The sequence below is a fragment of the Bos taurus genome, chromosome 11 (assembly GCF_002263795.3).
Source record: "Bos taurus isolate L1 Dominette 01449 registration number 42190680 breed Hereford chromosome 11, ARS-UCD2.0, whole genome shotgun sequence".
NCBI lineage: Eukaryota > Metazoa > Chordata > Mammalia > Artiodactyla > Bovidae > Bos > Bos taurus.
Window position 1 is genome coordinate 105552904 of NC_037338.1, and position 69584 is coordinate 105622487.

The 69584-nt window shown below is 60.0% G+C and overlaps 1 protein-coding gene across 3 annotated transcripts; it reads left to right on the forward strand.

The window, feature by feature from the left end:
* The first annotated feature begins 7558 nt into the window (after positions 1 to 7558).
* OLFM1 (olfactomedin 1) lies at positions 7559 to 45516 on the forward strand. 3 transcript variants are annotated; one of them, NM_001434935.1, is given in 7 exon segments: positions 7559 to 7815; positions 21722 to 21735; positions 21738 to 21870; positions 26537 to 26692; positions 28924 to 29143; positions 36226 to 36332; positions 43830 to 45516. In NM_001434935.1, coding segments are annotated over 7 exon segments (1371 nt in total). In that variant the 5' UTR covers positions 7559 to 7749; the 3' UTR covers positions 44505 to 45516.
* Positions 45517 to 69584: the final 24068 nt, after the last annotated feature.

A 69584-nucleotide genomic window follows, 5' to 3' on the forward strand; every position in this document is an offset into this window, starting at 1 on the left:
AGCACCTGGCAAGCCCCGAAAGCACCCCCGTTCCATCTCAGTTCCCACCACAACTTCTGGCAGCCCTGCTTTCTTACGAGAAACAAAGGCTTTTGGAAGCGGTCCCAGAGGTCAAGGCGTTAGCTGCCCGCTTGGCCTCCACGCATCACCATGGCCAGAAGTCCCCTGGGAAGACCTTCCCTAGACAGCAGTCAGGCGCTGAGCTTCAGACAGTCTCAGTTTGGTATCATTGCTGACAAAGTGCTGGTGGGAGAGCCCACGGAAGCGGAGGTGCCTTGTTTCTCTAAATCACGAGCTTCGCCGGCCTGCTTGCTTCCTTTGCTGTCTTTGTTCTCAAATTGCACCCGGGGGAGCCAAACAATCAGGTGAAGCTGCAGATTCGAGAGTGTGTCTGAGAGTGTCTCTGCAGACACGGACGCGGGGCAGCCAGGCAGCGGGGGCAAACTCTGGATCCTGAGGGTCCTGGCTTTGAGGCAGTGATCCCGTTTCCTGCCTCAGTCTCCCCACGTGTGAAACGAGGCCACAGCAGCAGACAAAAACAGTGAGTTGCCCCAGTCTGGCCTGTGCTCACTGCTTGGCAAGCAGCAGCTCTTGGGCCTCCTTGTGTCCCGATGGCTCCTGGACGCAAGGGTGGAGTTGGGAAGGACATCGCCAGTGTTTGGAGGGAGTGCAGGAAGGTGCTGACCGGATCCCAGCAGGGCAGTGTGGGGGACAAGAGGGTCAGGAGGCGGAGCCGCGCCGGGAAGCTCTGCAGGCATCTGGGGCCGTGCTGGGCGTCTGCAGACTCAGTTTCCTCCCACTGAAAAGGTGGAAGGAGCGCGGCTTAAACGTCAGTTCAGCTCAGTTCAGTCGCTCAGTCGTGTCCAACTCTTTTCGACCCCATGGACTGCAGCACACCAGGCCTCCCTGTCCATCACCAATTCCTGGAGTTTACTCAAACTCATGCCCATTGAGTTGGTGATCACATCCATCTCATCCTCTGTCATCCCCTTCTCCTCCTGCCTTCAATCTTTCCCAGCATCAGGGTCTTTTCCAGTGAGTCAGGTCTTCGCATCACGTGGCCAAAGTATTAGAGCATCAGCTTCAACGTCAGTTCAGTTCAGTTCCGTTCAGTCGCTCAGTCATCTCGGAATCTTTGTGACCCCATGAATCGCAGCACGCCAGGCCTCCCTGTCTATCACCAACTCCCAGAGTTCACTCAAACTCATGTCCATCGACTCAGTGATGCAATCCAACCATCTCATCCTCTGTCGTCCCCTTCTCCTCCTGCCTTCAGTCTTTCCCAGCATCAGGGTCTTTTCAAATGAGTCAGCTCTTCGCATCAAGTGCCCAAAGTACTGGAGTTTCAGCTTCAGCATCAGTCCTTCCAGTGAATATTCAGGACTGATCTCCTTTAGGATGGACTGGTTGGATCTCCTTGCAGTCCAAAGGACTCTCAAGAGTCTTCTCCTACACCACAGTTCAAAAGCATCAATTCTTCGGCGCTCAGCTTTCTTCACAGTCCAACTCTCACATCCATACATGACCACTGGAAAAACCATAGCCTTGACTAGATGGACCTTTGTTGGCAAAGTAATGTCTCTGCTTTTTAATATGCTGTCTAGGTTGGTCATAACTTTCCTTCCAAGGAGTAAGCGTCTTTTAATTTCATGGCTGCAGTCACCATCTGCAGTGATTTTGGAGCCCAAAAAAATAAAGTCTGACACTGTTTCCACTGTCTCCCCAACAGCATCACTCCTTCCAATGAATATTCAGGACAGATAAGGATACAGTGAAAACGCACTTCAATGCACGCGGCCCCAGGACAGTGAAGCACAGCGGCTTTAACAACTGCACTGCCCCCGGCTCTTCTCTGACCAGGAGGAAAGCTGGGCGCTGGGTGGGCTACCAGGGTGGGAACCCCTCCACGGGAGCCAGGCAGGCCCGGGCTAGGGGCCTGGCAGGACGGTCAGGTGAGGAGCAGGGGCACTGAGCTAGACCCAACCCCACAGCAGCAGCAGCGCGCCCTGGCCTCGGGGAGGGGACCGCCCATCTGGCTTCACCCCGGTTCCCTCTGCTTGTCCCAGCAGCCCTGTCTCCTCTGCCCATCGGACCCCGGGGCAGCCCACCCCAGCCTCCGACTCAGCGCCCCCCACACCTAGCATCTCCTCCCAGGCCTCTCACCCAGAGCCCCAAGCCAGCTCCTAAACCACCCTTGGCTCCCCAGCCCCACACCCAGCGGTCAGCAGGTCCTGTCCATCCACGCGTCCATCCATGCCTTACGCGTCCCCTTCAGCCAAGCCCAGTCATCGGCAGGCGATCCTTTAGCCAGCCCAGGGCAACAGCCTCGGGGGTCCCACTTTGACCCCCACCCACCTCCCTCCTCCACAGGGGGGCAGAGCTCTCCAAATGCACCCAGACCCGGTCACCTCCCGGCCCCCAAGCCTGGCCGCCCCGTCAGAACAGACTCTAAAAGCATCTCCGCGGCGGGCACGGTCCTGCCAGCTCCCGCCCCTGCGGTCCATCTCCAGTCCCCGCTCCCTCTGTCCCCCTCCTGACGTCTCTCCCCTCCCCCAAAGCCACCACCGGATGCTGTCTCCCACCCCACGGGCTCCTCAGGGGGCTTGTCTGGCCGCCTCCCTCCCAAAGGCCCTCCCCAGAGCATCCTGGCCCTTACCCCCACAGCACCCACCACAGGCAACATTTACCCAGCTTTTCATTCGCTTGTTTTCTGTCCCTGCTCTAGGCTGCATAAGACATCCACGCCCTAACCATCCCTGCCCACGTTACTTCATACGGAAAAGGTGTTTTGGAACTGGGATCAAGGTAAGGATCTTGCCGCAGGGAGACATTCTGGACTATCCAGGTGGCCCGTGATGCAGTGTGTCCCTGAAGGAGGGACCCAGGGGAGATTCGCAGCCACAGAGGGGAAGGGGAGGTGAAGACAGAGCAGAGAGAGTGAGGATGCGGGCCTCAGAGACGATGGGGCTACAAGCCAAGGAGCTCAGGCCACCAACCACCAGCAACTGAAAGCCAGGAAGGACCCTGGAGCCCACGGGGGCGAGGCCTGCATCGCTCCTGGCAAGTTAGTCTGAGCGGCAGGAACGGGGCGCGGCTGCTGCTCCCAGGAACAGGGGAGACTGTGGGCTGGGACGTTCGGGGCCCCCAGAGCTGTGTCAGGGCCACTCTCACTAAGCAGCCGGGGAGCTGTCAGGCTGGGAGCCGGCTTCCAGTCCGGGGTTCAAGGAGGAGTCTGAGGGTGTCACAGATGTGTGGTTGTTGCCATGGCCTGGAGCAAGCACCCGGCAGAGACCTTCGGGAGGCAGGAAGATGGGGAGGACCACAGAGGGCCCGGTGAGGGCCACGGGGAGTGGGCGGCAGGTCCGGAGGGAGGGTGGGATCCGGGGGGCGGAGCACCAACCACTCTGGGGTGCCGCTGACGTCTCCACATGAGATGAAAGCCCTCGTTAAGCAGCTGGGTTTGGCGCCCTGAGCTGGGGGCCAGGAGAGACCAGGACACAGGGAGTGAAGAGCCTGTTTCTGTGAAGGGGACCGAGAGGGGGGCGATGCGGGAGGGAAGAAAGGGAAAGGGCGCCCTCAGTAAGTGGGAGCACATGGCCGCCCTTCGGTGCCCGTGGGAATAGCAGGGGAAGGGCGGGGCTGGAGGCAGACCATCCCCCGGACAGAGCAAGCCTCACCCCGGACGTGGACCTCCAGGTGGGAGCCCCACACACAGTGAAGTCTGTGTGAGGAGGGGACCACGCTGGTGAGAGCAGGTGGGAGAGTCTGAGCTGGAGAGGGGCTGAGGCAGGACCCCTGAGAGCGCCAGGCACCCTTGGGGGGAGGTCACGAATTCACGAGAACTGTCCGAATAGTCCCAGGAGCCGTCCCGGAGCAGGCAGGATGGGGACAGGCAGGAGGCTGAGAGCCGAGAGTGGCTCCAAGGATGGTTCCCAGAAGCCCAGCTGGGCAGAGGGGAGGGGAGGCAGGGGCGGGGGGCATAGCCGGGGCTGCAGCCAAGGGAGTGGGGGTCTTAGTGCCACTGGCTCCTGGATGGTCAGCGGCAGAGTGACCGTCACCTCCCACAAGGCCTGGGGCTTCCTGAGGAGCCATATAAGCCCCGGCACAGCTGGGCACACCGCAGGGATGAGAAAGGGGTCATCTGCGTGCTCCCCACTTCCACCCTGACACTGCCTCGCATCCAGGACCGGCTACCTCTCCTGCCCAGACGACTTCCCAATATTAGAAGCCAGCCACCCGGTCCAAGGGCTAACCAGTGAGTGCCCGCTGGTGTCTGCAGCCAGAGACCAGCCCTGTCTGAACAGGCCTGTCACACAGCAGGTCTCGGTCAACACCTGCCATCCGTGAGGGTCAGTTCAACAAGGACAGTGGGCACCCAGGGAGGCTGAGAAGGGAGGGTGGAGGTCTGGATGGAGGGGACGAAGGGGCAGCAGACAGCCCACAGCTCTGAGCACGGAGGCTGGACAGCTTGCGTGGGCTGGGCCCCACCTGCTAGGAAATTTGCAGGGAGGAGGGGGGAGAGGCAGTGCCGTTGCCTAGGCAACCACTCTGTCACCTTCTAAGGAGCCTGGCAGAGGGAGGAGGAGGCCTGTCTTAAAGGAGCGAGAGCCCCATCGATGTGGCGGCGTCCTGAGGAGTCTCGGCGGGAAGTCAGTTCCTTCTGAGCTCAGGCCCGAGTTCCATCAGGATGAACGGCAGGAGAGGGGGTGCCTGGGACCTGCTGCACCAGCTGAAGGGGCTCAGGGCTGGCACAAGCAGGCAAGAGGCTGCTCCGACTGCCAGACACAGAGACAGAGCCCCCAGCCTGACTCTACCTGCAGCCGCTGCTCTGGGGGCTTCACGGGCTGCCAGGCGGGAAAGTCGCTGGGTGAGAAGACTGGAATCTAAGCTGGTCAGCAGAGCTGTGGCCACCTTTCAGCCCAGCTTTGGCCAACCCCAAAGCCGTGGTCGGGAGCAGAGAACTGAGGAAGGGCTGCTGGGGGCGCCGGGGTGGGCACTGGACGAGAACAAGCCCCGACTGTAAGGGGACTCGGTTTGCAGGAGGGAATAAGAATATGATAAACCCTGATGATGCAAACCAAGCCCTGAAATGCAGAGATGCTTCCTTCCTCCGTATCACAGGGTTCTTCCAGGAGATCCTAGCTCGTGCCGTGAAGATAAATGAGCTTTTACTTAGCAACATTTCAGTTTGATTTCGTCTTCCCAGCCTGTCAGGTTCAAGGACAAGCTAGGATTTCCAAGTTGCAAAGCGCGTGGGGGTGACATCAGCTCTGCTCATCTGTCCTCTGCCTTCGGTCTGTGGGCCTGGCACGTCCTGGGTGCTTCCTGAGGCCACGGCTCTCTCACTGTTGGCAGCTGGGGTAGGGGCCGCCTCATTGATGCCCCTGCAGAACACGTGGGCACGGAAGGGTGACCCCCATGGCCAGAAGTCAGATTTGGTTTTAGGGGACAAGACCCAACACTTGTTCCCAGTACTTCCTCCGCACGCACAGGAACGTCTGCATCACCCCCACCTGGCCCCAGCCCCGCGCGTCCTGGGCCCCAGCCTTCTGTCTCTCCTGCTATGTTCTTCTTTCTGTGTTAGCTTTTCAAGCAATAAAAATAACGAGTCTGTGTAACTCTTTAAAACAACTTTCTTAAGATATAATTCACAAACCACACAATTCACCCACTTAGAGTATACAATCCGATGGTTTTGGTATATCACAGGATCATTTTACCTGTAAAAACTGAATATAGTAAAATATATATTTCCACTGCAGTATTCTTGCTTAGAGAATTCCACGGACAGAGGAGCTGGTGGGCTACAGTCCATGGAGTCACAAAGAGTCAGACATAAGTGAAGCAACTTTGCGTGCACGGATCCTTGATCTGCAACGTCACCTTGCAGACAAAGGTCCGTCTAGTCAAAGCTATGGTTTTTCCAGGAGTCAGGGACGATGTGCGAGTTGGGCCATAAAGAGGGCTGAGCACCAAAGAATGGATACTTTCAAATTGTGGTGCTGGAGAAGACTCTTAAAGAGTCCTGTGGACTGCAAGATCAAACCAGTCGATCCTAAAGGAAATCAATGCTGAATACTCATTGGAAGGACTGATGCTAAAGCTGAAGCTCCAATACTTTGGCCACCTGATGTGAAGAGTCAACTCATTGGAGAAGACCCTGACGCTGGGAAAGATTGAAGGTGGGAGGAGAAGGGGGTGGCAGAGAATAAGATGTTAGATAGCATCACTGACTCAATGGGCATGAGTTTGAGCCAACTCAAGAGATAGTGAAGGACAGGGAAGCCTAGTGCGTTGCAGTGCATGGGGTCACAAGGAGATGGACACGACTGAGCGACTGAGAAACAACAGTCTTGCTCCCGGGCCTCCCGCTCTGGGGATCCCGTGTGAGTTACGCCCCCAGGCTCCAGCTTCCCCACCTGTGATGTAAGAGGCCCGGACTGCTCCACCCCTTGGCGCTCTGCATTCTATGATTAACGGCTGGTAGATATTTCCTTCACAGAGTTTACTTTCCAAAGACTAAACACTGAGAAAGAGATAAGAGGGAGGTTTCTTAATACCTATTACCAGTGTAGCTTCTCAGAAAACAGCGGTGCTTAGGGACGTCTCGCCTCAAATGGGGCATATGATGGAGACTGTGGGGTCTAAGACTTGGGTCTGGGCTGGGAGTGCATGGGAAAGGAGAGCGTGGGGCTGACACAGAGGGGCAAGGAAGAAAGCGCATCTCCTCCCAGCTGGAGGGTGAGTCCACGCCTCTGGGTAGGACAGCGGGCCTGCTCCGGGGTCTGGAGGCCCACCGAGCTCTCCCAGGCTCCTGGTTCAGCGAAGGCATCCTGGGGAGGCAGAGTCGGGTCTGTTTCCATCTGAGCACACGTGCACACACCCAGTGGGGACACACACGCCTGTGCACGCCCGCCCCCATGTATGCATATGATCCAGGAACACAAGGACAGACCCTCAGCCAAGAGGCCCACGTGGGGCAGAAGCCCCTGCGGGCGCCATCTGCTCCCTCTTTGATCTCTTGCTAGGCACCCCGGAAGGACAGGAAGGAGACCTGCGAGGAGTACGGGACCCATCTCGAGCTCTGAGTCCATCCCCCTCCCAGCTCAGAGCCTCAGTTTATCTCACCGAGGAGTGGCCTCCAAGGACACCTCCGGGAGATGGCCAGCCTTTCCATCCTCGGCCTGCGCCCCTCCCTGCTCTGCGTCCACTCTTTGAGTCCAGGGGGGCCCGGATCCCAGAGGCCAGGGGCCTAGAGCCACGCCGCTGGGCCAGCCAGGGTGGAGTTTTCCCTTCCAGTTAAATTTCTCCCGCCTGCTTGATGTCACATCCTGTCCCGACTTCCCCGCCGCCGCCCTCCCCACCCCCGCGCGTGAGCGTGGCGCGCGGGTCCCCCTGCGCCTCCCCGCCCCCGCCCCTTCCCCGCAAACTTTTGGCACCCGGGCCGCCCAGCCGCGCGCCCGAGCTCTGCGGGCGCGGGGCCGTCAGGAGGAGGGGCCGAGGAGGGGCGGAGGGGCGGCCTGCCCCGCCCGGCGACCGCGGAGCCGCTCGACGCGCCGGAGATGCAGAGCGGAGGCTCCGCGCAGCAGACCCCGCGCGCCGCCTGCTCCGGGTGCTGAAGGCGCGGGGACACGGCCGGGCGCCGCCGCGGAGCCCGCAGACCGGGAACGCGTCCGCGTCCACGCAGCCGCCGGCCGCCGAGCACCCAGGGCTCCCCGCACGCCAGGACGTCGGAGGCGGCCTCGAGACATGCAACCGGCCCGGAAGCTCCTCAGCCTCCTGTTCCTCGTCCTGATGGGCACCGAACTCACCCAAGTACGTGCATCCAACGCCATTTTCCTCCCTGCGTGCGAGGCGCCCGCCCGGCCCGGGGCCCGGCAAAGTCGGGGAGCCGCTCCGCACAGCCCGGCGCCCCCCTGGCCCGGGCGCGGCCGCGGGATTGGGGAGGGGACCAGCTGCACCCGGCGTGCAGGAAGGGGTGCAGGCTGGCCCCAGACTGCTGCTGTGTCCCCCAGGACCCTCGGCCCTGACCCCTTCCTCCTGGGCGCCCTGGCTGCCCACTCCCTGCTGAGAAGTTCAAAGGGCAGTGGAGGGGGCCGTTTGGCAGCTATTGTCATCCGGGAGGAAGACGGAGCAGGCGGTCTGAGCTCGGCGAGCTCGGAGGTGGATGTGACCCAACTCCCGCCCCTGCATCCCTGCCTCTGGCTACAGTTGCTGCCCTTGGGGCTCCCGAGCTGGCGGTGGGCATGGTGCCGGGGAGACCAGACCAGGGAGGGCAAGCCGCCGTGTCTGAGGCTGGGGTGCATTGTGGGCTCCATGTGGAGGTTTGAGTGGGGGAGGTTGTGGCCACATGCGCGGCATGAAGTGAGTGGCAAGCGTGTGTGAGGACCGCTGGGCATTTTAAGTGGACTGACCATCCCTGAACAATGTATGAATAGAGAGCCTGTCTCTGGCTGGCATTCTCCATTTTCAAATGCATCTGAGAGCTGGCGGGTCTGGGGCGCCGGGCAGGGTGTCACTTTGGCAGCTGGCGGGTCTGGGGTGCCGGGCTGGGTGTCACTTTGGCACCGGGGTGTTGGCAAGAGGCTGCCAGCTTCAGGAGCCAGGCCGCTCAGAGTGACATTAAAATGCCCTTTCCACGGTGCCACTGTGCCACGGTCTGAGCCGGGAGATGCCCTTTGCAGCTGCGAGTCTGGGAGGTTGGGGGGGTGCTGCCAGGAGCTTGGCCCCAGGCGCCAGCTGCCCCCAACCCTCCTCTCTTCCCTCCTGCCTCTGCGCCTCCCTCCCTCCCAGAATAAAAGAGGAAACAAAAGAGAGAAGAGAGGGTGAGAGGTGGATCACAGGAGAGAAGGCTCTGGAATAAGCGGCCCTTGTTTTCGCTGGGAAGCGCTTGCCGGCTCCCTGGCTCTGTGGGAAGTGCATGCGGCCCCAGCCCCAGCCCCAGCCGCGGGAGACCCTGCTGGTACCCCGCAGGCAATCAGCCGTGCCCCCTGGAGAGGGTCCACCCGGTCTCCGGGTGAGTTTTCTTGGCTGCAGGGATGGCCTGGCTGAGGGGCAGACTCGGGCTCTGTGGGTGGACACTGTATGAGTGCACGTGCCCACGCTCACACACGCTCCCACTCCACACACACGAGCACACACGGCAGAAAGGAGCCAGGAAGCATGTGCCTAATTTAGACATCTCGGGGAGGAGATGGCTGGTCTGGGTGCCCTGGAAGTGACCACCCTCGGGCCCTTCAAGCCCTACTGGCCTCCTCACCTCCAGGCTCCCTGAGTCTCCATTCCCAGCCCTCCTCCAAAGGTTCACTTATCAGTCTTTTTAAAGATCCCCTGTTCTTGGAAGAAACTTTTGGTCTAGCTTGGGTTGGAAGCTTTGTCTGGGTGGCGAGAGCCCTCACCCGTCCACTCTGTCAGTAATGGACATCCGAGTGTGGCCAGCCCCTGCACACACTCCTGCAGCCACACCATCCCTTCAGGACCCTGGTCAGCTCCCTGAGGCCTCCAGGCCAGGAAGGGAAATGATGTTGTTTTCTTTGGAAGCTTCCTGTTTGCGAAGCGGAGCTGTAGGATCCCTCAAGGGAATGACTCCCTCAGCACAGCCGACGGGCAGGGCCCTACCCTCCGGGCTGCCTCTGAGTCTGTGCTGTGAGAATCTTCCGTCAGAAGCCTAGTATCCCTAATGGTAATGGGATTTTAGAGCCGAGGCCCAACTGGCAGAGATCACTTTAACTGGTCCACGTCTGTGAAGCTGTCAGACGGTGGCTGGCTTGGCCACCCGCTCCAGAGACCCCGGCTGCCCTGGTCCCACCCAGGTGGGCTTCTTTGGGATCAGGCCAGGCGCCTCTCTCCTTCGTCAGACCTCTAAGGCAGGGACTGGGTTTGGGGGTAGGTGTGGTACACGGCTGCTGTGAGTCTGAGAGCTCCTTGGAGACACCCCTACCCAAGACCCTTGCTTTCTTGATCCCAAAGGGATCCGACTCTGGGAAGCCACACTGCCTGGCGTCAGGAACGATGGTCCCTGCACGTGTGATGGGTGATCACCTCTGGGCTTCGGGACAAGGAGGGCAGGGCAGTGGTGACCGGCCTGGGTGGGCTCCGTCTCCCCCCGCCCTCTTCCTCTCCCGCTTCAAGTAAGCTGCCCCCACGGCCGCACCCTCCGTCTCAGGGGCCTTTTGAAGAATGTGGACACGAGGTTCCAGGGCCGCTGTGTTTATGGATTAGGGCCCGTCCGAATGGGAACAAGTCGGAACCACGTGGGTGTCACCTGCACTTCACGGACGCTGCTTGAAGGATTCAGGCAGACGGGCGGGGGCGGGTGGAGCGCACATGGCCGGGCCATCTGTTCTCCCAACAGCGCGCTTACGATGAGCCACTCAGTCAAACGCCAGCTAGTGATCGATGGCCTACTACGCGCCAGGCTCGTGGGCCCAGATGAACTCTGTCCCCAGACGGAAAGACGCTTGACTGGGTCTCGTGCTGTAGTTTTTAGGACGAGGCTGGCGTTTGCAGCTCCTTGAGAAGCACCACCAGAGCTTCCCAGCAGAATGCAGAACTGGATCTGCATCTTGGCGGAGGCACCCTGCCCACCCCAGCCCAGCTCACCTTCCCTTGCAAGAAGCACGTGGCCCCCCCGTGTGACATGGCCCAGAAGAGGAGGGCAGCTCTTGACAGTGACCCTGGGCCGAGCTGCCCCTCCCCTCCCAGCCCCACCAGCCACTCTCTGGTGATCTTGAGAAGGGCTCTGAGCTTCAGCCTGAACGTCCACCCTTTTAAAAGAAGAGCATGAAGCCTGGTGAGGCTCAAAGATGCCTCCCTTGCTAACCCCCCTCCGGTCCTGTCCTCCTTTCCTGCTTGTGCAGCTCTCTGCTACCAGCTGGTCAGGCTTGACACTGGCACGCCTGGGCGGGCGATGCTGAGTCCAGGCCTGGCCGTCTGGCACACGGGCCACGGTGCTTAGTGGGGGACTGAGACACTGCCAAGCCGGCTTGTTCGAGAGGCCCGAGGACGCTGGGGTCGGAGTGGAGGGAGCTGAGCGTGCTTTGGAGAAGGGATACCATTTGCACCTGCTGAGCCCGGGCAGGGAGATGGGGAGGCACAGGTGGGCGAGGGGCGCTGCACACAGAGGCCACAGCACGCAGACAGGCCCAGAGCCTCGGCGCTCAGCAAAGGAGCGTTGAAGGATTAGCTTTATCTCTGGGGTGAAGTGGATCCCTTTTCATTAGTCCCCAGGCCGGGCGTGGCCTTTCGGAATTACAGACCCTGACCCCTTGGGGTGGGGGTTCCAGCTGTGAAAGGCGCACGGGCACCTCGGAGCGCCAGCCGTCCCCGGGCCCTCGGGGGCCCCCAGGCTTTACAGAGTGACTGGTGACGCTTGTCCGGAGCCCGGGGAGCTGCGTGCAGGTCTCAGCATCCAAAAAGAGGCGTGAGTGGTCCCCGGGGCGGGGTGGGGGATGGGTCCTGTGAGCCGGCAGGCAGGGGGGATGGGTCCTGTGAGCCGGCAGGCAGGCGTCTCAGCGGGGCCGACGTGGAGCTGACCACTCAGCACCCTCTCTCTTCAAACCTGTTCTCTCCTCCTCATATCCAGCCAGACTGAAGACCCCAACCCACCGCCCTGAACAAACCAAACAAGAATAAAGCTGTCCGTTCAGACAGAAGCATGATTTCTGTCACCTGCTTGAGTCGGAGCCGGGGCTCAGCGATCCCACTGACGTCCTGTCCACCTGCCCCAGGCCCTCACTCCCCAGCTCTTTGGTCCACTTGTGCTGGGGTTAGTGGTCCAGGGGGTAGGGGATTCAGGACAGCTGGGCTCAGGATGCGTGCAGTTGACTCCGTCTCTGCAGCGAGCTTGGCAACTGCCTCGGGGGCTGCCCAGAGGCTGCCCAGGAGGTGCCCTCGTCTCTGGGCAGAAAGGCCCTGGGACACCCTCTGTGACACCCGGGGGCGGGGCTGTAAATCCCTGTCGTGAGGCAGCTGCTTCCTCTCTGAAAGCAGTGTGTCCCTCGTCCCACCGACTCCAGCCTTCCCCAGTGGAAAGAAAGGTGATGTTCTGCCTTGGGTTGTATTTATCACCAGAGTTATCGGGCCCTGTAATCAGTATTAACACCCGGTGTAAAGTCATACAAAACTAATTACTGGCTAAACCCAATTAGACGCATGCCGCTGCAGGTGGGGCAGTGGGGACAGAAGCTGTTCTCGGCTCTGGGGGCACCCCGCAGACGCTTCACCCCCAGGGCAGCAGCCTGAGGTCCCTCCCAGGGCGGCTCAGATAAGGGAATAGAAACTGCACCAGAGAGATGCACCGTCTTCATTTTTTCAGATGATTACATGTCAGAAACTTGGCCGGGAGCTGAAGGCACTAGGGGGGAACCAATTGTGAGGGTTAATGTCCCTGCGTGTCGCTGAGCACCGGCCCCTCCCCACCACGGGGCCTAAGCCTCAGCGCCCTGGGCTACTGTCCGCAGTCTCCAGATGAGGAGGCCAAGGGGCGGGTCGCGGGCGGTGAGTCACCTGCCCAGTGGCCCAGCGCGTAGGTGACAGACCCTGGATGCGGCCCAAGTCTGCCGGACACCCGAGTTCGTGTTCTTGTTACGACAGAGAGAGAAACACAAGAGCAGGGAAATGGCATCGCTGAGAACCAGCAAGGAGGGGCACTGTCAGGTCAGCTCCCATGGCCTTTGGAGAGGGTTTGAAAGCCGGGTCTCTAACTGTGTGGCCCAGCGCTCAGCCCGCTCTGAACCTGGAGCTTTGTGAACCAGGGCCCGCGGGGGTCAGCTGCTTCCCGCCCCTGAGCTGGAGAGAGCCGGCAAGCCCTTCATCCCGGGAGGGGAGGGCACCTTCGAGGGAGCACTGGTCATCACCTCAGCTCTCTCCCGCCTAAAGGGAGGCTTCACGCAGGGAGCCGTGCACTGCCCGACTCTGTGAGCGTCTGCGCAGGGACTGAGCTCCAGGGAGTAAGAAACAGGATACGGCCCTTCTTAGTGTGTGTCCCCTCTGAACCTCCGAACCGGCCCCGACACCGGGTCACACTGTTTGTTACATTTGGTATGATTTGTAATTTGGGCGGAAGACAGCACTTCCCTGAGGGCTCAGCTGGTAAAGAATCCGCCTGCAATGCGGGAGACCTGGGTTCGATCCCTCGGTTGGGAAGATCCCCTTGAGAAGGGAAAGGCTCCCCACTCCAGTGTTCTGGCCTGGAGAATTCCATGGACTGCGTGGTCCATGGGATTGCAAAGAGTCAGATGCGACTGAGCGACCTTCACTTTTCACTTTCACAGCACAGCCGCAGGAAGGGGGCTCCTCCTTGCCTACAGGTCCCCCCTTCTCCTGCACCCAGTTAAACCCCAGGACAAACGCCAGCTGGCAGTGTGCAATGGAGACGTTTAGAAGACGTGGGCTCCCCGTCTCCTTGCCCAGGTCTCAGCAGTGGGGGCTTGGCCTGCGTGTTCCTGACGTTCAGGCCACGGCATTTAAAAGCAGACCGTCAGTAAGAGGGGGTGAGTAAGAAGCGTCTCCACCAAGGAGCCCAGGGCAGAGGAGGGAAGGTGCCGAAGCCCCAGGCTCTGTCTCGGGGGCACGCTCACCTTGGAGATGCTCGTCTAGGGTGTTCGGTCCATGCAGCACAGTGAGCACACCCTCCGGGAGCTTAAACCCCCCAGCCCCGGTGTCCCCAGGCGCGCCCAGCCCTCACGGGGGCTCTGGAGAGAAGGTCACCCCCACTGGCTTCACATGATGCTTTGAGGGACTGAAGGTCAAAGAAAGAACAGAGGTGTGTCCATAAATATTATAGACGACTTTACTCTTCCCTCCGTGAGCTGGTTATAAATCTGACAGCACAGTGGGACCCTGAGAAAGGGTTGTGAACACTTCCACTTGGTGATGGGTGGGCGTCCGCCCCGCCCCGCCCCGCCCTGGGCAGCCCCTGAACCTTGCCAGGCGACTCTGCACGGCCGGAGCCAGTGGCGCGTGGCCCCTGGGGAGAGGGCACTGGCTGAGTCCCCCTGTAATCAGCTCGAGGGATTTCTCAGGCCAACTCCACCCGTCAGCAGAGGGGCTACGGTTTCTGAAGCCAAGTCCAGGCTCCACAGGCAGGGGCTGTGGTTGGGCTGAGATGCTGGTGAGGGGTGCAGAGCGGGGCGTGTGCTCCCGGGAGAGGCCGTGCGCGGAAGCCTCTGGAATCCACCTGCAGGGAGTCCTCTGCTCCAAGCGAGTGTTACATCCTGGGGTGTTTCCTGTGTTCCCAGGCGGACCCCAGAGTTGCCTCTTAGATGTCCTCACAACGACATCACTCTAATTCACGCCAGGGTCAGTTACTTAGAAGAAGCCAGGCTGCCCTCAGCTAGGTGTGACAGGGCCCTGCCTGGGAAGGGGGACTCAGAGTTGTCTGCGGCCCCGGAGCCTAGCCCCGACCCCGGCGCCCTCTGAGCCCCCCGTCTCTCACAGGCCTCTCTCGGGACCTGGCCGCACTTCTGCTGGGGGGCCTCAGACAAGGTGGGGCCGTGGCTTCCATCCCCGTCTGGGCCGACGGCCTGAGGCGATGGGTCTGTAAGGAGCGTGGGACTTTCCTGAGCGGGAGCAGAGGTTGTGGGCAGCCCAGGGTGGGCCTGGGGCGGCTGGCTCTGCGGGCAGCCAGGGCAGCCGACAGCCCTGCTCGCCCTCGCGGAGGTGGCCCCCGCTTGGGGTCTAAAAGCTGTGTGTCCTGACGGTAGAGTGGGAACGCGGGCTTGAGCAGGCAGCAGAGGAAGGACAGTCCATGGTGGTCCCCCACGGTGGTCCCTCGCGGCTGCTGGGAGGGTGGCCTCCTCCAGCAGCGGAAGGCCAGGTCCTGCCGCCCCCAGAGGTCCCAGGAGAGCAGGAGGAAGGCAGGGTGGACAGAACAGAGAGGCTCCGCGCCCCTGCTGTCCCCTGCCTCCCCTCCCCTTCTCTCTCTCTCTCCCCCTCCTTCTCTGTGCCCCCACCCCCAGCCACAAGCAAATAGCTGACGGAAATACGGATGTTCTTAAATAGCAGAAAGGCCTCCACACTGTCCTCTGGGGTCTGCCTTGGAGCACGGGAGGCTGGCCCCGGGCCCTGTAAGTCCTCGTGAGCCCCATGGGCCTGTTTCCTGTCCGTGGAAGGGAGGTGATCAGAGGCGCCTGCCCGACACGCTCCCTCACCCCGCGGCCATTGGGGGGACTCTGTCTGCAACCCGGACCCTGCCTGCCGAATGCCCCTTATAAGGAGGACAGGCTTGGAGGCGGGAGGGCGCGTTCAGTGTTATGTAACGCCGGTCCCCACCTGCAGAGCCGGGAGGCCCGGGGATCCTAGTTTCCCATCTGCCGGTGCCTTTGCATGGAGCCCACCAAGGTCAAGGCTGGGACGGGCTGGCGTGAGGACAGATGACCCAGCCCGCAGGCCGCGCAGGGGCCGGGGAGCGGGCAGAGTTCCCCGCACTCCCTCGGGCTTAGCTGCCCGGAGCCCAGCCGGGCTCTGGCAGGAACAGCGGGGCGTCGTGCCCGTGGAATGGCACACTTGGCAGGTATCTGTGGCCACGAAGACACGGTGCTCCTGCACCTCGAGGGGTGTCACGTGGCTCGGGCCATCACGTGGCTCTGGGCCACGGTCTGAATGCTTGTGTCCCGCCCCCCACCACCCACCAAATCGCATATGTTGAGATACTCACCCCCAGAAGTGATGGCACAAGGAGATGGGGACTTCAGGAGTTGCTCTGCCCTCCTGAATGGGATTGGCCCCTCCTGACAAAGCTCGAGAGCCCCTCACCCCTCCCGCCACGTGAGGACGCGGGGAGGCGGCCCGCACTGGACCGTGACCACGTGGCGCTTTGATTTCGGACATCCGGCTCCAGAACTGTAAGCAGGAAATGTCCGCTGTTCATCAGCCACCCAGCTGGTGGTCTCAGACGGCCCCAAACACCGTGACATCTGAGGGGCGGAGGCGGACCGTGTCTTTGAGCCTGACCCTGGGAGAGGGGCTCCTCATGTGACCTTGGGCAGGTCTTGTCATCTTTCTAAGCCCCAAACGCCTCCTCTGTAAAGCTGAGCTGCCTTGGCACCATCCCGAGGGCAACTGTAAGGATTCTGTGAGTCACTTGCTTCGTGTAAGGGTGTCTGGGGCGCGGTACCCGCTCCTTAGTCCAAAGACGGCTATTCAGGGCTGCAAATGTAAGTGAGCCCTGGCTCCAAGGAGAGCCGTGTAGGAAGAACACTCGGCGTTGGCCAGTGCCACGGAGCTTTTAATCCGTATGCCTCCATCCTTCAACAAGCCTCAGTGTGCTTTTGGAAGTGCTGTGTAGCTTCTAAATCAAATTACACTTGCTGAGGCTTCTCACGTGACCCTTTCCAAATGCATTATAAGCGGTCGTCTCTCCTCCTGAATCACAGATCCCGGACACTGGAGAGGAGCTGGGTGGGGGATTAGAAGGGAGTGACCTGCCCTGACCCTTCCAGTGGTGAGAGCCACATGGTGTCGGTTACAGAAGCACAGGTGTGGCTCCGAGCAGCAGTACAGGGTCCCCTCGGGGGAGCCAGCTGCGTCCACAGCCTCTGGGAGGGGAGGCGGGAGCAGTGCGTCTGTCCGATTCTGTATAGCGAGCTGACCGGTGATGAGATGGTGGCCAGGACTTAAGGGCGTCCAGTGGGTGTGAGTCAGCTTTCCTCCCATCCCTCTCAGTGCTCTGAGCTCCGGGGGGTCCGCTGAGTTCCCAGGGAGCTGTAGGAATTCCAGGGTGCGGCCCCATTTGACAGCAGGTGTGAGTGACCCAGCGCTTTTTAAAGGACTCTTGTCAGCCATGCTTATGGGGATGCCATGGATGCCTCAGGCTCCCCTTCAGGACTGCAGGCTCAGGAGAAACATGATAAGGGGGTTTCGGGTCTCCTGGCTGGCCCTAATTGCCTGCCCTCTGGTGCATCTGGGAGAGCCCCGGGCCGGGGGAGCGGGGCAGGCTGGCCCCTCAACCCTGGGGGCGTCTAATACCAGCAGGACTTGGCTCCATTGGAGCAAATGACCTGGATTTCATTTCCTCCACTGAACAGCCCAGCCAGGCTGGCTCTCTTCTAATTTAGAGTACCCATTGTAAATCCCCTGGGACATTACTGCCACAAAATCAGATCAGAAGTTCTTCAAGATCAGAAGAGGGTTTTTTTTTCTTTTTCATTTTCTATGTCTGCACGTTTGGCGCTCACCTTCCTAGAACAGCTCTGGGTGTTGGGAGTTGTTTCCACATCCAGCAGCACTTCCTCCGTATTCGTGTGTCTGTACCAACGGCATCTCTTGTGGGTGGTCTTTAGCTAAAAGCAGCTCTTAGGAGAGGCGGCGGGGTGTCTGGGGGCGTCAAATCCCAGCTCATCCCACGCCCATGTGTCAGTTGCCCCACTGAGGGTCCCCTCTGAGCGCTGGGTCTTCTGCAAAGCGGGCGTGACAAGGGTGGGCACCCTCCTGGCTGCCACGTCTGCTCTTGCGCTGACTCACTGAAGCCTCATACACCCTGCTAATATGCCCTTTACAGATGGAGAAACTGAGTTATGGGAGGGCTAATTACCTTGGCTGAGGTCACACAACCAGTCAGGGGCAGAGAACACAGGCTGCCCACACCTAGGGTGTCTGGCTGCAGAATCTGAACACGGAGCAACCCTCTGAGCTGCCTGTCTTGGTCGGTTGGCCGGTTGGGAGGTTTTTGTTCCTGCACGGTGCTGGGAGTCTGCTCCGCCGCGCTGGTGGTTACAGCGGCTGCACCGCGCGTCCCGGCTCTGATCCGGGGTCATGCACACAGGAGGTGATAAGAGCCTGCTGCTTCCCGACAGCTCGTGTCAGGGTTTTGCAGACACCAGCCTCGGGTGGGATCTGCAGGGTCCCAACAAAGCGGGGGTGCATGTCCTTCTGCAGCGGGAAGAGGGGTGTGAGTGATTTGGGTCGACAAAGCTCGTGGCCCTAAATCGGTGTTGAACGTTCACTGAATGAGAAAGGAGGCGGGTGTGGGGGACGGCGCCCCCTCACCTGGCCGCTGCGCTGGCGGCCTGGACGCCCGCAGAGCCTGCAGTACCCGCCGCCACTGGGAGATGGCGCCCTTCCCCAACTCTTGAAATTCTCTGCCTGCCACCCGAAGGCTGCCTCAGATCCTGGCTTTAAGCACAAAAACAAGCCCAAGGCGCCCTTTTGGCTCCTGGGTCTCGCACCCGCGCTCAGGCCAGGGCCGTCCTGGCTGTTAGAGTCCTCTGTCCCTGGGAGCAGAGAGTGGAGCCCAGGAAGGCAGTGTCCCTCCTCGGTGGCCCGGGAAGCCAGCCCCTTCCCGCCCCTGTCCGCCCTTCTGGCCTGCCCGGAAGGGAGATCGATTTCCACGCAGACAGTGGTGTGGGGCGCTGTCCTCCCCACACGGCAGGGAGGCTTAGCTGGGGGCCCGGAGGAGCACCTTTCTTTTCCGTCAGAAGCTGCCTGCAAACTCTAAAGCTCTGTTAAGATGTATGACCCAGTCACGCTTGTGCTTCAGAGGGGACTTCACATGTCCTGGCATGGATGCTGCCAAGGGCTGGGGAGTTGTGCCAGCCTGCCATGCCCCTCTGCCCCTCTGCCTGGGCACCAGCTGCCCCCACCCCACAACCCCAAGGAGGAGCCAGTGAGGAAACGCGCCCCTGGCCCACCACCTGGACCACACTCACCCCGGGGTGGGGCCGCGTAGGCAACCCCGCTCGGAGGCCTGAGCCCCCAACCCACGCCCAGCTCCTGCCCTGCCGCCGCATGCCCACACCCCTCACAGGCTGACCCGGGAGCCCGCACTGGGCAGTGCCAGGGCTGCCGGCAAAGGCCTGCAGGGTCCCAGCTGCCCTGGACTCCCAGAGGGGCCTCTCTGCTCCCCTTGGCCCTCTCCGCCAGCACCGGGGCTGGAGACCCCCACCAGGAGCTGCGTTTGGAGCCAAGAGTTCGGCTGTCTGGGTTTCTGCTGGGCTTCGGGGCCTGCGGGGCTGGAGGGGGCCTGGAGCCACCACCTAGCAGGTCCCCAGCAGCCGGGCTAAGAGAGACCTGGCTGGGTGGGTCGGCGGGTGGGGTCTCAGAGCGGTGCCCGGGCCTAGCTGGCCGGCGGCCTTGAGGATGGAAAAGCGGAGGCCCGCCCAGCCCGTGCGCAGAGGCCGCCGTGTTTGAGGACGGATTTTGATGACTTGCGGGGCGGTGGTCTGTCTTTCCTCGCGGTCGACGGGGCTCTGCAGACCTCGCTGCCAGCAGCCAGGGGGCGGCGGGGAGCCGGAGTGGAGAGGAAAAATCCACCCATTTCCTGGGCAGATTGCGTCGGCCGCCGCCCGGCCGTGTCCCCGCCTCCTGGCCGCGGCCCCCGCGCGCAGCTCGCGCGGCACTCAGAGCCGGAGCCGGAGCCGGAGCCGGCGGCCCTTCCCGGCGGCGGGCGGGCGGGCGGCAGCGGACGGCGGGCAGCGGCGAGGCGGCCACTCTCCCGGGCGCCCGGAGCGGCGCGGCTATGGCCGGGGCGCGCGGGGTGACGGCGGCGGCGGCGGGCGGGCGGCGGCGGGCGGAGGGGGCGCGGGGACACGGCCGGGCGCCCCTGCCCGCCGCGGTGCCCGCCGCCTGAAGGCTGCCCGGGGCGCGGAGCCGGCGCCAGCGCGGCGCGGGCGCAGGAGGCGTTCCCGGCGCGATGTCGGTGCCGCTGCTCAAGATCGGGGTTGTGCTCAGCACCATGGCCATGATCACCAACTGGATGTCCCAGACGCTGCCCTCGCTGGTGGGCCTCAACACCACCAAGCTCTCGGCGGCCAGCGGCGGGACGCTCGATCGCAGCACCGGCGTAAGTGCGCCCGCCGCCCGCCCTGCCGGGCCTCCTCCCAGCTCCCTCCCGCTCCCGAGCCCCGGGCGAGCGGGCGCCGCGCGGGGAGCAGGGCGCAGGGGCAAGGGCACGCGCGGGGCCCGCGCGGCTCCTGCGCGCCGCGGTGGCGACCCTGCTCCCCGCGCCCGCAGCCTCGGCCACTCCGCCGGTCGCGGGCCCTTCTTGTGTGGCGCTTCCCGCCTCGGTCCGGTCCCCTCGCGGGGGCCTCCCGGGAACCTGCCGGGGACTCGAAAGGCTGGGAGTCCACACTCAACTAATATGCCCTTGTTGACAAGGTTTGGAAACTGAGGCAGGGGTCTTGAGGACTTGTCCAAGGTCACTCAGCAAGTCAGTGGGAGACGCGGTGGCCCCCGTCCGGCCGGGTCCAGTCTGGGCTCGGAGCTGAGCCCGCCCCACTTGGCAAAAGCCGGACTGGACCGGCGGAGTGGGGCCCGGGCGGCCGGGCGGCCGGCGGGCGGGCTAGGAGCTCCAGCCCTCGGAGTCCGGAGGCGCCTTTCTCCCCAGCGCAAGCAGAGGTCCCCGGGTCCCCTCGGCGGAGGGTGCAAAGGGGCCGGTCGGGGCCCGGGGGTGGGGGGTGCGCAGCCGCGGGACTCGCGCCTCGCCCTCCGCGCCCCCTCCCGCCCTGCCTCCCCAGGCGCTTCTCGTCCCTTCTCGGTGCCCTGGGGGAGGGGACGAGCGGCGGGCCGCCCCTGGGCTCGGCGGACTCAGGCTGTGGCGGGAGCGGGCGGGCGGAGGACGGGGCGCGCCCCAGGCCGGCTCCCCCTCCGGAAAGGAGAACTGAAGGACACGCGCCCCTCTCGCGCTCGATCCCTCGGCTGTGAAGGGCGCCGGGCTGTAAGGGGTCTCCGGGTGACCGCTTCTGCCACCGGCACCCGTTCACCTCACCTGCCCTTCTGAGGACTGCGTGCAGCCGCCTCCTTGCTGATGACTTTGTTCCTGCCCCGGGGTCCTGTGCCCCTGGGGCTGGAAATGAATGAAATGCAATGTTTGTACCCTGGACTCCGTCCACCCAACTTCTTCCCATCCCCACGCTAAAAATAGAAGGGAGGTGACCTGCGGCCACCCGGGCAGGCTGCAAGACCTGTGCTCAGGGGGAGTTTTCAGACGGTAGTGTCCACCCCGGGTACCTGGCGGTCGGGACCACCTGAGCTGGGCTGCAAGGTGACACCAGCCATGTCTGCGTGTCAGCAGCCGTGTGCAGCTCAGGTGTGGTGAGGGTGCTGGGCACGCCTCAGGGCTGAGGCTGGGTGTGACCCCTGCACAGCGTGTCACCAGCAACTTGGCGACATCTGCCAAATGGCTCGTGGGCGGCAGCCTGTGTTGGGTGGAAGCCCAGCGTCCCCTCAGGGGCCTTCACTAGGCAGGCGGTGGACACGGCCGGGGCCTGGGGTCATCCCAGCTCCGGGCTAACAGGCAGCTGGATCCTGGCTGTTCCTCCCCAGCTTCGGGGAGCAGCGGAGCGCGACTGCACCAGCCGCCCCTGCTGGCCTTACGGGAGGAGATCTTATTTCTGAATTATGTGCGGCTGTGACTCAACCAGCCGCTTGCTTCCCTGCCTCGCTCCTCACCCAGCTCACAGCCTCTGCTCACCCCTCCCTTCCACCGAACCTGTCAGCTGGGTCAGACGCCAAAACTCTAACCATCCCCTAAGTTTAAAAATCCCTTGAATTAAAAACTATGTTTGAAAGAGCCATGCCTATTAGACTCCCTTCCAGCCCTGGGATCCTGATGGGAGACCGTCTGGGTTCCTCCCCCATGTGCCCCCCACCCCGCGGTCAGCAGCTGTCTTTGGACTGCTTTTTTTCTGCCCTTTCCTGGGGGCTGGGCGTGAATGGTCATGCCCGGTGCGATGTTCATGGTCTCACTTTCTCTCCCTCCCTCTCCCTCGCCCCCTGCCCCCAGGTGCTGCCCACCAACCTGAGGAGAGCTGGCAGGTGTACAGCTCTGCCCAGGACAGTGAGGGCAGGTGTATCTGCACAGTGGTCGCCCCCCAGCAGACCATGTGTTCACGGGATGCCCGCACGAAACAGCTGAGGCAGCTACTGGAGAAGGTGAGTCTTGGGGGCGCATGGCTCTGTGTGTGTCTGTGTGTGTGTGCCCCCAAGCTGGCAGCAAGGCGTGGCAAGCCTGCAGGGTGCCTCCCAGCTCCGAGGCCTGGCTCTCCCCCAGCATGGCCCGCTGGGAATATTGGTGAATGGATGAAATGGAGGGAGGGAGGGACGGAGGAGACTCCCCCAGGCTGCCTGGAGTGGGGGGAGCATCTCTGCCCGGAGCCACGTGTGCGGAGCGAGGGGGCGTGCGGGCCTCTCTCCCACACCACTGTCTCGGGCTCACGACCACAGCCTGGGGTCCAGAGGACCAGAGCTTTCCCCGAGCCACACCTGGAGTGCTCCCGTGCCCCCGGGAGCAGGGCCGCGGTGGGGGCTTTTCCCTGCTTCTGGGTGGTTGGACTGAGTGATGGCCAGGAGGTGATCGCTCCTGTGGATGCCTTCCTGCTGCAAAAGTGGATTAAGTCATCACCTTCGTGACCCCCCGGGGAGCAGCACGTGTGGGTTTAATCTGCTCTTTCAGTTGCGCCTCACAAGAGCCGGTGAAGCTGCTGAGGGTTTCACCCCATTTCAAGGCATGGAATCTGGGTCCAGGGTGGCGGGCTGACTATCCCAAGGTTGGCAGCCAGCGGGCAGGGGCGTCAGCTCTGAGCCCAGCCAGCATCCCCTGCCCCCCACGGAGGCCGGTGCCCCAGATCACGGCCATCCCGCCTCCCGGGTCAGTCCACACGGGAGCCTGGGGTCTCAGAACCTGAGCGCCAGGTTTCCCGGGAGCTCCTGGGAGCGGGGGCAGAGGGCAGCCCTTCTGCTCCATCTCCACCCTCCCCAGGGAGACGGCATGCGGCACCTCAGGACTCCTCGCTCACCACACGCACACAGCACACACATACATATGTGTACAACTGCACACAAATACACATAGACACCACATGGAAATGCACACACTCATAAACGCACTCATATACACACACCCCACACACATACACACGGTCACATGCACACCTCACAAGGACACACACCTTACACACATCACACGTAAATACACGCACATGCACCGCACAGACACACACGTATACATATGTCATACACACATCACATACGAGTGCTCACTTATACACACATACGCCACACGCCCCAGGAAAGCCGTGACTCCTCCATCAGCCGAGCAGCACAGGCTGTGGAGGAGGGGCACGGGGGCCTGCCCCGGGGGGCGTCGGAGGGGCGTGGCGGCCTGCCCTGGGGGGCGCGGGGGCCTGCCCTGGGGGGCGCTGGGCCTGCCCTGGGGGCGGGCCCTCCTTGGGGGGACTGGAGGCCCGGCAGCCCACCCAGTCTGTCCAGTTCAGCGCAGGCCCAGCACATCTGCAGCCCCTCACACAGGTTCCGGCAAAGCAGGCCCTCTCTGGAAATCAGGAGGGCAGGGTGGGGGCTTCCTGGAGCTGTGCCCTCTGGAAGGGGCTGGGGAGGGGCCTCGGCGCCCCGCCCAGGGCAGGAGGATGGCCCTCGAGGACCCCATGCACTTTGCTCCACCATCTTCAGCCACGCCAGGAAATCACTGTAAAAGAATTAAAGAAAAATGCGTGTAACAGGTTTCACACACATTTATTACCAGCAAACTAGACCAGAGCCTAATTGGGCCTTTAATTATTCATGATTGTGGAGGAGGGAGTGGAGCTCAGAGGGGCCTCGGGGGCTGGCGGGCGGCCCCTCGAGCCCTGCTAGGAACCCTGGCCTCGGAGGCACCTTCCTGCCCGCATCCGCCCAGCACAACTGCTGAAAAATTTAGAGCCCGATTTTACACCCTGGCGGGCGCTGTGCTCTGAAGCAAAAGCCATCCTCGGTGTGGGGGGGCCTCCCACCCTCCTCCTCTTTCTTTCTGAGCATCTGTTCTCTCCCTGGGGCTGGGGTCCTGTTAAAACCCACCCCAGGAGCTTCCAAAAGGGGAGCCTCGCTGCTGCTTTGCTGAGGCCTACAGTCTCAGAGGAGCCTGGCCCCAGTGTCCCCTGATCGCAGCCCCCCGCCCCCCGCATTAGAGCCTTGGGCTCTGTCGTCTGTGAAGACGCTCAAGGCCCAGAATTTGAAAGCGTGGGCTCTGCAGCCGGTCCAGGCCTTGCCTGCTGGCTGTCTGCTGTGCGACAGTTGCCAAGTCACTTAACTTCTCTGAGCCTTGCTCTCCTCTGTAATGAGACTTGAACTAGAGCCTGCCTCCCAGGGTTTTGTAAAGATCAGATGAGATCCATAGCCCAGTGCCTGAAACCAAGAAACGTCCCATTAACACTAGTGGGCGGGGTCCCCTCCAGGCCCGGGGCGTCTGCCCCTCAGTTGCTGCCGCCCTGCCCGTCTCAGCACCTGTGGCCACCTTAGGCAGGGCGGGGAAGGGGTGCCCTGTGCCGTTGGCAGCTGTGCGAACTTGAGCTCCTCAGCTGGCTTCTGGGGGCACATCCTACAAGGAGGAGGATGCTTGTGCTCGGCGGAGGGCCTCCAGGCTGCAGGTCTGAGACCCAGGGGCCTGACTGCCATCTGGGGCTTGATTATCTGCTCTGATTGGAGGGAAAGGGAGGCGCTCGCCCAGCCTGGGAAGGACTGGCGGAGGGTGGGGGGGCTCTATAGGGCAGATGAGTAGCTTGGCATCTTTAAAATGTGTTTCCTAAATTTAAAATTTGATTTTAAACCATTTGAATTCATTAAAACAGGACTTCCCTGTAGCTCAAATGGTAAAGAATCTGCCTGTGATGCAGGAGACCCAGGTTCGATCCCTGGGTTGGGAAGTTCCTCTGGAGAAGGGAATGGCAATCCACTCCAGTATTCTTGCCTGGGGAATTCCATGGACAGAGGAGCCTGGCAGGCTACAGTCCGTGGGGTCGCAAAGAGTCAGACATGACTGACCGACTAACACACACAAAAATTCATTAACAGCATCCTTCTCTGGCATTTGAACAGCCGGGAGGGCTGCGTGTGGACCCCTGAGAAGACCAGGCTGAAGCCAGCGAGGGCCCAGCCATTTCTGTGCAGCAGAGTCTAGTCAGCAGCCTTGTGGGTTCTGCTGTGGCTTCAGGAGTCCACCCAGGAGAGGGAGGGGGAAAAGGGGTCTTGACTGCAGCTGCCGTTTCTGTTCCTTCCTCCCACTGTGGCCGTGCCTTAGGGGCCAGACCGTGTGTGGGTAACAGGTGTGAACGAGGCCCTTCCACCTCCCTCCTGGTGGTTGAGACAGGGACGTGGGTGGCTGCTGTGCAGGCCTGGTGCCAGCAAGGCGATGGTGTTTCCAAGTGGTGTGTGGCCACTTCTGGCTTGGCACATCAAGGAAGCCTCCCTGGAGGAGGTGGCATTTGGGCTGGGCCTGGAAGGATAAAGGAAATACAAATTTTCTCAGAAGTCCACAGTTACCTAAAGAGACAGAACAAACCATTGGAGCAGGGGGAGATGGGGGACAGGAAGACCTGAGGTAATAGAGCAAATATATTTGAGTTTCCCCTGAAGCATCCAAAGAGAAAGGGTCAGAGGGAGTCATAGTCACCTACATGCTGTATATTATAAACCTGATATTTTAAACCGAATTCATGTGTATTACTGTCTAGTAACAAACCATAGAACCTGGGCATTCTTCAGCGCCAAGTTAAGCAGCATCAGTTTTTCCTACTGAGAAGCCTCTTGGTCTTTTATTTGGTGGGGGGACTGCAGTATCGTCTCTTCTTTTACTGACCAGGCAAAGCTGAGCCTCACACCCAAAACAATTTTGTTCCAAAAAGGGAGGGTATCTGCAAATTCAGGAAAAAAAAGAAAATCAGAAATAAAGATTTGCGATTATGGAGTTATCTTCCCGCTAGTGATTGGATTCAATTCTGAGGAGGTGACCCAGACAGCCACTGTGCACCTCTTTCCTCCTCCCCGCCACCCTAAATGCCTGGGCACAGAAGGGCAAGCCCGTTTCCTGAAAATAGAATGCACTGGCAGGTAGCTGCTCTAAAACTGTTTTTCTTTTGAGCTCTCTGGAACCCTGTTGAATATTAAAGTTTCATCTTGAGACTAGACTCAATTCAGATCTGCCTGTAAAGATGTAGAACAGCAATTCTTCATTTGCTGAGTGATTGATTCCTGACTCTGTTCTGAACGTGCACGTTTGCAGAGCAGTCATCTGCCTGTGATACTGTGGGGTGTGATGGACGGCGTGTGAGATGCGGAAGCAGGGAGCCTGTCCCCTGCTCCCCGAGCACCGCACCGCGCTGTGCCCTCAGCCCTCTCAGCGAGACACCCGGCGAGGTTTAGGGGAGGGAGCTGTGCCCGGAGGTAGAGGAGCCCCGCCACGCCGTTCATGTTTCTTGGCGTTTGTGCGTGATGCAATTCATCCCTCAGAATAGACGCAATCGCCTGTCCCCCCCCCGAAGGAAAAGGCCACCCAAAGCCATAAGCCTGGAGCTTTGACCAACAGGGAGCCAGAGGTCCCTGCAGCCTGGTTGTAAGAACACATCCTGGAAGATGGCAGAGGAAACATTGACCAGACTGTTTGCTCTGTTCAAGGGTTCTTGCTCATAACAGCCCGACACTGGTGATAAACTAGTAAGTCACGCACAGGCCGCCTCTGGCTCCCGGTGCTGTCTCTGTTAGGAGGCAAACACAATCTCCGGGCACCTGCCGCTCGCTCCTTCCCTGAACCTGCTTGTTGCCTTTTTGACAGGTGCAGAACATGTCGCAGTCCATAGAGGTCCTGGACCGGCGGACCCAGAGGGACTTGCAGTACGTGGAGAAGATGGAGAACCAGATGAAAGGGCTGGAGTCCAAGTTCAGACAGGTGGAGGAGAGCCACAAGCAGCACCTGGCCAGGCAGTTCAAGGTACGTGTGTGGCTCCTGCGCCTCCCCTCCCCCCTCCTTCCCCTCCCCCCTCCTCCTCCCTCTTCCACCCCTCCCCCTCCCCATTCCTCCCCTCCCCCATCTCTCCCCTCCCCCTTCTCCCCCTTCCATCTCTCCCCTCCCCCATTCCTCCCCTCCCCCCTTCTCTCCCCCTTCCATCTCTCCCCTCCCCCCTTCCATCTCTCCCCTCCCCCATCTCTCCCTCCCCCATCTCTCCCCTCCCTCCATCTCTCCCCTCCCTCCATCTCTCCCCTCCCCCATCTCTCCCCTCCCCCATCTCTACCCTCCCGCCTTTTCTCCCCTCCCCTTCTCCTTCCCCCACTCCCCTCCTCTGAGACTGTGATTCCCGCTCCTGCTCCCACTTTCCCTCCAGAATAGCAGTTTGAAGCCAGGGAGGAGCCCAGCAAGGATTGCTCTTTTTCTTGCCAATGGCAGCCTTCCTTGGAAGTAGAGAGGCCACCTGCCCTTGCCCTGGTTTGGCGGAAATTCACCTTGAAAGGGGCAGAGTTGAGATGTGGTTTTCACACCTATTAGCTTCCCAGGCCAGGACCCCAGGCCCCAGCTTCTCCAGCCAAGTCACAGATTAGCTGGGAAGGGACGTGATTGGTCCTTCCCGACCCACAGCTGCTGCAGGTGAATCACATTAGCCAAGGATTAGCTTAATTGATTAGAGCCATTTCTGAGCAGGGATTGCTCAGGGCAGTTCTTCACATCTGACCTAATTTAGCGGCAACAAGGCTCACTGTAGATGTGCAGGAAGGCAGAGAGACACCAGCATCTTTCTCACCTCCCGGTTAGTCTTTGTTTTCTCCACATAACTCCACTGTTAAAGCCAGAGTTGGTTTGACCTAAAATTATATATACATATGTACAAATATGTATATATACACCTAGAGTTTACTCAGCTTCAAAATCATTAAATTGACAAATGATATGCACCTTAATTAAGGCATACATGCATGTTAATTAGAAACCAAGCCCAGATGTAAATGAACGGGTCAAATTACACAGCCCCGCTGGACTGCAAACTGCTGATGCTCTGGGTCTTCCGGCCTTTTTATGCTAATGTTTTCCTTTGATGCTCTCCCTGTGTGCAGCAAGAACTAATTCTCTTGTAAAAGCCATACATTATATAGACGAAATGGCAAGCTAATGAAGTTATAAATCTATATGATAAATAAAATAATAGCAGCTTTATCCTGTTGAGGCGAAATGAGCCAGTCTCTCTTGCTGGACTCAGGTGGACCTGTCCTTGCTTCTGACATGTCACCATGAATTATCTCAGAAAGAAATTTTGACCTGCCTGACCCAAAAGAGCTTGTGTCTCTCCTCATAAGGCCAGCACTCTCTTCCCGGGGGTAGACTCAGATTCCTCTAGGGATGTCTTCAGCATCCATGGGCTGGCTCCTCTTTGCAGGCATGCTCTCCTAGTTCCCAGATATTGAATCCTATGGCTCTGGCGGGGAAGACAGGCTACCCTTACTTCTGACCACACTTTAATTGCCTTGAACACTTGCAGCAGCAATTGCTGTGAGGGTACTTACATGACTGTGAAAGCAGTTTGTCTGGACTGACTCTAGCCTTGAAGCGTGATTTTTTTTTTTAAGTGAGGGTGAAAATATTTGTCTGTTAATGGCTATCTGTTTCAGGCAGGCTAGTAAGCTAGTTCTTCAACAGTTTTCATTTTCTTGCTTGCAGGGCTAACTTAAAAGAGTTTTTTCAATGCTGCAGACTGAAGAAGCAGTCCACTCCCATGTAACCATGACAGAGGGCCAGAGAGCTTTTTTGCACCCTGCATTTTTACTATTATTTCCCGTTACTTAGCACCATGCCCCTAAGGAACCTTGAACACAACCAGGATCTCTTTTGCATGTGACTGTAGATGCATTTCATGAATAGTTTGAACCCTTGTCAATGCATTTTTTGAAAAAACAAAAACAAACAAAAAAAGAGATACTTTGTGTATGTGACTCAAAGCATGTAACCTTAAGATGTTGCATTCTAAACTGACAATAAAGACCTTTCCCAAATATGTTGGTGTTCTGAAGACTGTTTAATATACTCTTCTAACTCCTGTGGACCAGAATAAATCAAACTATAAAGAAAGCGGGAGTGTGGACATTTTCCCTCACCTAGGGAGAAGCCAGGCCAAGGCAGGGTGTTAGAAGTTTTTGCACGCATCGCACTGAACCCAGCTTATTTTAACCTTGCAGGCGATAAAAGCGAAAATGGATGAACTTAGGCCTTTGATACCTGTGTTGGAGGAGTACAAGGCCGATGCCAAATTGGTATTGCAGTTTAAGGAGGAGGTCCAGAATCTGACGGCAGTGCTTAACGAGCTGCAAGAGGAAATTGGCGCCTATGACTACGATGAACTGCAGAGCAGAGTGTCCAATCTTGAAGAAAGGCTCCGTGCGTGCATGCAAAAACTAGGTAGGCCCAGAACCCTGCGGGCGGGCGCTGCACCGCCCACCTGCCGCTGGCGCACTCAGGCTCAGGCAGTGGTGCTGAACTGGACAGCGCCTGCCCGGCTTCCCGAGCGACGGCTGGACTAGGGCTCCTGGGTAGGGTTGCCCGGACAGGTAGCTGAGGAGTGTAGGCCGCGCCCGCCCTAGGGCCTTGTCCAATCCCGTGCAGAGGCCACCTCACAGACCCCACTGAGTTGCACATCTGGAAAATTGGTATTAGATGTTACATAGCATCTGAAGAGTGAGTGTGTGTGTGTGTGTGTGTGTGTGTACGCGTGCATGTGCGCTTGTGTCCCTGTGTGTTGGGTGGCTTTTTAAGACACAAGTTTCATAGAGCTGGAAGCACATCTCATCCCCTCCAGCTTTCAGGAGAGGGCTGACAAAGCTCCCTGAGAAACCAAACCATGTGGAAAATTCCATCACGTCAAGGCAGAAGGCTTGCCATTCATAACAAGCAAGGGAGTCCCTCTAGCAACTGGAGGGGGCGGGGCTGGGAGCTGGTGGCCCCTGGGCTCCTTCCAAGTCTTGTTTGTGGTGGATACCCCATCACCTTATCAACTTTCTGGTTAATTTAGCAAATCTTAACATGTCCACGTCAGAGTCCATTCTGAAATAGCACATTTTAAATCCCAGTTCTATTTTTAGGTTTTCTTAGGAAAGATAGGCTGGCCCTTCTCACTCACTGTTTCCTAACGCAAAGGTTGTTCATTTTCTTATTGTTTACTTTTTAGAGTAATTTAGCATAATTCTTGGAGAAGGCAATGGCAACCCACTCCAGTGTTCTTGCCTGGAGAATCCCAGGGACAGGGGAGCCTGGTGGGCTGCCGTCTATGGGGTCGCAGAGAGTCGGACACGACTGAAGCGACTTAGCAGCAGCAGCATGATTCTGCTTTATGCACAAGTTTCCTTTAGGTTTTATCTGGTGTTTTCACTTGATTCTCTTTTCATCCCCTACCCCCTACACACTGCAAATGCCTTATTTTAAGCTTAAAACATCCCGAAAGAACAAGTACTTTAAAAAACAAACCCCAGTGCTATTAGGTGGGAGACAGAAAACGTTCAAAGGGCAAGGAGACAGAGTCAACCTTTTGTTTGAACAGGTTCCCACGTCTGGGTTATTTTTAAGGCTGTTGTAGGTGCCCTCGTAAAGTCCCCCAGGCCCAGCGAGGGCGGTGAGCGATGCTGGAGCCTTAGGAGGAATCTGTTGTGGTGTGTACACTCGTCTGCGTCATGTGAGGGATTGTGTGCTACCGTTTTTCACATGTGGTGCCTGATGCCCAAGTCCTGGTGTGTCCGGGGCTGGGTGGCCTGGGACAGTTTCAGGATGGGTCTGGGCTGGACAGTCTTCACCTGCCCTTCCCATATCAGCATCCAGGAGTCAGCAGGAATGTTTGAAGTGTTGCTGGGTGTCGGGCTTATCAGTGGTTAAGGGCTGTGTGATGACTTCTGGCGGACAGTGTCTTTGGTTCCTACCTATAAAGGCACTACGCTCCCATCCCGCTCTCCAGACCCTCCAAACGCTCCCCCGAGGGCTCTCTTGTTACTCATTTCCGCACAGCACTGTTTTTATTCCCTGGTAGACAGACCATGTAGACCAGGGAGAAACCAAGATTAAACCTCCACATTTTCTGATTAACGGATCAAGCAGTAAGGTGGAGATTCAGAGAGAGAAGTTAGCGCTGATGAGACTCTAGGAGCCTTTCCAGGAGAAGGCTGCCTGTCCCAGGCGGGCGGCCTTCCCCTCCAAACTCGGCCTATTTTTAGAAGCCGGCTGAATTCATTTTTCAGGCTAGCGATCTTGGGGCTTTCACGTGGCTGCCCTCGGGCCGCTGAAATGGCCCTCTTGGGAGTGAGGAGAGAGGACGAAGAGGCCCCGGGAGCCCTGCTCTCCACCACGGAGTGCGGCCGCTTCTGTGCTTAATTCCTTCTTCAGAAAGACCTTGACCCGGAGATGGACCTGCTGAGCCAGTGGCAGTGGGGGCGGGGGTGGGGATCTGCCTCTAACCAGCGCTTGGCAGGCGATTCAGGGAAGCAGCAACCGAGGACCCCGCCTGTTGGCGTCCTGAGGCAGGAAGTGCCACTCAGTGGCTGCGAGGCTCAACCAGGCACTGACCACTTCTGGTTTCAACCTCCTCTCCATCTGTACAACAAGCAGGGGAATCCCTGTGCCCTGGGGTCGCTGTGTGAGTTCACGTCACAGGTTGTGCCGCGAGCCCGGCACGGAGGAGGTGGCGGGAGCACTCACAGGCAGGTGAGGAGGTCGCAAGGGACAGACAACGAGACAGATGACAGGCAGCGAGGCAGGGGAGGGCAGACCACAGGCCACAGCTTCTGCTGCCACCTCGGCCACACCCTAGGCTCTCACTCAAGCTCGGCAACTTAAAGCCCAGCTACTACCCGTGGCTGCTTCATTTAGTCTTTGTTTTAGGTACAAGTAGGTACCCTCTTAGCAGGCTGTCTGCCTTGCTGGGAGCCGGCCTAGGAGCATAGCACAAGGAAGCCAGCCGCCCACCAGTGCCGTCTTGGGCGGGCAGGACTCCTGGAGACACAGCGTCTCAGGGGCCAGCAGTTCTTCCCCGGCCCCTGCCCACCCCACGCCCCGCCCCCCTCCACCTCGCCCTTTGTCCCGGGTCTCATTCTGCCTGCAGGCCCCTTGCTCTAGTGAAGAGCATCTCGGTGACCCTCCTGCTGTGAGACTGGGGACGAGGGTCCCCCTTCGATTTCCCCAAAGTCCTCTTAATTAGGTGTCTCCTTTTCACATCCACGTTGCTGACAATTCCTGAGCCCACAACATGCACAGGGGAGGAAAAAAAACAAACCAGGGCTGCTGGTTCCATCGGTTTCTGTTTCCATTTTTAAATCGTTCTCTCAGTGGGATTGTGTGTTTTTCCTAATGGCCCAGCCAGAACTTGAATCTGAAACTCTGATTTCAGGAGCTGGACCCTGGGCTCCGCGTCTCTCAGGAGTCCTTTGGCTCCCAGGCAGGGGAGGCAGGACTGCCCGGCAGCCCCGCCCCCGAGCTTTCACTGCATGCCCCCTCCCGCCACCCCGGCCCCTGCAGTCAGCAGCCTCAGGGGCTAAACCAGCTGCAGAGATCCATCGCAGAGCCACTCGTCCACATGTCCCGTTAGCACCAGAATTTTCCTGTCTGTAAGATAAGAGGTGCGTGTATGTGCACTCAGTCATGTACAACTGTTTGTGACCCCTTAGACTGTAGCCCGCCAGGCTCCTCTGTCCATGGGGATTCTCCAGGCAAGAGTACTGGAGTGGGGTGCCATGCCCTTCTCCAGGGGATCTTCCTGACCCAGAGATGGAACCTGAGTTTCTTACATCTCCTGCATTGGCAGGCGGGCTCTTCACCACCAGCACCACCTGGGAATCCCAAAATAAGACAGGAACTAGCTAATTTTAGGGCTCCCCCAAGTCAGACCATCCGTCCTGGACCTCCAGTGCTCAAGGCCTCTGAGTCAAAGGTCAAGGAGGCAGAGAAGGAGGGCCCTTACCTCCTCCCCAGGGGCCTGGACGGAGCCACGGACAGTGGATAAATGAGCACACGAGGATTTACATTCAGCTTTCAGAGGGGACTTCAGGGTGTCTCACTGTGCAGGGAGGCGGCCCCGCCCAGGTGGTCTGTCTGCAGGGACCTGTCTGTCTGAGGGCCCGGCATGGCCAGCTCCACATTTCCCAGTCTGGACGGGATAAAAGCTGGGACCGGGGGAGACAGACCCAGTGGGCAGTCTGGGGACCTGTCCGCCTGCCTCTCGGCCATCAGCCCCTCAGTCTCGCCTCTGGCCCGACTCCTGGGTGGGCACGGCGCCCTGGGCCTGCTCAGGCGCCCATCAGAGACCACGCGCATGTTCAGAAGTGACCTCCTTCTAGGAAGAGTGGGCGCCTGAGGGTTTCAGCAGAGGGGCTGCTGGGGACAGGCAGCCCCCTCCCCCAGACCATCCTGGCTCTCAGGGGCCCCAGCTGGGGGTGCTGTGCCCCCTGCACCAGCCTCCTCTGAGACGCACCTGCTGCCCCTCCCTGGCTTCCCAGGCCTGTCCCCTTCCCAACCCCCCACCCCCTGCCCGAAGCCTGAGCGCTCCTGACAGGTGAGGGACACTTCCGTGAACTGAATGTGCCAAGGCTCGGCCTCACGGCTCTGCCGTGGGGCTTTTTTAGATCCTGTCAATTCCCCAGGTCTTGGCAGAACCAGTCTGGACAGAGAACCAAAAATAACTCTGTGACTCAAGCAGGGCCGGCGGCCTGCAGCCCCGGAGGAGAGCAGAGCCAGCCTGTAACCAGGAGCTGGGCGAGCGGGGCCCCCTAGGCAGTGGGGCCCTGCTCCGCCCGTCCACCTCCTTGACTATAAGGCTCCCTCACAGGGGCCGGGGGAGACCTTGCCCAGGGCGGGGCGGGGCTTGCGCTGCCGCGGACGCCCTCACCGCCGGCTCTCCCTCTCCGAAGCCACGGGGGCTGGACCGGCGGGACCACCCAGGGCAGCCCCTCCTGGACTCAGCCGCTGTCTCAGTGTGAGCCTGTGGCCACGGCAGTCCCTGGCACGTGACTCGTGACGGGCATTCTCCTAGGAGCTCCCGCTGGTTCCTGGGCTCATCCCACGCCTGCCTCTGAGGAGGGTGTCCTCCTGACAGATAAGGAGGGTGCACTCAGAAGCGGCCCACCTTTATGCCCGTCCACCCGTCCCTCTGCCGGGTCAGTGGCAAAGCAGGGGAGGTGGGGGGCTCTGGCAGGCGCACAGTTATCCCTCTCAGCTCCTGAGAGGTGAGTCATTCATTCATTCATTCATTCATTTTGGACAGCTCCAGGCTGAGCCTTGCGGGGGACGGGCATCCGGGGTGTCCTGTCGGGCTGGTGAGACCCAGACATCCAGGTCTACGCCCCAGGGTGTGCAGGCCCCACCTGGGTCGGGAGGCAGGGTGGGTACGGTCCAGAAGGAGGCGGGCCCTGCAGCAGCATCAGTGTAGGTGACCACAGAAGAAGAGGGGGTGGTCTGGCTGTCCTGCTGGGGGCTCAGCCCAGGCATAGTCTCGGGGGAGCGGAGACCTGGGCCAGCAACGAGTCGTGCTGGGTGTCCACCCGCCGTGCTCGCCCTCCGAGTGTGTGGTAGAGGATGGCTGTCCGTCCCCTTCGGGGGAGTCTGTCCCCTTCCGGGGAGCGCGTCCCAGGCCGGGTGTGGCCGGTGAAGGTGGGGCAGAGCATTGGTGAGAGGGACATCTCGCTGGGAGGCGTGCTGTAATGAGTGCCAGCGGGCATCCCCCCGGGGCAGAACCGTGGTGCCCTGGGGTCGGTCATGGTGCCTTGAGACTTCTCCTTCCAGGGGCCGATGGGACCACCGTCCCAGCTCAGCAGTGGGGAGGACTCCAGACCTTTGGGGCTCTCAGGGAAGACCACGCTCTCTCTCGAGACTTCCAAGGACCCACTTACTTTCTCCTCACTTCTGGGCGCCGTAGACGCGGGCTAACCTGGATGTAACATCCATCTGTACTCCGCTGATGGGGGTGTGGACAGGGCTGGGCCGACTTGCTCTCTGCAGTGACCCCAGCCTGTCTGCAGACTCGCCTCCCTGCCGCACCAGTGAGGGTCGGGGCCCTGAGAGGACAGTATTTAAAAAGGCAAATTCGAAATTACTCCTGAAAGGGGAACAGGCAAAATAGATCCTGGGAAGGGATGGACAAGTAAAAATAGTTGAGTTCCTTTCTCAAATCTGGGCCAGAGGCAGCAGCCCGGGGAGTGGGGCCGCGTGACTTGACGGAATTTGGGGGTAAAGCCGCGTTTCTTCTGCTTGCAGTCGGCCCCTGATCCCTGCCCACAGCCTCTGCAGCGCCCGGATGCAAGCTGTCAGGACAACACCGAGATGGGACGTTGGTGGCGGGGGCAGGGGCCCCACCTCTCCAGTCTTGTTCAGTGATGTTTATGGATGTACTCACCCAGCTTTATTTTAGGGAGAAAGTGGGAGGCGCCCCAGACACTGCAGCACTGGGCGTGGGCCTCTCCCTGGGACCAGCTCCCGAAGCTGGGTCCACCTCGCCTGGTGGGACGACCCCCAGCTAAACCACGGTCCCCCGGGTTAAGTCACAGGCGATCAGAAAATGCGCGGGTGTTCTCTGAGCTTGGCAGACCAACCTATGCGTCTGCTAATACGGCGGCAGTGTAGCAGAGTGGGCAGAGCCAGGGACACACGCAGGCCGGGCCTGGAGGAAAGGGAGGCCATTGCAAATGGCAACGACCCCACAGGCAGCGCCTGCCGCTGCCTGCGCCCAGGGGCCACTGGGCTTTGGTGGCTCAGGAGCCTTCTGTCCTTGTGAGGCCAGCTGAGTTCACTTTTTCCTGAAGACTTCAGGGCCATGTGCACAGGTTGGCATCCAGGTGGCAGGAGGGGTATTTCTGCTGGACACCTGGGAGTGCGGGCTTTCAGCTCAGCCTTGCCCGAGCTTCAGGGTGACCCCGAGGACATCCCAGCTGGTCGGTCAGCCTCCAGCCTCCATCTGTGTGACGGGAGGGCGCCCAGGGCACACCCAGGGCGCTGTCTCCCCCGTGTGTCATGGCAATGCCTTCACACTCCAGCCCCCTGGCCCCGGACGCCTCCTCCAGGCAGTAAGGAGCCATAGCCCTGCGGGGAAGCTCACAGGCCCTCCAGCGGGAAGGAGCAGCCTTCTCCTGGTCTGGTTCTGACTGTCCGGCCCTTTCACTTGGCACCCAGGCTTGGGTAGACTTTCTCCAACAGCCTTAGGAGGTGCGGGTGCTGCTGCCCCCACTTCCCGGAGGAGAAGACGGCGCCTGAGCAAGGCCAACCCCCACCCCCACCCCAGAGATGTAGTTCTGGCATCCCAGGCCTGCCTGAGGCCTGGAGGGCTGCACCTGCCTCTCCCCACCCACCCTGGCCTCGGGTGCTCTCTGCCTTAGGGAGGGGACAGCCTCTTTGCCCTTTGGGGCTGAGGTTGTCCTGGGAAGAGCAGGGCAGGCAAACCTGGTCGCAGCCGAGGGCGGGGTGGCATGGGCGTTGGGCGAGGCACTCACCGTCCCGCACTGGGCCCTCTCTTCCAGCGTGCGGCAAGCTGACCGGCATAAGTGACCCTGTGACCATCAAGACCTCCGGCTCCAGGTTTGGTTCCTGGATGACTGACCCCCTGGCCCCAGAAGGTGATAACAGGGTAAGTGACTCCTCCATCGGGCCTGGGTCTGTGGAATCTGTGGATGAGCCCCCTTAGGAAGGGGGCAGGGGTTCCGGGGGCTTGAGGGAGCCGCCCGGGTCCCTTGCTAAGGTCCCAGTGCTAACCCCGAGTCAAAGACTGCAGGGCGGGTCCTATGTGAGGATGACCGTGGCCGGGACGGCGTGGGGCGGGGAGGCCTGCGACCCCCTCCGCAGGCGCGGCTCTGCCCCTGGGAGCCAAGGGGGCCCTCTGGGCTGAAACCTCCCACACTCCCAGCCCTGCCCCCACGCTCCTTGAGAAGAGAGTGGTCAGGCCTTCTTGTTTTAATGACTCCTCATTTGTGTTTCATTTGCCATTCCTTTCATGGCTGATAGAAACTCATGTTCTCCTTTGATTTAGGAAAAAGGCCGTGCTCTTTTTTTCCTAGACTCGTCCCCCTGGGTAAAAACCTCATAAAAGGAAAGAGGCGAGCAAGCGCCACATCTGTCTTGATGGGGATGCGGGGTTGTGGGGGGCGGGGGGGAGGGCAGCCGAGTTCTGTGGTTGGCGTCCCTTCGGGGTGTGGGGAGCAGAAGGGTGGCTGGGAGGGTGGCGCCAGCCGGCTCAGCCCGGATGGCGACCCTAACCGCAGCGTGTGGGAGCCTTCCACCGAAGGGAGCTCCCGCACGCCCAGGGCTCTGGTTCTCAGGGCAGGGGAGGCGCTGTGGCTTCCCTGTCCTTCGGTGGTCCACCAGCCTGACCGCTGACACCCAGAGTGAACCGGCCATCAGCCCGGGGCCTTTTTTATATAGCCCCTTGCCTAAAAGACGTTTAGAAAAGAAGCACTTAAAAAAAACCTCAAGTCTCCGCAGGCAGACTGAGAAAGGAGGTTAGAAATGTGAGCTCCTGAGCCTGGTCTGGAGGATTTTTAAAGGGAAGGAATCTTGAGACTTGGTCTTTGTACCTCCCCGGCCCCGCCCCTTTAGACGCTCTACCTCCCCGGCCCCGCCCCTTTAGACGCTCTACCTCCCCGGCCCCGCCCCCTTTGGACGCTCTACCTCCCCGGCCCCTCCTCCTTTAGACGCTCTACCTCTCTGGCCCCGCCCCTTTAGACGCTCTACCTCCCCGGCCCCTCCCCCTTTAGACGCTCTACCTCCCTGGCCCCTCCCCCTTTAGACGCTCTACCTCCCCGGCCCCGCCCCTTTAGACGCTCTACCTCCCCGGCCCAGCCCCTTTCGATTCTGTACAACCCCGTCCCCTTTAGAGGGCGTGATGGCTTCTGTTTCAGTCAAGAATCTGCACGGTGCCTCTGGCACAGTCCTCCTTCTGGGGGAGACGCCTGAGGGCCCGTTTCCCGCTTCCTAGCGGCCTGTGCATCTTCTTTATTCAACAACCTCTACCTTCCCCACCACCTCCCCAGCAGCCCCTTCCCACACCTCATCCTTGGGGGCAAAGGCGCGGGGCTCTGGGGGGTGGGGCCGTCTACAGGCTGCAAACCTGGGAAACAACCGAGTCGGGGATTCTGGGGGTGATGTTCGTTTTCATTTTATTTTCTGAGTCGTGACAGGGAGCTGGTGCTTGGATGTTTTCTAACAGCTTAATTGGCCAATGAATTACCAGTTAATTACCAGGAAACGATTTAATTGGCCGAATGTTACCCTATTCTTCAATTTCATCCTCTTCCCCTCCCCCGCCTCCCCGAAAATGCCACTTTGGTTCTGAATTCGGTTAGGAGTGTGCTCTTGTCACAGATGTGCGTGGAAATATCAGTAATGCCGACATGAAAACAGGTGATGGCGGCAGACCCCGGGAGCAGGTCCCGTGTGCCAGGGGCCGGCAGAGCACGTCGTGTGCACATGTTGGAATAGCGAGAGGAAGCAGTGCTTCCCGGACGGAGCGACAGCTGTGCCCAGCCCTCAGCTGCGCTCCCGTGCCTGGCCTCGCTGAGTCCCGCAGCTGCCCTCCAGCCAGATATCATCTGTCTCCCCTTTGCTGATGGCAAAACCAGGGCCAGAAGCCTCACATGAGTTGCCCAAGGTCTCAGAAAGGCTGGTTAGTGGTTTTATCAACCATTTATTAACCTCTGAGGTTCAGGCTGTCTCCCAACTCACCCTCCTCTCCAATGCCCTGTCCCCACCTCCTGCTGGGTCACACACACCCTGTGACCCAGCAGACTTGTTGGGATCCGGGAGCCAGAACCAATGACCTTGGTGCTGCAGAGGACGATGAACCCCAGGCTGGAGGATTCCACCCCAACTGCCACCACAGATGTGCCTCTTGGTCCCCAGGTCAATGTCAGTTTTATTTTTTGTGGTGGTGTTCAGTCACTCAGTTGTGTCCGACTCTTTCGACCCCATGGACCACAGCATGCCAGGCTCCTCTGTCCTCCAGTGTCTCCCGGAGTTTGTTCAAATTCATGTCCATTGAGTCAGTGATGCCATCCAACCATCTCATCCTCTGTCGTCCCCTTTTCCTCCTGCCTTCAATCTTTCCCTGCAATCAAGATCTTTTTCCATGAGTGGGCTCTTTTTGTAGTGAGCACTTGTCAAATTATCTTGTCTCAGGTAGCGAGTACGCAGGCTCCTAGAAGCCCCCTTTTCGTGAAGACATCAGTTCTCAAAGCCATCAATGTGGTGAGGGAGGCTTTTGGAAATTAGATATCTCTTTTCTGCTTGATGAGTTTGATTACCCTCTAGGAAGGGGGGCCCTGGTGATGGACGGAGGGCAAGCAGGAAGGTGGGAAGAGGCGTTGGTGGGAGCCGGCTCCTTAGGGAGGGGACCAGCTCCTGGCAGGGCAGCCTGGGGCCCTCCATGACGCTGGGCAGTTGGCAGCCCTGCCTCAAGCTGTAAGCTCAGCACAGCCGCCAGCGCACAGCAACACGTCCCCGGGTCTGGCCATTGATCCGGAGGACACCGTTGTGTTTTGATCTTTTCCTTCTCTGTCTGATTTTGATCACACACATACACACACACAAACACACACACAGGAGACCAATAACTCACTCCAAAAAAATAAATCAGTGTCAGCTTCAGTGCAGGAGGCCACAGGGGTGAGATAAGAGAGACTGTGGCTAACAGTGGGGTGGGGAATTGCCTTGGGATCCCTGTCCAGGGGCCCTTGAGGGGGCTTTCCTGCCCCCTGCCTTTGTGCTGAGCTGTTAGAAGCACGTTAGCTCATTTACTAAGTGCCAGTCGGGTGCTGGGCTCCCGTGGTCCTCACCCAGCCCAGAAGCAGCCATTTTCTCAGCAGTGACCGGCCCATATACTTCTTTTTATTTTTTCAACTATGGTCACAGCCAGTAAGTTTCATGACCTTTTATTTTTTGTGGTTCTAAATGTAAAGAAAAATGCAAACGGGTTAGTATCGTCCTATAAACTTTTCATGTGATCTCTTGCCTTCCATCTGATTACTACCTTTATACATTTTAAGAATATATTTAAGTTATCAATTAGTCAACTTATTAATCACAATCAGTGAAATTGAAAGAAAATAGACATCATTCTTGATCTCAAAATATTTAAAATTAAGATATGGAAACAAAACAATTACTTGAATAGTTAATGTTATAGAAATAATTCAAAACAGTTTAAAATGTCAAAAGATATTGTGCTTATCATTAATTACCAAAACAATTATACACCAACCAGTCTGATGGGAATTAAGTATCAAAACTAAAAGAGTTGTTGTTGTTCAGTCACTAAGTCATGTCCGACTCTTTGTGACCCCATGGACTACAGCATGCCGGGCTTCTCTGTCCTTCACTATCTTCTGGAGTTTGCTCAAATTCATGTCCATTGAATTGGTGATGCCATCCAACCATCTCATCCTCTGTCACCCCCTTCTCCCGCCCTCAGTCTTTCCCAGCATCAGAGTCCGCTCTTCGCATCAGGTGGCCAGAGTACTGGAGCTTCTCTTTCAGCATCAGTCCTCCCAATGAATATTCAATGTTGATTTCCTTTAGGATTGACTGGTTGGATCCCCTTGCAGAACCAAGGGACTCTCAAGAGTCTTCTCTAGCACTACAGTTCAAAAGCATCAATTCTTCAACGTTCAGCTTTCTTTATGGCCCAACTCTCACGTCCATACATGACTACTAGAAAAGCCATAGCTTTGATTAGATGGACCTTCCTAGACAAAGTGATGTCTCTGCTTTTTAACGTGCTGTCTAGATTGGTCATAGCTTTCCTTCCGAGGAGTAAGCGTCTTTTAAGTGGGCTGGTTGCCACCTCCACTCTAGGTGTGGCATCTCTGCTCTAGGCGTGGTGTTAACCGAGGAAGAATCCACAGGTTGCTTTGTTTTTTCTGGAGAGAAGACCCTCGTGGATGGGGGAACTTCTGGAGGGGCACGCTGGCCTTAGACTAAGTGAGGGGGCCCCTCACTCCTCAGTGAGGGGGCTCCTCCTCCCACTCGCCCGGGACCTCCCTTCTGTCTGCAGTGCCGCCCTGGGTGCCCCTTGCCTGGGGTCGCCCTGGCTGCTCACCCCCGTGTACCCTCAGCTCTCGCCTCCTTGCCTGGGCCCCGCCATCTTTCCCACAGGACAACGTGCACAGGGGGCTTCTGCCTGTGTGGAGCGTGGCCCTGAGGTCACCAGCGCCCGGAGAACCAGAGGCTCTCAGCCCCCAGGTCCGCCCGAGCCATCCTGCTGGGTGGTGGTGGTTCACCCTGCGGGCGCTGTGGTCGCACCCCGGAGCGAGCTGCTGGAAGGTCGCTGTCTCCCCCCACCGGAGCCTGCAAACGGAACCTGATTTGTGGGGTCACGTGGGCATTTCAGAGGGCGGCCTCGGGGGTCTGGGAGGAGGTGGCCCAGCGAAGGCGGGCAGCGAGTGCGGTGGACTGACCTCTGACCCTGGGTGAGACCCTTCCCTCTGGGCCTCTCCAAACTGGGCGTTTGGAAGGGGTGGTCTCGGGGACCCTGCAAATGTTAGAATCCCCTGGAGGCTGTAACCAGCCCACACCCGGCTCCACCCACAAGGTCTGTGTGGTTGTTCCAGGTGTGAAAGCTCCCAGGGGCCACAGCCAGGTGCAGGACACTGGTTCCAGGCCTCAGCAGTTCTGGGCAGCATCCCGGAGGGGACGGGACAGGCGGGGATGCGGGACGGGCGGGGGGACGCAGGACAGGCAGGGATGCAGGACAGGCGGGGATGCGGGATGGGCGGGGACGCAGGACAGGCGGGGATGCAGGACGTGCAGGGATGCGGGATGGGCGGGGATGCAGGACAGGGCGGGGATGCAGGACAGGCCGGGGGACGCGGGACGGGCCGGGGACGCGGGACGGGCAGAGGAGGACAAGGCATCTGAGGTGAGACCGCAGTGAATGCAGAGGACTGGAGAGGGGCACCTGCTGCCATCAGGGCCTTTGGGGGCCGTGATGAGCTTCTCTTTCTGCACAGAGGGGCTCACAGTGGCTTCAGCCCGTCAGGCCGAGAGCTGGCTGGCAAGCATCTGGCGCCTGTGCTAACTCTCCCTCCCGCCCTCAGCTGCATCTGCCCAGTCCTGGGCCCTGTGTCCAGAGGGCCAGCTGATTGGAGGAAAGGGCCTTTCAGTCAGTTCAGTCCTCAGTCATGTCTGACTCTTTGTGACCCCGTGGACTGCAACACGCCAGGCCTCCCTGTCCACCACCAACTCCCAGAGTTTACTCAGACTCGTATCCATTGAGTCGGTGATGCCATCCAACCATCTCATCCTCTGTCGTCCCCTTCTCCTCCTGCCCTCAGTCTTTCCCAGCATTAGGGTCTTTTCAAACGAGTCAGTTCTTCACATCAGGTGGCCAAAGTACTGGAGTTTCAGCTTCAGCATCAGTCCTTCCAATGAATATTCAGGACTGATCTCCTTTAAGATGGACCAGTTGGATCTCCTTGCAGTCCAAGGGACTCTCAAGAGTCTTCTCCAACACCACAGTTCAAAAGCATCAATTCTTTGGCACTCAGCTTTCTTTATAGTTTAAAAGTCCTTAAAACTTGGATGCTGACTTCACCCAGCTCTGCCCACAGGACAGAGGTCCAGGGACGCATGAACCCAATCAGGTCCCACACCACTCATGGGGGCAGCAGAGAAGGGAGCATCTTCAAAGAGCTGTGAAGGGGGGCTAGGAGAAGGTGCAGAGGGGGCTGTCACTGGAGCTCAGTCTTGAGAGAAGCAGTGAGCTCCCCGTCTGAGAGGCAACCAAGAGGAGGTGCGGTGTGAGAGGAGCACCCACCTGTCATCTGTGCAATTCTGGTGCCCTCTCGGACCCCCACCCAGCCCCGCGTGCCCTCTAACCCACAGCACTGAGGGCTGCTCCTACAGACCAAAGACAATTTGAACAGCCTCAGATGAGACCCAGCTCTGTGTGTATTTGAATCTTGATAAAAACAGAAAGCACATCTGTCTCTAAGCATTGAATGGGTGTCTCAGGAGCAAGGGTGTGTTTTTTTGTTGTTTTTTTAAATTTTTAACGCATGTGTAAAACCACGTCTGAAAGCTCCCCCATCCTTAATCTCTGCTGCAGCCAGCAGAGCCCTTGACGGATAAAGCAGCTGTCTTATTGCCAGACAGATGCACCGGGAATGGCATTAGCCTGGCAGATTTTCCTCTGACTAACTGCATTGCTTTCTAATTTGCTCCCAGATTGGTTGAAAATGACTAAAGCGTTTTGTACAAAGTCTAGACGTTTTTCGAGTCAACTGGCGTTTAAGCAATCATGGGAGAGCTCTTCCTCCGTAACCCCTAACTTGGGCCTCGTTGGGGTGCTGTCGTGGTTGGATTGCGTTCAGAACCCAGGGAAGCCCAGATTCCTCAGGGAGAGGCACTTGCCTGGGACTGGGCGTGACTATACGCACAGCATCCCTTCTGCCAAATTAATGACGTCCCCCCACCTGGCTGGTGAGTCAGTCCGGCCTGCTGTGAGGGCCGGCACGGAAGGAGAGGCCTGACGCACGTGCCCCCAGGGTGCCCAGCATCGCCCTTCCTGGTGACCTTGAGAGTGGTCAGCCTCACCGACTGGCCGGTGCTGCGGGCACGCGTCCTCGTGCGGGCCCAGGCGGCCGTGCCCTCGGCCCAGCATCCTGTGGAGGGCGATGTCCTGCACTGATGGGGGCCAGCCTTCCCAGAGGAGGCAGACCACCTGCTGTGCACCCTCGCCCGGGAGAGCAGGGAGCAGGCAGATGGCCCGCTAACCCACAGCCTGGGGGCACCCAGACGGACGCTCTCGGGGGCCTGTAGTGGGTTCTGCCACCATCCGCCTAGCAGGAACAGCAGAGGATGCCTGCCGGCCATGCCCACAGCCAGGCTGTGGGTCCCACGTCCATACTCACAGTGTCCTTCCCCAGACTGGACGCTCCTTCCCTATGGGGAGGCAGCCCCTGCGAAAGGACCCCATGGGTGTGGAGGAGGGACGTGACCTCGTTTAGTCTGCTCTCTCTCTTCCAACTCCCGCCCTGGGCGCCAAGTCGCCAGAGCCCCAGTCTGGGAGGCGGTGCCTTCCCGGGGTGGGGGTCCCCCTCCTTCAGCACCACTGACGGGTCTGCTGTCCCCGCAGGTCTGGTACATGGATGGCTACCACAACAACCGCTTCGTCCGCGAGTACAAATCCATGCTGGACTTCATGACCACGGACAACTTCACGTCCCACCGCCTCCCACACCCCTGGTCCGGCACAGGGCAGGTGGTGTACAACGGCTCCATCTACTTCAACAAGTTCCAGAGTCACATCGTCATCCGGTTCGACCTGAAGACGGAGACCATCCTCAAGACGCGCAGCCTGGACTACGCCGGCTACAACAACATGTACCACTACGCCTGGGGCGGCCACTCGGACATCGACCTCATGGTGGACGAGAACGGGCTGTGGGCCGTCTACGCCACCAACCAGAACGCCGGCAACATCGTCATCAGCAGGCTGGACCCGGTGTCCCTGCAGGTCCTGCAGACCTGGAACACCAGCTACCCAAAGCGCAGCGCCGGCGAGGCCTTCATCATCTGCGGGACGCTCTACGTCACCAACGGCTACTCGGGCGGCACCAAGGTTCACTACGCCTACCAGACCAACGCCTCCACCTACGAGTACATCGACATCCCCTTCCAGAACAAGTACTCGCACATCTCCATGCTGGACTACAACCCCAAGGACCGCGCGCTGTACGCCTGGAACAACGGCCACCAGATCCTCTACAACGTCACCCTCTTCCACGTCATCCGGTCTGACGAGCTGTAGTGCCCGCCCCGGCCCCCGGGGGGCCGAGGCTCCGCATCCTCACCCGCCTGGAAACTCCTGTGGAACAGCTGCCAGGGTAACGTGGGTGAGATGAACAAGGCTCGTTTTGCAAACTCATCAGCAGCGTGGACTCTGCGTCTCGGGGGTGGGGAGGGGCTGGGGAGGCGTTGCCCCCACGTTTCTCCAGCTCCAGCCGGAGGGCGCCCGATGTGGGAAGAAGCCCCCATATTGACGGCTGGAACCACAGCCCCAGGGCTCCCCGGTTGCCCCACCCGGTCCCCCTTTCTGGTCAATATACTCAAGACATAAGGCGATGACTGTTGGCCAGCTCTCACCGAGAACAACCTACTGTTAGGATAGCATGGACTTGTCCGTAGATTGTGGTCAGCCTGATGGACGTGAGTGTCGTGTCTCATTGAAGCGCCCCCCACCCCCGTCCGGGCTGTGCTCGGCAACAGCGGGGCAACGTAGGCTCGTGTAGCTGCATCTCATCACCACCGCCGTCCTCAGCCGTGTGTCGTGTCTTAGATGAACCGTGCTGAGACTCCGAGAAGCCCGTGGACCCACGCCTAGTGCCCCAGAGCGGCGGCCGGCGCGCGTGGACCCCCGCTGTCCGGACCCCGAACCCCGTAGCCCCATCGTGCAGTGTCCGTCTGTTGCTCCCTTGAGGTGGTGACGTATCTCTTTAGCTGATGCCATGAATGTTGTAAATGCAGTGCCGTAGTTTGGATTAATAAGTGGATGGTTTTTTGTTTCTCAAAAGAAAAAAAAAACACACATCAGTGTTCTCCCTAGTAGAGATGATCGAGGTTGATAATCATTAAAGGAAATACCCTCTTCTCGTTAAATTATCTTAAATAGTGTAACCACGGAGAAGGGCTCCTCTCGGGAAACTCTGGTTTCCAAAGGGAAAGAAATGCTCCTGTGGGCAGCAGTGTGCGGAAAGTACATTTTTTAAGTAAAAAAGAGGGAAACTTTGTACTATCCGATTAAGGAACAATAAAAATATTAGGAGATGTGTTTGCTTCATTTGTCATTTCGGAAGGGTTTTGAGGCCGGGTTCCAGTATGAGTGTCCCTCTCGGGGGAGGAGGTCAGGGCGTGGCTGGGACACAAGGCCCACGGGGTCTCTCGGCATCTGGCCCCCGCTAGAGGTCGGAATTCAAGAATCGCCCTGGAGGTCCCTGCCCCTGACCCCTGTCTCAGTCCAAGGACAGCCCCACTGGGAGTCCCACCCACTCCATCCAGACAGGCTCTTTCAAGCCGCCACTAGAAGGAACTTGGGACAGACACCCACTTCCAATGTGGCGGGGGGCGTCTGCAGAGACCCTGCCGAGAAGTGGGCAAAGGTGAAGCCAGGCCCTCTCTGGCCAGTTAGCTTGCTAGGAGGATGGGGCGTCCAGGAGACGAGTGGCCAGCCCCACCTGCACTCCCCTGAGACAGAGACCCTCACGCCTCAGGGGAGCCCAGGTCACGTGGCCAGGCCTGTAGCTGCCAGGTCGGGCCCCGTTTCTGAGGGGACCCTGAGGTCTGCACAGGACAGGGGCGTTCTGCAGTGCCCTGGGGATTCGCGTGGCCAGAGGAGGCGCGTGCTGCCTGCGTGCCGAGCCGCTTCAGGCGTGTCTAACTCTGCAACGCCACAGACTGTAGCTCCTCCATCCCTGGGATGCTCCAGGCAAAAACACTGGAGGGGGTTGCCATGCCCTCCTCCAGGGGATCTTCCGACCCAGGGATGGAACCCAGGGTCTCTTACATCTCCTGCACTGGCAGGCCACCTGAACGGTCCACAGAAGACATGGGTCAAAGGAACTCCCTTTCACAAGACGGAGTTCAGGGCGGCCTTCGCACTAGAGGTCAAGGCAGGGGTGGCCTTCCATCCCGGCCCCCGCCCTCTGCTCTGCTCGAAGCCGTGGCCTCCTTGGCAGGGTGGACGGCAGGCCAGTGGTGTGGGCCTGGGGAAGAGCCAGTGCCCCCTGCAAGCTGGGCCCAGCTGGCACCGCACCCGAGCCAGAGAGCGGAGGAGCTGACGTGCCCTCGGAGTTGGCACAAGGGTGTCCAAGAATGGCCAGCTCTGTCTGCGAGGCCCCTCAGAGTCTGGAGCCGCCAAGATGAGCCGGGGAGCCGGTTGGGCGAGGAGGCCACAGGGGTGTGGGGCCAGTTCCTGCCGGTCACAGCAATGCCCTTGGGCTCTGGTCCGTGGTCGGGAGAATGTGGGATGAGACGGAGGGCAGAGGCACACTGCTCGACCCCTGAGCCCGCTGGTGAGGGACACGCCGAGGAGGACAGGCATGACCCCTGGCCAGGGCTCACCTGCTGGCGGGGTCTCCTGGGCATTTCCCTGGATCACGGTCAGCAACCCGGTGAGAAATCGGGTGGGCCCTGGACCATGGGGAGGGGAGAGACAGAGTCAGAGGACCCAGGAAAAGTGCAGGGTGGTGGTGCTGGCCAGCAGGGCAGCCTGGGGGAGGGGTGGAGCCCCGAACGGTCCGGGGCCGCTTCACCCTCCCCGCCCCGGCACCAGGTCTCCGCGCACACCGGGCCCTCAGCTCCCGACCACACACTGCACTGTGGGTGGACAGGCCTCCTCCTCCTGGCTCAGGCCCCCTCTGACCCCAGCACCCCCAGCCTCCCCCTCTGCCACCCGTGAGGCCCACGCAGCAGGCCACCTCCAGGCTAACCTCAACACCCTCGCCTGTGCCCCCACATCCGTCCTCGCCTCCCCAGCTCAAGGTTCCGCCTTCCAGAAGCTTCTCACTCCCCATCCCCAGACGGGGTATTGCTTCTCCTGTGTTCCTTTAAGTCCTTCCTTCGTCCCGTACTCCGGGCTGCGCTTCCTTCCGGCATCTGAGTCCCTTACGCCCAACACATTCTGTGAGGTTTGCCGTTGTTCAGTTGTGAAGTCGCATCTGACTCCGCACAGCCCCATGGACTGCAGCACGCCCGGCCTCCCTGTCTGTCACGATCTCCTGGAGCTTACTCAAACTCATGTCCATTGAGTTGGTGATGCCATCGAACCATCCCATCATCTGTCGTCCCCTTCTCCTCCCGCCTTCAATCTTTCCCAGCATCAGGGTCTTTTCCAGTGAGTCAGCTCTTCGCATCCAGTGGCCAAAGTATTGGAGCTTCAGCTTCAGCATCAGTCCTTCCAATGAATATTCAGGACTGATTTCCTTTAGGATGGACTGGTTGGATCTCCTTGCAGTCCAAGGGACTCTCAAGAGTCTTCTCCAACACCACAGTTCGAAAGCATCAATTCTTGAGCGCACAGCCTTCTTTATGGTCCAACTCTCGCATTCGTACATGATACTGGAGAGACCATAGCTTTGACTACACAGACCTTTGCTAGCAAAGTAATGTCTCTGCCTTTTTTAATATGCTGTCTAGTTTTGTCATATCTTTTCTTCCAAGGAGCAAGCGTCTTTTAATTTTGCGGCTGCAGTCTGTCTGCATTGATTTTGGAGCCCAAGAAAATGAAATCTGATGTTTGTGAGATTTGGGCGTTTTCATTCATCAAGCCCAAGACAAAATAATGCAAAAAATCCTTTCTTGCTTTCTTGTTGCTGTGACTGGGTTTCCTTCGTCAGATGCCCTGACCCCTGACGAGGTGGGGCGGGTAGGAGATGCCTAAGCTGAATTACAGCCTCATTAGCTGGACGTCCTCCGCCACCGTAGGACGAGCTGCAATTAAAGCGTTTAGAAGTGGGAGGCCCTTCTCCATTCATGCTCGAAAGTCACCTCTGGGGGAGCCGTGCAGAGTCCTCTGCCAGAGAGCCTGGGGCTGGCTCATCGTAGAAAAATCCCAGCTTCAGTGAGACAGCCTAAGAGGCCACCGACTTTATTCCTCGGCAGGAGTCTGCGCGGGGACAATCAGGCCAGGATTGTTAGGTGATTACAGCTGCAATTACGGGCCGATCTCATCCTAATTTCTCCTAATGACGCAGGAGACAACGAATCTACAAATGCGTGCTCTGAGTCACCAGGAGACACTGACGACCTGATGGCTTCAGAATGGATTTGCTGTCTCCCTCTGAGTATTTGCCGCGAAAAATATTCCTCCAGGATATTAAATACGCAAGAAAAATGGTTTCATCCAGAGAGCAAATAAAACAACCGGCTTGCCACTAAATCTCCCGGGGTTCCAATAACTGAATATATTGGCCAACGGCAGAACATCTGTAGATGAATTTTCTTTATTAAAAGTTTGGCCCGGAATCAAAACCCCGCAGTTCCGCAGGAGGGACCGGAGGCCAGAGCGTGAGACGCCCAGTCCTGGGTGTGGCTGGAGGGGCCTGGAACATTCCTGGTCTCCGCAGAGTCCTTCCTGAAGGAGGCCTGTGATGGCTGACCCCACACAGCTGCCCGTGGAATTCACCTCTGGCTCCCAGAGTTACGACGCCCGTGCAGTTTCTGGGAGGCGAGCGATGAGGGTGGCCGAGCTCTCACAAGAGACCAGGAAGGAGGCATCTCATGGTTTTGGTGGGGGAAGCTCGGGGTCTCCAGACAGAGGCCAAGCTCCACCCGGGAGAAGGGAGAAGAAGGTGCAGATGCTTCGGGTAGCTGAACATGCCGGGGTTAGCGGGTGGTGATTGTCTTTCATTGGAACATCTAACCTAATCCTGTTTCCGGATTGTAAGTGGTAAAGGTCGGGCCCCGACACCGCTCAGAAGCGGATTTTGACGCTGGCTTCCCCGCACCTCTTGACCTCTGTCCACTAAAAAGACGCACAATGTGGGCGTGGCAAGCTCAGGTTTACTGGGGGCAACGTGGGGGCTGCAGACCAGGGAGCAGGCGCTCGGAGAGCTCGGAGATGGCTCCGCAGAGGCCGTGGGGGAAGGCCAACGGATGAGGCTTGGGTGCCGAGGGGAGTTCAACACAGTCGAGCGCTTATTTTACAAAAGCTTTTCTGTTCGTCACGAGGAGCTGGTGTCACCAGGAAGGGATTTAGTCCTTCTCTAGATATGAGTAGATGCGAGGATTGGTGTCATGAAATCAGTTCCTGAAAACATCCAGCCATCTCCAGAGCTGTTCCGCCAGTGTCCCTGGGGCACAGAGCGCCCCCTGTCGCCCTGAACTCCCTTCAGGCAGGTGCCGAAGGTCAGCGGCCGCAGCGGCGCAGGCAGATGGCAAAGGCCCCGTCGTCCAGTCGCTCACGATGCTCCCGGCAAGTGCCAGTGTGCGGTCGACACCTCACGCCAGGTGTAGGAGAGACGCCAGGTACATCCTCAGATACAAAGTCGCTCAGGACTGAGCTTCTGACCCATGAAGGGCACCCGCAGCCACAGCACAGCCCAGGCCAACACGGGACACGTCAGAAGACCTGGGGGTCCCTGGAGAAGGTGGGCGGTGGTTGGGTCACCGCTGGGCCGGGCCGGTGGGCAGCGAGCGGTTTCTCCGGGCTCGAGGGAAATGGACCACGCCGTCCCCCCACCCACCCCATGGCAGGCCCAAGAGGCTGGAATGGGAGGGAGGGGGCTGGGGTCCAGTCCTCATCCAAAACCTGTGCGGGTGTGGCCTGAGGCCACACGACACCTTTCCCTGAGAGAAGCATGATCCGGGGGCTGCCGGCCCGGGAGGAGCGAGGCCAAGTCCCTGGCCCAGGAGCTCGAATCGGCATGATTCGTCTGAGGCCCTGTGTCAGCAGGCCCAGGCCGAGCAGCACCTTCCAGGTGTTAAGGAGGTGGTCCGCTCACCGGCAGGTGAGCTGTCCCTTCCTCGGTGGCCCAGGTCTGCGGTACTGAGGAGTGGCTCTCATGGGAACCATCACCGTTTGATTTCCTCTGGGTGTATTGTTTCTAAAAGGGTCTCCTGTAAGCAGGGCTTGGCTTCAATAAATCTACCGTTAGAGATTATGTTCACAGGCTGTAAGAACGAGATATAGAGTCCTTTGAGCCCAACAGCGAATAGAGGCCAGTGCTGGTGCGCAAGCCCGCTTGTGTACGACTCTCATCTCACTGTCGTCACACACTTCTGCCTGGAGGTGACGTTAGGGACGTGGACTCTTTGTCGTCACTGCCGCGGGTATCCCATCATGCACACGCCGTGAGGTGTGTGTCTCAGCAGCTCACGGTGGGTGTGTGGGTTGTTTCTCAGAGTCTGTTCTTAAGAACCATCCACTGCAAATGACCTTGTGTAAAATCACATCCCGTATCGTGCTCTGTCTTTGGAATAAAGGATCTGAGGGCAGACGCTTCTGTTATTCTGCCCAATGTTGGTGAATTCCCTTCCCCGGAGGCCGCGCCCTTTGCCTTCCTCCTAGCAAAGCACGAGAGTGCAGGTTTCCCCGTGGGGTGCTTGGGAAACCTTCCGGAGACTTTCAGCCTGGGAGGTAAGAAGTGGTGTCTCTGAGCACTTTGAACTTTCGCTTCTCTTATGAAGAGTCAGGGTGGCATCTTTCACTTGTCTCAAGGCCACTGGCAACATTGACCTGGGGGTCCAGGGGCCAAGACTGCATGGGCTCAGTGCAGGGGGCCGGGCTCCATCCCTGGTCGGGGAACTGGATCCCACATGCCGCAACTAAGACCCGGCACGGCCGAATAAATAAATATTTTTTTTCAATGTGTCTGGGAACTCTCAGTTCATGTCTTTTGCCCACGTTTTTCTGCTCAGCTGCTGAGAGTTTTCTCCTACACGAATGTTGGGCACTCCTATCTGTGCGGGAAGCTGGCCTCTGTGTCTCAAGGGGTTGCAAATGCCGTGTGGTCTGCCAGCCTTGATTTGGGTTCTGGTGGGCTTTTTGTAAATGGAGTTGGAATTATCACTTTTCCTTCTGAAGCCTTTGTCTCTGAGTCACAGTAAGGCCATTGTAACGAATGGACTCACCTTCCTCTGCTGCGGGAATCTTCAGGGTTTATGTGAAGGCAGGTCCAGTTTTGCAAAAATGAAGTCAAAGTGTTCAATCACTCAGGTGTGTCTGACTCTTTGCCACCCCACAGACCATAACCCACCGGGCTTCTCTGTCCATGGGATTCTCCAGGCAAGAACACTGCAGTGGGCAGCCATTCTCTGCTCCAGGAGTTCTTCGCAACCCAGGGATTTCACCTGGGTCTCTTGCATTGCAGGCAAATTCTTTAGCATCTGAGCCACCAGGGAAGACCCGGTGGCTCCATGGTTTGTCGTTGTTCAGTCACTAAGTCGTGTCCCACTCTTTGCAAGTGGACAGAAGCACGCCACGCTGCTCTGTCCTCCACCAGGTCAGCTTGCTCAAATTCATGTCCATTGAATCAGTGATGCCATGCAACCACCTCATCCTTTGCCACCCCTTCTCCTCCCGCCTTCAATCTTTCCCAGCATCAGGGTCTTTTCCAATGAGTGGGCTCTTTGCATCAGGTGGCTCAAGTATTGGAGCTTCAGCATCAGTCCTTCCGATGAATATTCAGGGTTTATTTCCTTTAGCATGGACTGCTTTGATTTGCTTGCAGTCAAAGCGACTCTCAAGAGTCTTCCCCAGCACCACAGTTCAAAAGCATCAATTCTTCAGCGCTCCTTTCTTTATGATCCAACTCTCACATCCATACTTTTACCATCTTCCAAAAGCCTTCCCAGCTGTCCCAACACAAGTTATTAAATGGCCCAACATCCCCCCCACCCCCAGCTGAACCCTAGGCTGAGGGCCCTGTGTACTTAGGCCCCATTTCTTGGCTTTTCTCTTTCTGTGTTTGATCCGGTCACTGAAAATTCGACTATTTACATAAATTTCCATAAATTTGCCTATAGGTGAATATTCATGGGCTCGATGCCGTGGACACTCATTCCCTTGCCTTTTATAGCGCTTTTCCAAAGGTTTGTGTACAAGGACGTCTAATCTCCACGTTTGCGAAGGCTCGCCCCAGGGACCATCATCCAATCTGAGCGGGATTTTTTGCCTTCACTGATTTTGTCAGATCAGCAAAGATTAAAGCGGTTCGGGGAGGCTGCGTCTCTGTGAAGCTCTTCTTTGTTGTTCTAAACAGCACATCTCTATCTGGAGACGCTGCCGGACCTTGGACACAAGGTGAGGCCCAGCCCTGCGGAGGGTCCCTGGGGAGCCCTTGCCCCATGTGGCGCCTCTGCTCAGCCGTCTGGCTGCCCACCCCGGGGGGCTGATCAGAGGTGGAAACTGGGGCGCCAGATCCCGCCTTCTTCTCTCCCTGCCCTCGCTGGCCATCAGCACACACGGCCTGTCCTCCAGCTGGTGAGTCACTAGACACTTATTCATCACACAGCAGGCAGCGGAAGGTGCCAGAACAGTGCGCCCGCAAGGATCCGGGCTTGCCCCACAGCCCAGCCCCGGGGGCCAGTGAGTCAGTGCAGCGGGCACCCAGCAAGGCAGCGGAGGGAGGCAGGGCCCCGGCCAAGGAAGGCGGAGGCTGGCATCATCTCTGCTCTTCCTCGCTAGGGTAGGCTGGAGCGGGCTGCGGGACCTTTCCTCGGTGTGCCCTGCATCCCGCTGCCTCCCACCTGCACGCACCTGAATGCACCTGCACGCACTGGCTAATTCCAAGCAGTCTCAGAGCAGCTGCAGGTCAGCAGGCCAGCCTGTGAGCCCCCTTGGTGGTTCCTTCAAGGTTTCATCTCCACTTTGGTGACTCAGATGGTAAAGAATCTGCCTGCAATGCAGGAGACCCAAGTTCAATCCCTGGGTTGGGAAAACCCCCTAGAGAAGGGCATGGCAACCCACTCCAGTATTCTTGCCTGGAGAATCCCCTGGACAGAGGAGCCTGGAGGGCGACAGTCTGGGGTCGCAAAGACTCAGACACGACTGAGCGACTTCACTTTCACTGCTGCTTTCCTGTTACTGCTTCCACGGGAGACAGCACCCCACCCGCCCTGGCCCAGGCCTCCCAGCCCAGAGGGAGGGCACAGCTGGGCGGTGACGTCACAGAACCCGGGCTGCAGTCCGGGGAGGGGGAGTGGGGTGTGGAGGGAGCACCTCCCGACTCCCCAGCCGGCGGCCCCGTGTCTGTGACGCTCCGCTGAGGCTGGCGGGAGCACTGGGCTTCACATGAGAAGACCAGGGGCTCCCGCCATGAGGCAAAGAGCCTGCAACCATCTCAACCCTGCCCCCCTCTGCATGAAAACTACATCCTCATCAGATGGCCCCTCAGCCCTTTGCTCCTCCTGGAAGGCATCGAGCTCGGTGAACTCAGACCCGTGAACACCTGGACAGGTGAGCGCGGCTCAGTGGCTGACCTGCGAGGGCATCGGGCCCCGGGCTCCTGCCGAACAGAGAGCCATATCTGGTGAGGTCAGTGGGATCGCACGCATTCTCTGCTAACGGACCCGAGTCCCCAGGATTGCTGGGGGGATGTAAGCTGCCCCCTTTCCCCGAGCTGGTTCTTATTTCCCCAGTCCAGCCCCGGGGAGAGAGGGCCGTGACAGCAGAGGTGGCTTCAGCAGCAACTCCGAAAAAAACAGTGACTTCCTTACCTGCCTTTTCCTTCCTGGTGGGGGCTGGAAAATAAGGTCGCCGAGATGATGTCATCAGGCGCGTTCCTCTCTGTTTCATTTTTGCTTACGGAGCCTCAGGCTATCCCTGGAGGACCTCCCTGCCCCCCCAGCCTCCCCCATCCCCAGCACCTTCTCCCATCAGCGGCCCTCGAGGACCTCCTGAGCAGCACGGCCTTTGCAAGCAGCAGCCCCAGCCCACCACCCGGCTGCCCCAGGACCAGGGAGCGGGAAGGTGCCCACCCTCCCGCTGCGTCACCACCCAGTCCGGCTCCCGGGTCGCACCACTGCCTCCTGCAAACAGCCAGACAGGCTCTCCTCTCGGGGCTCATCTCACCTACAGGGGCGCCGGGTTGCCACTGTGGTGGCAGCGGCAGGCCCTGATAGAGAAGATGTTGGGACACTCAGAGGAGCTGACGGCCTCAGGAAGAGCCGAGAAAGGAGGTGTTCCTTTCAAGCCTTCTGCAGCTCAGCGGCTCCAGGCCGGGCCTGCAAATCAAGGAACTTCAGACGTGATGCCCAGAGGAGAAGCTGCTTGGGTGCTAGCTCCCAGGAGGCCGTCTGTCCATCGGCACCAGCTAGTCGCAGAAGGCTGCCGTGAGCGCCGTGGGTGATGATCCCTTAATTCAGTTGCCACCGGAGCTCCATGCAAATGCCCAGCCTTCCAGGCATTCCGGGTCCAGCGGAGGTGAGACGGAGGCAGCTCCGGAAGGTGTCAGGAGGCCCTGGATCTGGGACACTGGGCCCATGGCAATGCAACAACAGGCAGGCTCAAGTAGACTCTTCCAGCCCTTGGTGGTTCTACAAATGCAGGACTGAAGTCACCTGAAAGGGGGCTTGCTGGGTGAGAACCGTCCCACTCTTAGCCCCAGCTGCCCCCGCGCTTCCACCGGCACAGGCTCTCACAGGAGCCATGTGCACAAAGGAACCAAACGGTCACGGAAACCACACCGAGGGAGAAGCCGGGGACAGCGAACAGGCGGTAGATGCTGGAGGTCGTGCGGTCCACTCAAATCCCTGCTCCAGTGCAGGGGTGGCCACACCCCTGGCCCCACAGGACCCACCCTTGGGTCACCCGGAGGGACCTCTGAGCCGCCAGGCCTGGGGAGGCAGGCAGGGCCCCGGACGTGGAGGCTGGGGCTGGGGCTGGGACCACGCAGTGGGGGTGCCGGGACCAGGGGGCAGGGCGCTGGGGCAGCTGGCCCGGCCACCCCTCCTCGGAGCCCAAGGTGCAGGGCTCCGGGCCGGCCCTTGAGTTCGTGACCTGAGCTGGGCATCACCGCAGTCCCCTTGGCCCAGGTTGGGCGGCTCAGGCGGGAGCAGCCAGGGCAGCTCCTGCAGGTGGAGTGGTGTGCAGACCCCGCTCTGTGCTCATGGCTCAGCCGTCCGGACCGCAGACGATGGACCAAGCACAGGTTCCAGCAGACACTGCCTGCGGCGGTCTGCAGGCGGCCGTCTCCCGGGCACGCGGCTGAAGCCTCACGCCCTCCCGCTGACTGTCCCCTCCACCTGGACACTGGCCCTGATGTTCGCCCAGCCAAGGGCTTCTCCACCTGCGGACCAGCCGCTGCTGGAGTGTATGTCAGACACCAGCTGTGGTGTCTGTCTGTCCTGCCTCCACAGATGAGAGCGTGGGGATATCCCCCTGCATGCGTCCTCAGGGCCGAGCTCTGGGGCTGCACACAGTAGATGCTGAGTGATTGATCTGTGTGCTCCGAGTACATGTGAGTGTCTGGGAGAGGACAGTGTTGCTCACCTCAGCAACAGGCTTCCCAAACCAAGTCAAGATCTGGGCGGAGTCGTTCCTCCACTCCAACGGAGCCAATCCTTCCAGACCTCCAGGGGGTGTGCCCTGAGTGCTGAACTCCTGGGAAGGAGAAGGGTGCACCCCTCTCGGGTCATGCCCATCCGGTTGAGCAGGGGATCGCGGACCAGGGGATGTCCATCCGGTGATGATTCTTCAAGACTCTCAGACAGGGGTCTCTGCACATCCACTTTCTGCTTCTCAGATCTCCAAGCTGGGCTCCAACATGGAGAGATATAGACGGACCCAGGACGCCCCCACGAGATGGAAGAGATGGACCCAGGACGCCCTGAGTTCCTCCAGGGGCTGCGGAGGCGTGTCACGTCCCCTCCAGTCCTGCTCAGTCAATAAATGCTCAGAGCCCCAGGGACCTCGAGAGGAGGCGGGGGCTCCATCCCACCCTCCACCTCCCCTCACCCTCCACCCACTGCAGCCGTCCCGCAGTCAGGGCCAGAAGCAGTTTGGAGGGTGTGAATTATTCGGAGCCACGGAATGAAACAAAGAACCAACCGAGGCGACATGTACAGATAGAGAAGCAGAAAATAGACCCTGATTTGGAAGGATTCTGAAGGTTGATCCTGAGACCAAGTTAATGGTAACTTGTTGTTCAGTCGCTCAGTCGTGTCCAACTCTCTTTTGACCCCATGGTTTGTAGTCGGCCAGGCTCCTCTGTCCATGGGATTCTCCAGGCAAGAATACTGGAGTGGGTCACCATTTCCTTCTCCAGGGGATCTTCCCGACCCAGGGGTCAAACCCACGTCTCCTGCATTGGCGGCAGATTCTCTACTGCTGAGCCACCAGGGAAGCCCTAGCGGTGAGCTAGGGGAACACTTTCTGATTAGAAGCAACCGGTTGTCTGGAAAACAAGTCTCCTAAGCTGTTTCCTCAGGTCCAGCCCACCCTGCTCTGCGGGCTGGTGCCCACCTCTCAGGCCCCCGTTTGGCCACACACTCCAGGAGGACAAAGGCCCTTCGGACACTCACACCACCCGATCTCCGAGCCTCGCTTCAGGGCCAGCATGTCACAGGTGCCCAGATCAGCTTGGAATGGATCCTGTTGGATTTCTGGTTTGCTCTCCTGAGGCCCCACACACATACCCACCTTGACCCCAGACTGTGTCTCCGACCCCTCCCCCACACACCCACGCGGCCCAGTCCTGACCTCACCCGCCTGCCTCTGGACAAATCACCCCGGCAGCGGGACAGAGGCCTTGGAACACGTGATCCTCGTCACTGCACAGCCACCCCGACCCACCACTTGTTCCAGCTCAGCTGCTATGGCTCCTGTTTGCCCCGAGATTGGGCACCGCCTGTGGGAACCGACAGCAGAGCTGTGGGGCAGGCATTGAAGCCCCGGGCAGGTGGAGGCACGGCTATGCCTGGGACCCAGAGAGGAGGGTCGGGTCACCCCAGCCCGGGCAGGCTCGCTGGGCCAAGTCCAGGCCGTGGCTTTCTCAGCCTCACTCCCTTTCTGAGCTCCAAGATGGCAGGCCCTTCCGATCTGACATCCGGGGCTCCATCCGTGGGCACCGGCTTTGTGCACCCAGGGCTGTGGCCAGCCGGCCCTGGTTCAAGCCTTCACTGCAGGATCGTGGAGACCAGGGAGGGTTCCAGTGGGGGAAAGGGTCACATCAGGTGTGCGGAAGGGAACCAAGGCCCAGAACTAGGACGGGGAGAGGAGAGAGGGGTGTGGACCTGAAGGACGCAGCTGAGAAACACGGCTGACAGGTCCAGGGACTCGGGCAGGGGCCGGGCTGGCTGCCTCCGGTCTCAGGACCCTCCTCCCTTCTGAGTGTAGAAGGACTCTTAAGGCTTCAGCCTTCAGAGGTGGAGCCACGGTGCAGGGGGGAGGGGGGGGCGCGGCTCTGCGAGGGGTTCAGAGTGTGGGTGTCAGCTGGTGTCAGAGGAGCTTTCCCAGGGCTGAGCTTCCCGGTGCTGGCGGCAAGCAGAGGTGGGGTGTCAGGGAGACGCGGGTAAAGGCAGTGACCTCGGCCTCCCTCCCAGCCCCCGAGGGTGTTAATCTGAGTCTCCGGCAGCCTCACCGCTCGGTTTGTTAAGGGGAAACCTGCAGGCTGCGGTGCCCGTCTGGGTGGCGCTGGCTCCTCGGCACTGGGCCTCCTCCGAGAGGCACGGCCGCACCCTGGGACCATCTGCTGTGTACAGGGCCAGACCGTTTTTCCACAACATCAGCAGCACGGCTCCCCGCGGCCCGCCCCCCTCCCCGGCTTCCGGCGGCCAGAGCGCACACCCCCGAGATGACCTTTCAGCCTGGTCTCAAAGTCAGCGGAATCGGATCCTATCGACTGAGGTGCTGGGCTTGTCGATTTTGGACTCGGGAAGAAGTACGCACTTTGCTGTTGCTCCTTCAGTCATAAAATGGATTGCGCGTATAAAGGGCGACATAAAACGCTGGCCACTGCAAGCTCCGCGAACCACTGACTTTATAAATCAGGGAGATGAGCTGCCCTGGGGCCTGGTCTCCTTTCGGGATGTAAATGGTTGAGCTCTAAATGGGGAGGGAAATCGGCCCAGACTTCCCTGAGGCTGCCAGAGGGCAGAGCCTGGGGAGGGGAGGTGGGTTTTCCAAAGGGCACCTGCCTATGTGGGGTCTTTAAAAGACAGAGGAGACAGCACCCTGTGGCTGAGCCCCAGGGACCGGTAAACACTGGCGTTTCAAGCTTCGAGGAAGCCACCCACCTCCTGGATGATTATTTCCAGGAAAGGGACCCTTGTGTGAAGCAGCTGAGCCTCCGATCCGAGGACAGACCAATGTGTGTTTGTGCTCAGGGTCTGACTCTGCGCGACCCCGTGGACTGTAGCCCACCCGGCTCCTCTGTCCATGGGATTCCCTTTCCTCCTCCAGAGGATCTTCCCCTCCTATGGACTGTATTGATCTTTCTGACACTTTCGAGGAAGGGCAGTGGCCTACGGGCCCAGGTTTCCCCGCCTTCTCTCCCTTCCTAGGGAGCCATGATCACCGTCCCTCCCTTCCCGAGCCTCAGGGTCTTCTCAGGAGAGGAAGGCGCGCCCACGCCCTGTGGCTGACCCTACCCTTGCTCGGTCCTAGGCCCCAGCCCCAGTGCGGGGGATGCTGGGAGAAGCAGGAAACAGGGGTGATGGGGACCAGTCCTTGCCACAGCTGCTGAAATAAAATTGGATCTGGGACCACACTTGGGAGACGCTGCTCTGGCTTCAGAAAGCCTCTGAGCCTCTGTCTGCACCACCACGGTGGAGAGGCCCACCCGGGCTGGCAGGGCCGTGAGGGTCGGACCCCAACCCCGGCCAGAGCCAAGCTCGGCCACCGTGTGCGTGCGTGTGTGTGTGCTAGGGAAGTCCATCTCATGCACATCACAAACCCCCACGGATGGCTTTAGCAGACCACCCACCTCCACCCTTCATCCCTAAAGGAGGGGCCGAGAGTGACTGGCTCCAACACAGCACTCACACGCAGGGTAAGCGGTCAAAGGTGACCCCTCCAGAGAGGACTTGGGTTTTCTTAAGGATACCAGGCAGCTGGCCTGGGGCAGAGCATCGGCAGGCAGAGTGCAACATCCTCGGACCCTGGCTGTGGGCCTCCCTCGGCCAGCACCCTCCACCCCAAGCCAGGTGCCTCCGTGCCCCTCCGGGTGCAGGCGAGCGCACTGACGCACTCCAGGTTCCCATCCGAGTGTGTCCCCCACCAAGGGCTGGACCTCCAGCGGGCAGGGACTGGGCCACACTGGGTCCTCAAGAAGGCGGGTCCAGGGCCCACGGGGCGAGGCTGTGAAGCAGGCAGCCTCAGACCACCACCCTGGTTTCCACCGCAGAGAATGGAAGGTCAGAGGCTCCTGAAATCCCAACAAAAGGAGGTCCAGTGGGAGCCAGGACCGGGGGTGCCCCCCACCCGCCTGGCGGACAAGCTGGGGAGGGTCTCTCCCCAGGGCCCCGTAGCAGGACCACAGGCCAGCAGACTCCAGCTGTTTCTCCAGGAACCCAGACCAGGGAAAGGAGGAAGCAGCTGGAGAGGGCCCAGAGTCCAGGCCTGGAAGGAGCAGGAAGCCGCGCCCTGCTGGGAGGCCGCAGCCCCCAGGAAGAGCCGAAAGCCAAGCGGAGAGGCCTGGTGGGGCGATGGGCCCGGGTCCCGCTCCAGGGGGAAAAGCACCCCCTGCCTCGCTCACCTCCGCCTGGCGGTGCTGATGCCGCCGTCGGCAGCCTGTCCCCCATCTCCAAGCATCTGGCCTTATTATCTGGCTGCTTAACGATGGCAGGAGAAGCGGGGACTCATCTCCATGTTAACACGTAATTTATTCCACATCCATAATTAGGTTCTGCAGCCGGTAATGAAGGAGCCCCGCGCCTCCAGCTTATCGGTGCTGGTGGTCAGCCTCATTAGGCCCTAATGAGGATCAGGCCCCACCGAGCCTCTGCCAGGGGGTTGTTCAGGCCCAGGGGCGCTTTCCCAGGCCGAGCTGGAGCTGGGGTGACGGGGATCAGGTGGTGACTCTCTGGGGGACAGAATGACAGCCCTCCCCCCACAGAGACCCATGTGCTGACGCCCAGGGCCTGTGACTAGGGAATCCACATATGAAGAAGACTCTGCAGACAGGGCCGAGGGGAGGGTTTTGAGATGACGGAGGTGATACTGGATGATGCTCGTGGGCCCAGTGCCATCGTCAGGGTTCCTGCTGAAGTGGGGAGGAGGTCAGGGTGGAGAGAAGGCGCAAGGTCAGAGGCCAAGATCGAGGAAGGAACATGCTACCAGCCCAGAGATGGAGAAAGGGCCGGAGCCGAGGACCGCAGGCACCTCCAGAGCTGGGGGCTTGAGCAGCGGACTGTCCCTGAGAGCCTCCTGGATTTAGGGCTCATGCGTCCTGTGACTGAAGCGCTGAGTTTGCACGGATTGTTATGGCAGCTCCGGCAAGCTCGTGCAGCCCCCTTCGGCCGTCTCCGCTGCCCACACAGGTCCAGGGGCTGTTGCAGAGAGAGATGGATTGTGAGGGGTGGAGGAGGGAAGGGGGGCTCTGTCCAGAGACACAGAAACCCCCAGCTCGGACACTGCCTCTGACTGCTCCCCAGGAAGGGACGCCCAGGCTGTGCCTGCCAGAGCCGCAGCTGCTCCCACACCTGGTGGGGAGCAGGCGCTTCCAGAGAGAAAGGGTGAGCCCTGGGGAGGGCGAGGGAGGCAGGCAAGGAGGGGCCCCTGGGGGTCTGGGTGCTGGGGGCCCCTGTCCTCCTAGAAGACCCTGTGCTGCGTCACCCCGGGACGCCAAACTGAGGAGCGCCACGCGAGGACCCCTCCCCACGGGCCCCAGAGCCCCTCCCCACTGGGTCCCAGCACCCCAGCGGGCAGCTGGTTTCCTCCATGCCCCCCTGCTAACGTCCGCAAGGGCTGGAGCCACGGCCACCCCTCCACGGCGGTGTCCCCCGACCCCAGGACAGGCCTGGCACAGACAGAGAAATGGGTGTTTGTGGGGGTGGAGATGGGGGCAGGGTTGAGGGAAGAAGAGACAACGGAAAGGGAAAGAGGTTGGGGGAGGGACAGCGCGCTGGCCCCCCAGCCCACGCGGCTGCATAGAAGCTGGCCCTTGACGCCCCACCGGCCCCCAAGGAGCCCCAGGAAAGCTCCAACGGCCTTTCAGTCCTGAGACTTCGAGGACGGATCGGCAGAGCTGACGGCCTTGTTCTTGAACTCCAGCAACTGCTGGGGCTTGAGCTCCTGAGGGGGAAGGAGCCTTGGGCATCTGCGGGCCCCACCCCAGCTCAGAGCCAGCCAGCAGACAGGTCGGACCCACCCGTGCGGGACCAGGAAGCCAGAAACCCTGGAAATCACCCACTAATCCCTGTTCTGACCCTGTGGTCTAATTTCCCGCAGGACTGGGCTAAAAGACACCTGGGGGTTAGCGACAAATTTAGACCGCGTGCGAAAGTGCTGAGTCACGCTTGCCTGTTTGGAAAACAGAGAGAGCTAATTAAGTTACTGCCAGGGAGGAAGAGGCCCCGCAGAGGAGTGGAAAAAACCTGCCATAACCGGCAGCGAGCGGCTCCCTGAGGACCATGAATCAGCCTGGGCAGTGTGACCCCCACGGCCCGCCCCACCCCACCCCAGGCCTGGCCGAGCTCTCTGAAGGGGGCTGGGATCACAGGGCAGCCCCTCGAAATACAGACTGTGAGGCCCCCGGGCAGGGAAGAGCCCGACCCCCTCCCCCAGGGGAAGAGGAAGAAGGAGGAGAAAACTCAGAGGGCCTGGCGAGTCCTGGGGGACCCAGGGGGGGACAGAACTAGGATTTCCAGCACCGTCCCTCCTCCTGCAGCCTCCCCGCCCTCCTTCGTCTACAGCCCATGTAGGGAGCGTGTCTGAGCCAGGAATCTGCTCCCTTCAGGGGGCACGCTTGGACAAGTCTGACCCTCAGAGCTTTCAGTCTGGCCTAGACATGGTCTGGCGGGCAGGGGGCAGCCGGCTGAGCCACACCATGGTGGTGCGTTGGCAGACACTGGTGTTCAGCGAAGGAAGGGAATTCACGGGTAGGCCAGGTGGCAGGAGGAGGCAGGGATGGTTAGAGCCCAGATCTGAGCAAAGGAGACGGGGGCGACTTTGAGTGGCTCCCTCAGCAAATTCTTGCAGGCACTTGTCTGGGACAGACTGCTAGGGACCTGAGCCCAGAAGGAGCCGAGCCCCTCTGCCTGGAACAGACATGTGGCAGACGGGGTGAGACGGTGACGCCGGGTGGGGCCCCTCCTCCCAGAGCCCCGTCCTGTGGGGTACCTGGAGCAGACGCGCGGCAGATGGGATGAGACAGTGACGCTGGGTCTCTGCTCCCTCGATCCATCCAGAGCCCCGCCTCCAGCCCAGATCCCTCGGGTCCTGTCTACCAGGCCTCCTCAGGATGAGAGGAGATGCCCTCTACTACCTCCCAGGGGGAGGGCCTGACAAGCCACAGCATCAGGGGACCTGAGAACCCCTCTGTGCCTGGAAAGTGGTCCCCGCACAGCCCGGCTAGCAGGGACGGATATCAGGAGGGGTGCACTTCATATGATCCCTGAGGGGTACACTGGAGCCTGGACCCCAGGATTCTGCCCAGACCTTGTGCTTGGGGCTCCCCTGGTCCTGCCAGCGATGGGGCTCAGGCAGAAAGACACCCCCAGCTCAAAGACCCTCTCCTTCGGCTTGGGGGGATCATCACAGGACTTCTGCTGACTTCACAGACAGGTGCAGATGACCAGCATGGAATCCCCTCCTGAGGACTGGGGCATTTGCAGAAAGGAGGCAGGAGGGACCCCCAGCCCCTGCTGCCTGCCCCTGACCACCTCCCAGCCTCAGCCCCTCACAATCTCCTCCCCACGCTCCAGCCATTCTCACCCCTGATGTCATGCTCTGACTGCTGGGCCTTTGTTCTGGCAACTACAGGGAAAGTCTCTCCATTAGGACTATGCTTGGGCAACCCAGGGATGGTTTGGCAGCTTGGCTACAAGGACCCAGACCTTTCCAGCGTGCAGTCTGCCTTCCCTAGGGTGTGGCCTTTGTCTTCATGGCCCAAGATGACAGCCTGAGCTCAAGCCATCACATCTCTATTCCAGTCAACAGGATGGAGGATGGGACAAAGGCGTCACAAAGAAAGGAGTCACAGGGTACTTAGCAAACTGCCCCTTGGGAGCTGTTTCTAGAGGTGACATAGGACACGTTCGTTTGTCCCAGGGGTGGTTACTTAGTCACAGGACTATCTGTCACGTGAGGGAGCCGGGAAGTGTTTTCTCCACTGAAGACTGGGGTGCTTGGTCTGCCAGGCTTTGCCGTCAAGGCTCCTACAGGCAGAGGAGGATGCAGCCTGTAGGGACGTGGCCTGAAGTGGCCAGACCCTGTCCAGTAGCGCTTTGAAGTCTCATTATCTCAAGATGACAGGGTACTGTAAATTCTGTTCCGTAATAGATCTGTGTCTGTTGTGCTAGTAAAGCAATGTTCCCACCCCCTTCCCTGCAGATCCCCGAGTGAAATGGACTTTGTGGGATGATAAACAGTGCTCACCGGCTCACACAGGCCCAGCAGCGTGGGACCAGGCCCCAGTCTGACGAGTGCAGCCTGGGCCACTGGCAAGGGCCCCTCTGGCTCTGAGGCAATGAGGGGACTGAACGGTGGGGCAGCAAGGACGAAATGCAGTGTGTGCGTGTGTGCCTGTGTGCGCGCGTGTGCATGCTCGTGCGTGCGTGCGTGCTCGTGTGTGTGTGTGTATGTGTGTGCGAGTATGTGTGTGCGCGCATGTGTGTGTGCATGCATGTATGTGCGTGTGTGTGCTTGTGTGTGCGTGTGTGCACACGCCTGTGTGTATGTGTGCTGCATGTGTGTGCGCGTGTGTGCACGTGCACGTGTGTGTGCGTGTGTGTGTGTGTATGTGTGTGTCTTCCTAGATTCTCTTAACAATGGCCATACCATGAATTTTGTATGTAAGTGTAGCATCTCATTTTGAGCTCCCCAGGTGGCACAGTTGGTAAAGAATCTGCCTTCCAATGCAAGAGACACAAGAGATGCGGGTTTGATCCCTGGGTTGGGAAGATCCCCTGGAGGAGGGTCTGGCCACCCTTTCCATTATTCTTGCTTGGAGAATCCCATGGACAGAGGAACCTGGCGGGCTACAGTCCATGGGTTGTAAAGAGTTGGACACAATTGAATACACGCACACACACACACACACACACACACACACACCTCATTTTGTAGCTGAGTTTTAAGAGGAAACGGAGGACCAGAGAGCCAGGGTTTTGCTTGCTGTCCCTCCACTGGTCCTTGGCGATGTCGAGTTTAGGTCCCAGGTCTGGAGCACAGCGTCTCATCACCAGGAGCTCTGAGGACTGTGCTATCCTGCAGATGCCCTCTCCGAGCCTGTTAAGCTGAGCTCCGCTGGGACTGGCACCCGGCCTCGGCCAAGGCCCCACACCCAGAGCCCGGAATCCGGAAGGGGACGAAGGGGATGCCACAGGCGGTTACAGCTGCAAAGACCGTTTCCAGATGAGGTCACGTTCTGGTCCCCGGTGAGGACGCCACATAGGGAGTTGGGGGACTTGACCCAACCCCGGCCAAGCTGCCTCCTGTCCTGGCTCCCACATCACACTCATGCCTCCTGCTCCGTCCATCCCAAACCACCTTCCAGCTACCCTGTGGACACTCCCTGGCCTCTCACGAAGGTGCTCAGGGTCCATCTCGCCCCTCAGCACCCACCCCTGGTCTGGCACAGCCTTGGGCGCCCAGAGGGCATCAGATGAAGCTCATGAATGGACTGGCATGTGCAGGGGCGTTTTTCACTCCACCAGATCCAGCCTGAGCTCCTACAAAAGCCTCTTTAGTCCAGCCAAGGGGAAGACCCTGTCTGGTGATCAAGGAATTCAGGGAGGCCCACAGCTCGAGGTGGGGGTTGGTTTCCTCTGTCTCCCACTGCCAGGCAGGCCCAGCGAGCCGGCCTGGAGGTGTGCTGACAGCGGACAGCACACCCTGGACTGGGCCTCTCAGGAGCCCCCAGCCCTGCCCACACAGAGAGCCCCGAGATGACGTGTGCTGGGTGTCTCCCTAGAAACAAACTCACTCGTGTTTCCAGAAGGCTCTCCAGCCCACATTGCCACATCAGCCCCGTGGCTCCCCAAGGTCACTCACGGGGAATCTGACCTTCCTGCTACCAAGCTGGGAGGCAGACAGTGGCAAAAACATGCCTTTAGGAGGCAGCGTGCTGGGGCCTCAGGGAGCAAGGGCAGATGTGAGCTGGATCCCAGGCTGATGCAACTTCCTGTCCCGGGGGAAGGGCAGTTGCCAAGGCCCCGGAGGGCTGGCAGTGTGGCTCATCCACGTCAGGTCCCCAGGCTCCAAACGGGGCCCAGAGGGCAGTCCCAGAGATGCCAGGTGGGGGCCTCTGCCTCCCGCTGGCCCCCCGTGACCAGCCAGCATGTCCCTGAGCCACAGGCTGGTCCAGAGGCCTCTGCCTTCTCTGGAACCTCCCCGGTTCCAAGCTGAGCATTACCCCCTGCCTACCTCCCCTCCTGCCACATCCCCTCCAGCTGGGGAGAGTCTGGAGGCAGACTGGCTGGGGTCTGCTGGGCGCCCACCATGAGCCGGCCGGGGCCCACTCACCGCGTCCAGCCCAGCTTTCCCCTCACTGCAGGCCCTCACCTCAGCTGCCCGCTGATGTCTGCGCTTCGCAGGGTCTCCGTCCCCAAAGACGCCCGGCCACCGCACTCGCCCCACTGCTCGGACCACCTTCCCGGGATGTGCTGGATGGAGACCCCTCCCCGTCGTTGATTCCAGCCAACGTGACGTGGTGTCCACTCGGCCCTCAAGCGGTCTCCAAACCCATGCGGGTCCCCCCATTCCACCTTCACTCCTGGACCTGAGCCGACGCGGATGGGGGTCCCCCACTGCCTCCCTCTGCTCCCTGCCCTCCACCCAGGACACCAGGCTGCACCCGCCCCCACCTGCCTTGCACACCTGATGCACCTGGCCTGGCCCTGCCCGGCGCCCCAGTGCCCCTCGGCCCTGCCTGGCACCCTCCTGCCCGCCAGCTTTGTCCATCAGAGCGCCCTCCTGGGGGCGGTGGAGGGGGACTCCTCCTCCTGGAACGACCCCCCTTCCCCTGGTGGATCTCCATCCCCGGATTCAGAGGGGCGGTCTCCTGTCATCAGATCCCAGCCTGACGTCCCCTCCTTGGAGGCCGCATGCCTCCCACCCGCCCCCCCATACACTCTGACCATCTGCTTCTCTACCAGCGGCTCCTACCGTGTTCTTTCCCGATTCTTCATCTGTTTATTCACCCCCAACCCCACGCATCGGATGGGAAGCTTTACACAGGAGCATGGGGTGGGGTCTTGCTCACTGCCTCCCCGCCAGGCCCCCAGCCACCCCGTGTCATCACTGAGTGTCGCCCGGGACCCCTGGGAGAGGGCCGAGCCTGGGCTTCCCCTGGGGCCTCCTGCTGCAGATTCCGCACACCCCAGGGCCCCCGACAGGCAGGCCGTGCCATCGCCTGCTCCCTGGATTCACACTCTGCGTCTGTCTTGTGACTCCCAGGCCGGCACTGTCCTCCCACAGGGGTCAGAGATGCTAGAAACGCACAAAAAGAGAGAAGTTTAACGGCGTGCCTCCCAGACCCTGGCCCCCAGCTCTGTGCAGCCCCTTCCTGACCCACTGAGATGCCCCAGCCATCAGGCCAGCCTTTGGGAGGCACACCCGATGTGTGTCGGGGGCGGGTGACTATCCTGGGCTGCCCCGACCTGTCCCCACAGTGGGTGGTTGAAGACCACAGCGCTGTGTTCTCTCCGGCCCGGGCCCCACGAGTCCAGGACCAAGGTGTGGCAGGGCCGCGCTTCCCTGGGGGCTCCCCAGAAGGATCCTTCCAGCTGCGAGCGCCCCGGGTCCCCTGGCTGGAAGCTCCCTCCTCGCACGGCCTCCTGTCCCCGGGCCTCCTCTTCCAAGGGTGTCTGTCATGGAGTTTGTTCCCATCTGATGGCAGGACCTCAGCTGGAGGCCCTTCACTCCATGACGGCTGCAGACCCTACAAGTAAGGCACATGCAGGGACCCGGGCGGGGAGGGCACAGCTTCGGGGCTGCAGACCCCACCACAGTGTGCTTTCCCTCCCCTTTTGTAGCGCCTCCGCCAGGCCCCGCGCCCTGCCCGGTCGTTCTGCGTCCTCTGGGTCTGGCTCAGGCAGGAATTCTGTAAACAGTGGCTCTGTGCTCTGGGCCACCCCAGGCGGGGTGTGACGACAGAGCAGGGGACCCTTCTGGGCCCCCCGCCCCAGGCTGGCGAAAATCCAGCGTTGATGTTTACAGGCGGGACGCGCCTCCCCACTGCAGCGCCCACTCATCGCAAGGCAGCCCCGCAGACCACTTGGGCGGCCGGGCGCTATCTCCCTGGACCCTCCAGGACAGCCTGCAGCTGCTGCCTGGGCCTCCGCTGTGGAGATTGCCCACAGGCCTCAGAGCAGAGACGACCCAGCACCCAGAGGAGACACGGGCAGGCAGGGACCGGGGGAAGCAGCCGGGGGGCGAGTTCACAGCTGTGAGCGGGGCGCACGCTTGGATCAGATTTATCTTTATTTTACAGAAGTTCACAAATGAGGAGGAGGTGAACGTGTGACCCACTTCTGCAGCTGATGGGCACAGCGCTGGCAGAAACGCTATGGCAACCAGATGCACGGGCTTAATTACATCAGCCCAGGGCGCTCTCTCACGAAGATTCATGGGGAGCAGACACCTTCACCTCCACCTCTGTCGGGGAGAAGGAGAAGCTGGCTCTGCGGGTGAGAGGAGCCCGTCCACACCGCCCTCTAGGCCAGCTGTGCCTCCAGGCCTGAGACCTGCCAGGGCCTGGGACGGACGGGGTCATGAATCAGCTCTGTGAACTCCCCCCGCTTCCCGGGCCCCATGCCAGCGGGTCCTCTGGCCACGTGACAGCCGCCTGGGCTGGCTGGGCCGGCCTCGCATCTCCCGTGTGCGCCGGCCACCTGGCCCCGGACCGGGCGCTGAGCAGCTCTGCCAGCAGGGGCAGGGGGGCCGGCACCCGGGGCAGGCCTGGGAGGGGCACGCAGAAGGGGGTGGGGTCACGGAGAACCCACATCTCAGAAGTCATCCGGCGTCAGCACATGCCCATGGGTGGGCAGAGAAGGTGGGGAATCCCCAGACCCCCGCCTTCAACACCCTCTCCCTCTCCCTCAGGTGGCAGGTTTGGGGAAACCCATCCTACAAAACTTCTGCAACCCACAGCGTCACGAGGGACCACGGGTCGGGCCTCTGGCACCTGGATTAGCCAGGAGAGCTGGACAGAGTCTCTGTCGCTGAATAAAGGAAGGTGTAGGGCCCGCGTGCTTGCGTGGCCATGAGGTCAGCCCCAGGCTCTGGCCACACACAGGCAGGCTGGCCAAGCCGCCCCATGGGAACAGGCTGGCCCCAGAGCGTCCTGCTCCAGAAACTGAATGCTCAGCCTGGAAGTGCCACACCCCGTCCTGCTCTGAGCTCACTGGTCAGAAGCTGTCCCGTGGCCCCACCACCCACAGAGACCCAGGAAGTGCCAACCGTGGAGCCAGGGGAGTGGAGACACGTGGGACCCGCGGTGATGACACCATGGTGGCCAGCAGAAATGACCCCACGACCGCCTGTGCCTCCCCAGGCCTGCAGCCCCGGAGCCGGGACCCCGAGGGCAGGGACCCCTCCCCTCTGAGCACCAGGCCGGGGGCTCAGTGTTTGTTCACTTAGCTAATCCCTCTGCAAGGCCCAGCCCCAGGGAAGCTCCGCCCGTTGTGTGGGGGCAGCCCCTGAGGTGTGGTCACACCCCCTCGGACAACACAGCCGCCAGCACCTCCACGCTCGGGCTGCGGTTCCCCTCCGGGCAGGTCCCACTTCTGGATGATTCCCACCCGTCCCTGGGGGAGTAGGGGGCGGGCCCCCACCAGCCTCCACGCCTTCCTGGTGTCCCCAGTTCCTCTCCTTCCTCCAGGACAGGGCTGGGTGGCCGTGGGGAGGTATCTCCAGCCCTGCTGCTCACGCTCTCCTGTCCCGGTCCCCCGCTCCTCTCGGTGGCCTCGAGAAACGGCCTTGGGGGCAGGGTAACATGGCAGCCCAGGCACAGCCCGAGTGCGAATCCAGGCTCAGGCTGGGGTGCGCCGGGTATCTGTCTGGGGTGGGGGCAGCATCTGTGTAAAATGCAGCCCGAGAAACCCAGGCCCCCCCGGGCTCCTCAGCACCCGGCCATGAGCCCTGGGCAGCTCAGCTGAGCAAGGGGCCGATGAGAGTGCCCCCGGGGTGTGGGGGGATGTCAGGAGACCCCCGACTCAATCCCAGCCCCTCCGCCCACCAGCTGGGAGGCAGGCAGGCCCGCCCCCCGCCCAGCCCGAGCCTCTTCTCAGC